The sequence below is a fragment of the Rutidosis leptorrhynchoides genome, chromosome 1 (genome assembly GCF_046630445.1).
Source record: "Rutidosis leptorrhynchoides isolate AG116_Rl617_1_P2 chromosome 1, CSIRO_AGI_Rlap_v1, whole genome shotgun sequence".
NCBI classification, from domain to species: domain Eukaryota; kingdom Viridiplantae; phylum Streptophyta; class Magnoliopsida; order Asterales; family Asteraceae; genus Rutidosis; species Rutidosis leptorrhynchoides.
Genome location: NC_092333.1, coordinates 639,015,149 through 639,087,237, shown reverse-complemented (window position 1 = coordinate 639,087,237; position 72,089 = coordinate 639,015,149). Strand labels below are relative to the sequence as shown.

At 33.1% G+C, this 72,089-nt stretch overlaps 2 protein-coding genes across 2 annotated transcripts; one reads left to right on the top strand and one right to left on the bottom strand.

The window, feature by feature from the left end:
* The first annotated feature begins 19,747 nt into the window (after nt 1–19,747).
* Nucleotides 19,748–23,207, top strand: LOC139885687 (epoxide hydrolase 1-like). The gene is made up of 3 exons (XM_071869441.1): nt 19,748–20,284; nt 21,642–21,886; nt 22,715–23,207. Exons 1-3 carry the CDS (start codon nt 19,820–19,822, stop codon nt 22,959–22,961), a joined length of 957 nt encoding a protein of 318 aa, XP_071725542.1. The 5' UTR covers nt 19,748–19,819; the 3' UTR covers nt 22,962–23,207.
* Nucleotides 23,208–24,820: 1,613 nt separating this feature from the next.
* LOC139849213 (uncharacterized) lies at nt 24,821–30,671 on the bottom strand. Its single transcript, XM_071838875.1, has 9 exons — nt 30,576–30,671; nt 28,660–28,676; nt 28,418–28,499; nt 28,141–28,208; nt 27,933–28,030; nt 26,187–26,323; nt 26,014–26,081; nt 25,629–25,692; nt 24,821–25,134 (listed from the first exon to the last, which is right to left on the bottom strand). Exons 1-9 carry the CDS (start codon nt 30,669–30,671, stop codon nt 25,117–25,119), a joined length of 648 nt encoding a protein of 215 aa, XP_071694976.1. The 3' UTR covers nt 24,821–25,116.
* Between the last annotated feature and the right edge of the window lie 41,418 nt (nt 30,672–72,089).

Genomic DNA, 72,089 nt, shown 5'->3' with positions numbered 1-72,089 from the left:
TCTAGGATTGAGTAATATCAGTCTTAAAAGCTGATTTTTAATCTTTAAGGAGATTATCCTTTCTGGGGATCTGATTCATTAGTCTTATCCAACTAATTTGCATGGTGCCCCCCCATTGTACGAGATAAATCCTTCTCATGGTTAGGATAAATCTGACCACTTGACGACCCTGTTTAATGCTGAGGTCCGTGGATTTCCTGCTGATTTTAGTGATGACTTTTCTGGATTTTTCGTCAACCTACAGCTGGCCTGGACGACAACTTCATGATCTAAATCAAGAAGCGCGTTTCTTTTTCGGAAGACTTTACTTCCTTTTAATGATGGAAAAAAAAAATATACATCTCATACAAAGAATATTTATTGTATATTCTTTGTAAATTCCGTGTAAAAAATATTGTCCTCATTCATTTATATTTCGTGTAGATCCATCTCTTCTTTTCTTTCATCGGGTAAAACAGTTTAGTTTAGTCCAAAGCAAAAGTATTTTCAGTTATTTGTTACAGATATATGTGACATATGTTTAAGATAACTTGGTAAATTTTCCCACACTTGGCTTTTATTTTCCTTTTTATCGTCCTCTATTCCATTTTAAATGAATTTTAACATTTTGGTTTGTTTCTCAATTTATGTCCTTTCCGAGGTCACAATAATTTCGGTGTTAAAACCTAGTTTTATCGTTCATAAATATGTATAAACATGATTTTGAGTTCATTTAATTGAAAATTTTGAAAAATTTTACTAGAATTGGGTAGTCAGTATATAAGACCAGAGCTATTCTTTATTATCAGAGAGCACTAGATTCTAATACAACTACTGCTTTACTAGTATTTTTAATGGTAACCAAGTGTATAAAGTAAAAAATTTTAAAATCCGAAAGAATTTAACCCCTTCCCACACTTAAGATCTTGCAATGCCCTCATTTGCAAGAAATCAGGAATAATTTAAATTATTGAGGGTGATTTGTGTGAAAATGATTAAATTTTTATCAAAGTTTCCAAATATATTGGCGTTTGTTTGCTGAATGATAAATGGTGCACATCATTTGTTCATTCCGTCTTCTTGTTATTTCACATATATTTTGCATCTTGTCGTCAAAATTAGTTGCTTTTGCTGAACTTAATGCCAGTCTTTAAAAATGCGTTGTTTTACCCTGTTGTGTACATAAGATAAACTGCAAACATATATACATATTTTTGAAGTTTGGTATATTACCCCACATTCAAAAATTATTAAAATCTAAGAATAAAAGTTAGACAATTATAAAAACTATTACAATATTAACAAAAGTATTAAACGTATCAATCATTACAAATTACAAAATAAATAAAACTAAGTATACTAGGGATGATACTGGTACCAATAGGGGTTCCAGGCATAACCATAGGTGCTATAGAATGCTTCGGCAGGGTCATACGTAGGATACGGTGGCTGCATCTCTATAGACCAGGGAGGGAAGATGGGTTTCGGTGTAGGAATATAGTTTCTACCTATATGTTGGCAATGAGCTATGATTTGGTTCTGATGAACTTGCCAATCTTCAAATGCTCTCTATCTAGCATTTTCGTACTCCTGAGAAGCTATAAACCTTTGCATTTCTTGCATCTCATTCCCCCCTCCTACATTACCTTGCTGTTGGTTTCTCTCAACCTGTGGATGTCTACCATGGTATGGTACTGCGGCGTTATTTCGCCTTTTCAAAACTTTCGCACCATGGTATACATTTAAACCTATAGTATCGCGGGGTTCTGGTTATTCTACTAATAATCCCCCCCGACTTATATCCACACCGAGATATTCACCAATCAAAGTAATAAAAATACCAACTCCTATTATGCTATGCGGTCGCATCCCCCGAACCATAGCTGATAAATAATAACCCACACAATACGGTATACTTACAGCGCTTTGTGGGTCTCGAATACACATATGGTAAAACAAATCCTGTTCATTTACCTTTTCCTTGTTTTTACCCCTTTGTGTAATCGAATTAGCTAAAAACCTATGAATCACTCTTAATTCGGCTCTATCTATATCCAAATAAGAGTAATTTCCCCCTTTGAAACGGTGATGGCTTGTCATTTGACTCCACACACCGTGTGTATCAAAATTTTCATCTATCTTTCTACCGTTTAGTATCAACCCTCTACAATCGGCAGATGCTAACTCCTCAGGCGTATATATACGTAAAGCCTGAGCCATGTCTAGTAAAGACATGTGGCGCATCGAACCGCCTAACAAAAATCTAATAAAAGAACGATCGGTTAAACTAGCTACCCGATCATTCAACTCTATACTACATAATAATTCTTCACACCATACTTTATATACAGGTCTACGCATGGTGAATAAACGTACCCAGTCATTAAAAGAAGAATTACCATACCTCTGTACAAGTAATTCTCTAATTGGCCCGGCCAATTCTACAGCTTCTAAGGGTCCCCATTATATGACCCTCGGTACCTCAACAACCTTAGAATGAAGAGTATGCAAACCCCTTTGATATTTTGGATAATCTATCCAAAGTCTGTCAAATCTCAGGTTCGGGTGCAACTCTTCCAAGTGCATATCAGAAAAGGTCATGACTGGATGAGGTATATCCTGCTTGTAGTAGTTATCCACCTCCTGTTGTTCCGCATTCTCAGCAGGAGCATTGCGAGCTTGGGATGAAGATTCACCCCTTTCAGTCTGCAAAACACATCAAACACAATTTTTGTGCATCCAAATATGCATTAGTGTCAGCAAAATCATCAATCAAAATAATTACAATGACATGATCAATTTATATCCAACTTAAGCTCATTTTCATATTTTCATCAAATCTACACTTTTTCAAATAAGCATATACGAAAATGTTCGTCAAGTTCATAAGCATTCAACTCAAATAACATGTCAAAATAATCATTATTAGCAATTAAACAAGTTTCAAATGGCATTATCTCTCAAAAATCAAGTTCATGAATTTTAGACTTTGAAAAAGTCCACTTTAATTCTCAAAATCATGTTTAGGCTCAAAGTTTGGATCATTTAACTACCTAAACATGTTACACTACTTAATTTAGCAACAATTCATGACAAAAATCGTCCATAACCTGTTTATATCAAAAAGCTCCAAATTTGCTCAAGAACACAAACCCTAGATTACTCAAAATTTGAAGTTTAAGGCTTCTAATCATGTTAAACAGCATCAATCTAGGTTATACAAGCATAATACGTAAACAATTTAATCATAATTACACTAAAAAGCATCAAAATCAAATTGGGAAAAAAAAATTGCTCAAGAACACCAAATTTCGGATTAAATGGTGTTTAGGTGTAGAAATTTACCGTTTTTCTTTAGTAATTCCTAGATAGCATCCTTCTCAACATGATTTTAGTAAAAGATTTGGTGATTAACGGTTAAAAATTGTGATTTTGGGGGTGTTTTTGGGTGTTTGTGCGGCAGTATGTTCGCAGTTTTTTCTGTGGGTTTTGTGTGAAATGAGCTGTTTCAGCTCTTATTTTTTTTTCTGTAATCCGACCCCTCCGCGACTCGCGGTGTTTGGATACTTCAAACTCCGCGACTCGCGGAGTTTGCTAATTTTTTTTTTTTTTTTTATAATCATTAACTTATGAAACAATTAAGTACTTAATTTTAAAATTTTGTTTCCCTTGTTATTTAGGACGAGGTCGTTTCGGATCGATGTCCTAGTCCGTCCCTCGACAAAATTTTTAAAATTTGTCTTTTTGTAGAGATTGTTTTAAAAGCTAAGATTTTTTTTGGTTTTTTAATGTTTTTGGCATACTTTAATTCAATAAGATTAAAAATAATGATAATAAAAGTTCTCGTCCCTCTCTCGGGTAAAGCAATTTTGGTTCAAAGACCTAGTCTTCAACTTACGACGAATTTTAAAAATCATATTTTTAACTTAATGAGATAAAGTAAATTTTTGTTTTTAAATTCACACAACTTAAATATAAAATTCAAAATTAATATTAAAAATTCACACCAAACTTAAAATTTGAAATGCATAAAATTAAAAATTCATATTTTAAAAATTAAAAATTCACACCAAACTTAATTTAAAAATTCATATTATAAATTCACACCAAACTTATATTAATTTTTCAAATATTTACAATTTTAAATATATTGTTTTTACAAAGTTTACAATATTAATTTAAGATTTAAATATTAATTTTAAAAACATGGTAAAAATAAAATTAGAAATCTTTTTGGCTTTTTATCCCACTTTAATCAATCAAATATTATCAAAAATATGCGCCCCTCTTTTCGGTAGAGTAATTTCGGTTCCAAGACCTAATTTAACTCATGACGAATTTTTTTGAAATATTTTGGGTTGACTGATTAAAGATATTTATACCTTAAGAATAAACGTTAAATTTCGCAGTGATGTAATAAATTTTTGAATGATATCAATAATTTCGGTCGCCAAACCTAATTTTATTTAATACCAATTTAATACTTTTTAGCGAACAAATTAGCGTTTATTATCAAAAGGTTTAAAAATAAAAATAAAAATAAAAACTGTACAGACATACCTGTGAAATAGATTTCTTAGTTATATGATCTATCCCATTCATAAGATAGTCGGTTTAATTGGTTTTCCATAGCTACATAGGCGTAACCTCGAGCATTCAGTGTCTTTTCTTCTAAACATATGAACGGTCCGTCTCTGCATAAAGTAACAAATTCGGTATTTGAATAGGTTTGATTATTTGAACATTTACCTCCATGTGACCATTTTCCGCATTTGTGACATCTTTCTAGGTGTCGTGCTCTTCTTTTCGCTGCGGATTTTGATTTTCCTTTACCAAATTGTAACTTATTATCTTCGCATCTGGATTCTTTTCGAACTCCGTCCATTCTTTCTCTGATTACTGATACTAATTCACTCGGTAGTATGTCATTATTACGTTTAGTGATCAAAGCGTGTAGCATTAGACCATGGTTTAATTCACAGGCAGTCTTCATTTCGTAAAAACCTAAAAAAAATAAAAATTCAGAATGGGGGGAGAAGACTAGTTCTTTAGGGTCTGCTAGGGAAAGACCATTCGGGTTCCATTTTCGAGAACTACACGAAAACAGACAATCTAACTCTAACAGAAATACATATTATCCTTTAAAGACTTGATTCTCCCCACACTTAGTTAGCTGTGGTGTCGAAATTGTGATTAACTTCGTTGTCGACTTCCATCGGACCATGTATGTAATGTTTAACTCTGTGACCATTAACTTTAAATTCAATCCCATTTGAATTTATTAATTCTATCGTTCCGTATGGAAAAACTCTTTTGACTATGAATGGTCCAGACCATCTTGATTTCAATTTTCCAGGAAATAGCTTGAATCGTGAATTGAAAAGAAGAACTCTGTCTCCTTCTTTAAATTCTTTTGAACTTCTGATTCTTTTATCATGCCATTTCTTCGTTCTTTCTTTATAGATTAACGAATTTTCGTATGCTTCATGTCTTAATTCTTCTAATTCGTTTAGTTGACTTAATCGTAGACGTCCAGCTTCATGTAAATCAAGATTACATGATTTCAAAGCCCAAAATACTTTGTGTTCAATTTCTACTGGAAGATGACATGCTTTTCCATAAACAAGTCTAAAAGGTGTGGTTCCAATTGGAGTTTTGTAGGCTGTTCTAAAAGCCCAGAGTGCATCCTCCAATTTAATGGACCATTCCTTCGGATTTGATCCTACGGTTTTCTCTAGAATACGTTTTAAAGCTCGGTTGGTGTTTTCAACTTGTCCACTTGTTTGTGGATGATATGCGGTGGAGATTTTATGAGTTACTCCATATCTTTTAAGAACTTTCTCAAGTTGATTATTACAGAAATGAGTACCCCGATCACTTATCAAAGCTTTCGGTGTTCCAAACCTTGCAAAAAGACGTTTTAAAAAGTTGACTACAACTCGTGCATCGTTAGTTGGGAGAGCTTGTGCTTCCGCCCATTTAGATACATAATCAATGGCTACGAGTGTATATAGATTATTATGAGATTTTGGAAATGGACCCATAAAGTCAATACCCCAAATGTCAAATACTTCACATACTTGGATGACATTTTGTGGCATTTCATCACGTTGACTTATTTTTCCGGCCCTTTGACAAGCATCACAGGATTTGCAAAGAAGGTGTGCGTCTTTGTAAATTGTAGGCCAATAGAATCCAGCATCATAAACTTTTCTTGCTGTTAGTTGAGGCCCATAATGCCCTCCTGTTGGTCCTGTGTGACAATGGTTTAATATTTTACTAGCTTCATCTCAAAATACACATCGGCGTATTATTCCATCGGGACAACTTTTAAACAGATGTGGATCTTCCCAAAAATAGTGTTTTATATCACTGAAGAATTTCTTTCGTCTTTGGTACGATAATCCTTTTTCAAGGAATCCACAAACCAAGTAGTTTGCATAGTCTGCAAACCATGGTATTTCTTTATAATCTATCTCCAATAGATATTCATCAGGAAAGTTGTCTTTTATGGCTGATTCATTTAGAACTTCTAATTCAGGATTTTCAAGACGAGAAAGATGATCAGCGGCGAGATTTTCTGCTCCTCTTTTATCTCGGATTTCAATATCAAATTCTTGTAAGAGTAAGATCCAACGGATTAATCTTGGTTTAGCATCTTGTTTCGAAAATAGGTATCTAAGAGCAGAATGGTCGGTATAGACCACTGTTTTTGCTAGAACGAGATATGATCGAAATTTGTCAAAAGCAAAGACAATAGCAAGGAGTTCTTTTTCAGTAGTTGTATAGTTCGTTTGTGCTCCTTGTAACGTCTTACTAGCATAATATATAGGTTGAAATCGTTTTTCAATCCTTTGTCCTAAAACGGCTCCCATTGCAAAATCACTTGCATCGCACATTAGTTCAAATGGTAGATTCCAATTTGGTGTTATCATGATCGGCGCATTAGTGAGTTTTTCTTTAAGAATATTAAAAGATTTGATACACTCATCTGAAAAGATGAATGGAGCATCCTTTTCTAGGAGTTTATTCATAGGAGTGGCAATTTTAGAAAAATCTTTTATGAAACGTCGGTAAAAACCGGCATGCCCTAGAAAACTCCTAATTCCTCTAACATTGGTGGGATGTGGAAGTTTAGCAATTACATCTACTTTAGCTCTATCCACTTCAATTCCTTCTTTTGAAATTTTATGTCCAAGAACGATGCCTTCTTTAACCATGAAATGGCATTTCTCCCAATTAAGTACTAGATTTGATTGTTCGCATCTAATAAGCATTCATTCAAGATTAACTAGACATGATTCAAATGTATCACCGAAGACTGAAAAGTCATCCATGAAAACTTCCATGCATTCTTCTATCATGTCGTGAAAAATCGCCATCATACACCTTTGAAAGGTTGCAGGGGCGTTGCAAAGTCCAAATGGCATGCGTTTGTAAGCAAAAGTACCATAAGGGCACGTGAATGTGGTTTTCTCTTGATCTTCTGGTGCTATTGGAATTTGAAAATATCCGGAAAATCCATCTAGAAAACAATAGTAACTATTTCCGGCTAATCTTTCCAACATTTGATCTATGAAAGGTAAGGGAAAGTGATCTTTTCTGGTGGCATCATTTAATTTTCTATAATCAATACACACACGCCATCCTGTTACAGTCCTAGTAGGAATAAGCTCATTTTTCTCATTTATAATGACAGTCATGCCACCCTTCTTAGGTACGCATTGAACTGGGCTTACCCATGGACTATCAGAGATTGGATAAATTAAACCTGCATCTAGCAGTTTAATAATCTCTTTCTTAGCTACACTTGCATATTAGGATTTAGTCTTCGTTGGCGTTGCACATACGTTTTATGACCTTCTTCCATAAGGATTTTATGTGTGCAATACGAAGGACTTATTCCTTTAATATCATGAATCTTCCATGCAATGGCTGGTTTATGAGCTTTCAACACAGAAATGAGTTGTGATTTCTCATTTTCAGTAAGAGAAGACGATATTATTACAGGTAATTCAGATTCACCATGTAAATAAGCGTATTCCAAATGGTTTGGAAGTGGCTTTAACTCTAATTTCGGAGGTTCTTCTATCGATGATTTATATCGATATCTGTCTTCTTCTTTTAGCATTTGAATTTCTTCTGTTGTTGGTTCATATCCATTAGCTATAAGTGTAGCTAACATTTCAGCTTCATCAATTGGTTCATTACCTTCTTCTAAAGAACATTCTCCTGTTCCTTGTAATTCTGGAAATTCTTCTAATAATTCTGCATGTGCATCTATAGTTTGAATATAATAACATGTATCATCTGCAGATTGTGGTTGTTGCATTGCTCTATCAACTGAAAAGGTAACACTCTCATCCTCTATACTTAGGGTCAGTTTCTTACCGAACACGTCTATCATTGCTTTAGCCGTGTTTAAGAATGGTCTTCCTAATATGAGAGGAACTTGAGAATCTTCTTCCATGTCCAGAACAACAAAATCTACTGGAAATACTAAAGTACCAACTTTAACTAGCTTGTTCTTCATTATCCCTCTAGGATATTTTATTGATCTATCGGCTAGTTGTATGCTTATTCTGGTTGGTTTTAATTCTCCAAGGTCGAGTTTAGCGTATAGTGAATACGGCATTAGATTTATACTAGCACCTAAGTCTGCCAATGCTTCTATTGAACTAAGACTACCCAGAAAACATGGAATTGTGAAACTTCTTGGATCAGATAGTTTTTCTGGTATCTTATTCAACAGCACTGCTGAACAATTAGCATTCATAGTAACAGCCGAGAGTTCTTCCATTTTCTTTCTATTTGAGATTAGATCTTTCAAGAATTTAGCATATCTAGGCATTCCTGAAATCACATCAATGAAAGGAAGATTTACATTTATCTGTTTAAACATATCCAAGAATTTGGATTGCTCGACTTCAAGTTTCTCTTTCTTCATTTTACTCGGGTAAGGAAGTGGTGGTTGGTATGGTTTAACATAAGGTTTATCCTTAGCTGTGTTATCTTCATTAACCTTTTCAACTACCGGTTCTTTTTCCTTATCTTGATCAGGTTGTGGTTCTTGTGGAGTAGGAATAGTTTCATCAGAAGTTACAGGTATTTCAGGTGGTTTAAGTGTTGTACCAGTTCTTGTGGTAATGGCTTTAGCTGTTTCATTCCGGGGGTTAGCATTTGTATCACTAGGTAGACTTCCCGGTTTTCTTTCACCTATTAACCTTGCTAGGTTACTTACTTCTTGTTCCAGATTTTGAATAGAAGCTTGTTGATTTCTAAATGCTTGAGCATTTTGTTCATTGGTTTGTTTTTGAGATGTGAAAAACTGCGTTTGAGTTTCAACTAGCTTTGTCATCATATCTTCTAAATTCGGCTTTTTATCATCGGTTTGTTGTGGTGGTTTGTTTTGAAAATTCGGTCTTTGCTGATTGTAATTATTATTAGATACTTGTTGATTGCTAGGACCTTGTTGGTTGTTGTATGGAATATTTCGGTTATAATTCTGGTTTTGATTGTAAATCGGTCTTGGCGGTTGATAATTATTCTGATAATTATTTCTAGGCCTTTGGTTTATGTATGAAATATTCTCTCTTTGTTCCATTGTTAATTCAATACTGAGACAATCTTTTGTCAAATGTGGTCCTCCACACTGCTCACAACTAATTCGTATTGAGTGAATATCCTTAGTCATCTTTTCCATTCGTCTTTCCACAGCATCTATCTTTGCAGAAATGGAATATAAGTCATGGCTAGAATCGGCTCTAGCTGCTTTAGATGATCTAACGATGTCTTTTTCTTGGTGCCACTCATGTGAGTGGGAAGCAGTGTTATCAATAATTTTGTAAGCATCAGTTTCGGTTTTCTTCATAATAGAACCACCAGCTGCTATATCTATGTCTTTTCTTGTAGTGATGTCGCATCCTTGGTAGAATATTTGTACTATTTGACAGGTGTCTAAACCATGTTGCGGACATCCTCTTAATAACTTTCCATATCTTGTCCACGCCTCATATAGAGTTTCATTTGGTTTCTGTGTGAACGTAACAATTTCTGCTTGAAGTCTTACGGCTTTAGATGCAGGAAAGAATTGTTTAAGAAATTTGTCAACTAAAACATCCCATGTATCAATCGCCCCTTCAGGTAACGATTCCAACCAATCTTTGGCTTCTCCCTTTAAAGTCCAGGGAAATAACATAAGATATATCTGTTCATCCTCCACTTCTCGGATTTTAAATAGTGTGCAGATCCTATTAAAGGTACGTAGATGTTCATTTGGATCTTCCTTCAGCGCACCACTAAATTGGCATTGATTAGTCACCATGTGTAGAATTTGTCCTTTGATTTCATAATCTGGCGCATTAATGTCTGGATGAGTAATTGCGTGACCTTGGCCAGTGCGTTTAGCTCTCATTCGGTCTTCCATACTTAAAGGTTCCAGATTCTCCATAATTGAATTTGTTGAATCGGAATCACTAGAAGATTCTGATTTAATGGTTCGTTCCTCAACAATCTCTGTTTTAATGATTGGTGGTTCCGGGGGAAAGTTTAGTGGTTCAGGATCTACGAACCGTTCCTGAATATTCTCCGGATTCTCAATTGTGAGGTTGGGTTCAAAAAATGGATTATCGAAAATTTGAACTGAAGTACTTGGTCGACTGGATGACGATTCTAAAGAAAAATCAACGGCGGTTATATTTGCTAAATGTCTTGATCTAGTTACAGGTGGTGAACGTACAAAAGGTGGTGAACGTCTTGCTCGGTGCATTCACTGAATATCCTATTAGTTTTTAAAAGGAAAGAAAAATTATAATAAGTTATCCAACCAATAGACTTTTCTGATTTTGCCCACGTTTCGAATAGCCAAAAGATGCAGCAGAGGGGCAGGATTCGTTTGGTCTCAATATAATAGAGGACTGTTTGGCTCCAATAACCCGGTCCACGTACAAATCCAACTATTACTACGAACCAGAAAATTTTGATGTCTATTAATTTAACCACTTAAAATAAATTTTCGTAATTTTAAGAAATTTAGATAAGAAGTAGAATAAAAATCTATGTCCTAAAACTAGAATAGCGAGAAATAAGAAAGAAAAAGAGTTCGTCAGAAAAAGGTTGAAAAAGAAAAATGGTTGAAAAATAAAAGGTGACGGAAAAATAAAAGAAACTTATAAAAACTTAAAAATACTTGACTAACCTAACCTTATTACTACAACTAACTTAAAATTATAATCGCAAATTGAGATTACTAATTGGAATGATAATTGATACATAGGTAAAAGTCGTCTAAAAATATTAAAGCTTACAAGAAAAACTAAATCCCAAATGGAATTAACTTAAAAAGAAACTAAAACTTAAAAAGGCGTTGCAAAATTCTAAAGTACCTAAATCTTAGTCTAGAGAAAAAGTACTTAAGGAATTCTACGGCAAAGACTAAAAATCTAGGAGTAAAAATGACTATGGCAAAAACTAAGTTTAAAATTAAATATGAGCGAAAAATACAAATATTATGCTAAACCGATTAAAAAGGGACAAAATATAAAAATATACAAAAAGTTGTAAAAAGTACAATTTTTATAAAAATATTATTTTTATATTATTTATTTTATAAAACTATTAATTTTATAATTTAATAAAACTAATTTAACTAAATATACAAAATAATAATAAACACTAAAAACTAATTAAAAACTAAAAACTAATTAGGGTTTTAATTAAAAATAATAATAATTACGTAATTAATGCCTGATTAGGGCTTCTGTCGGCGTGTCAGGTTATCTCCGCGAGTTGCGGTATTCGATGCAGCAAACCCCGCGAGTCGCGGGGTTCAGAATTTCAACTGACAGGTTTAATATTCGACGCGTTTTTATTTATTTTTTTTTTATTTTCGGTTTTTAATTTTCTGTTTTAATAAAAGTATTTATATAATAAAAACTTATATCTAAAAAACTAAAATAGAAATATTTTATAATTTTATAAATAAAAATCTTAAAACTAGAATTATATATATATATATATATATTTTTCGGTTTTTGATTTTATGTTTTAAATAAAAACAAAATACTTAAATAAAACTTATATTTTTATAAAATAAAAATAAAGAAACTTTCTAAAACTTAAATATTTAACAAAATTTTAAAAATATATAAATTTTTCTTTTTTATATTTTCAAATATTTAAAACGTATTTTTATAAAAACGAATTTTAATAAAAGTAAAAAAAAAAAAAATTTTTATATTAGCGTTGCGCTTCCGGCGTTTAAGAGGTTCCCCGGCAGCGGCGCCAAAAATACTTGATGTCAAAGCTAAGGGGTATAAAATACTTATTAATTTTAGCAGAAAATACTATTAAATACGATACAATTTTACACAAGATATTTATTTATTTAGAGAACGGATATACTTAAACCATGCTACAACACTTATAGGCAGTGTACCTAATCGTACAGTAGTGTAGTTTTTAGTAAGTCCGGTTCGTTCCACAGGGAATCTTTTTAAACAAAGCTTAACGCTATATTAGTTTACTTTTATAAAAATACAAATATATATATATATAAGTAATATTATTATAAAGGGGGGTTTTTACCGTTTAATGACCGGTTTGTCGATTTTAAAACTTTAGTCGCAGTTAAAACCAAATGTAAAATATTAAAAATGAATACAAGACTTAAATTAAAGCATAAAGTAAATAACGATAATGAAATTGCGAATAATAAAAGTGTGATAAAATAAACTTGCGATAATTAAAAAGTACGATAATTAAAAGTGCAATTAAATACAATAATAATAAAAATGCGATAATTAGAAGTGCAATTAAATATAAAATAAAGGAAATTAAATATGAAATAAAAGAATTATGCTTATTTAAACTTCCGTAATCATGATGTTTGACGTGTTGATTTTAGTTTTATGCCCATGGGTTAATTGTCCTTTGTCCTGGATTATTTAATATGTCCGTCTGATTTTTGTCCATAACAGTCCATCAGTCATAAATATAAAGTGCGAGTGTCCTCGTCAAATTATTCTTATACCCGAAGTTAAATATTCCAACTAATTGGGGACTTAAACTGTAACAAGATTTTAATACTTTGTTTAATAATTACACCAGGATGTCGACTGAGTGTAACCCAAGGTTTTAATATTTTGTTATCAATTATACCAAGTGTCCTTGTACATAATTTCACCCCTGTTTTAATTATTCTAGTGGCTATTAATCCATTCCCGTGTCCGGTTAGATGAACGATTATTCGTACATATAAATACCCCGCCCATCGTGTCCGATTGAGTGTATATGGTAATTTATAGGGACGCCCAATTGTAAATCTTTATATTAACATTAACAAACTATCATTTAGTTAAACAAATATAAAGCCCATTAATAGCCCATAGTCTAATTTCCACAAGTGTCGTTCTTTTGTCCAAACCCCAATTATGGTATAAAGCCCAATTACCCAATTTTAGTAATTAGCCCAACATCATGATTACTTCGTTTTAAATAAGCATAATAATAACTTAGCTACGAGACATTAATGTAAAAAGGTTGAACATAACTTACAATGATTAAAAATAGCGTAGCGTTACACGGACAGAATTTCGACTTACACCCTTACAACATTCGCTAACATACCCTTATTATTAGAATTATAATTAAAATTAAAATATAAATTATAAATATATATATATATTTTACGTATGAGGAGAAGAAGAAAAAGATGGATGATTACGATCAGAATGCGCGAGCTTTATAGGGATTTTCTGAAATTGGGGCTCCGCGACTCGCGGCCTTTTTGGCCTTCAAACTCCGCGAGTCGCGGAGTTTGAAATTACAGCTCAGATACTTTGGAGTCTTTCTTGCCGACGGATTTATAAATATATATAATATATTAAATAATTATAAGAATTATTTAAATATTATATTATATTTATGTGCATAGTTGATTTGTAATTTTTAGTCCGTTGCGTCGAGCGTTGAGAGTTGACTCATGTCCCGGTTCCGGATTTTCGAACGTCCTTGCGTACAATTTAATATCTTGTACTTTGCGTTTTGAATCTTGTACTCTTGTAATTTCGAGACGTTTCTTATCAATAATTGGAACCTTTTTGATTGTCTTTTGTACTTTTGAGCTTTTTGGTCGTTTGCGTCTTCAATTCGTCGAATCCGTCTTTTGTATTCACCTTTTATTATTTAAACGAATATCACTTGTAAATAGAACAATTGCAACTAAAAGCTTGTCTTTCTTGAGGAATAATGCTATGAATTATATGTTCGTTTTTAGCATTATCAGCACCTTTATTTTATTATTATTTTTTCTTTTCACCAACCATTTTTTATCTATAAATACATGGCTTCTCATTCATTTTTTCTTGCCAAACACAAAAACTTAAGTTATTCTCTCAAAACCTTGAAGAAAATTTGAGGTACTTTCTATTTTTATTAATTTTTTTTCAATATTGTCATTTATATTTATATTTATTGTATATTCTTTGTAAAATTCGAAATTAATTATGTTTATATGTTATAATTAGTATTATAAGTGTTATGATGCATAAAAATAATTTTGATAATTTATGGAATATTATTTATAATTAAATACGAATTATATAGTGTTTAAACGTAAAAACAATGTAAAATTCGTAATAAATACTTTTAACCAAAAATAAAATATATATAATTTTTTTCTGAGTTTTTAAAACTTATATAGATCTTAAAAAATTATAAAAATAATTACTTGGGTCGAATTGGTATTTATTATATAATTAAACTCTATTATTATGTAATTCGAAGGTAAATTAAGAATAAATATAAAATAATAAAAAATATTTTTTTATATATTTTTCTACAGGTTATTAGACTGATAGAAACTTATAAAAATTATAAAAATAATTATTTGTGTTTATTTAGTAATTATGTAGAATTAAAATTGTTTTGTGAATACATTAAGGGTAAAAACAAAAATAAATACAAAAGTATAATAAAAACATTTTCTTAAATTTTTCTACTAATCTATATGATTAACTAAGACTATAAAAATTATGTATGTAATTTTTAGATATTTAATTTATTATTTAGACATTTTTGAATAATGTTCGATTAATAAAACACTATTATTTTTGAAGTAATTTAGGTATTTATTTAAAGGTAATTATATTTAATATATATAAGACATACTAAGGTATAATAACTAAATATTAAATAAAACTTAGGTTATATTATCACATATATAATTATTAAGTACATTAATAATTCGTTGTGTGTATACACCTAAAGTGAAGGTTAATCAAAGATAATGTATAATTCATGTGAACTTCATCGCTACTCACGGTCGTAAGTGAATGATGTCTAGGTTGCCATTTATGGGTAAGCTTGTGGATCTCGAATGCCATGACTTAGATTCTGGTCAAGAATCCTGGGCCCCCGGTTACATCTGGTCATTCCTGACTTATTTGATAGCAACGAAGTTTGAGTAGAGTTGTACAACATCTTGCTAAAGATTAACCCGAACTTTCTAAAATTGGAAAATTACTATAAGTGGAAACTTTCCATAAATAGTAACCTTCCGAAAATGGAAATTCTTTAGTGAACCATTACTATCAATATAGTACTATATACTATTGTCTGTTAGGCAATGTCTGATCATACGTTCTATCTCTAGGTTGAGATCTCGGTCACGTCCTTCCGTTCAATTCTTTCGTGTGCTACTAAGGTGAACTTCATAGCCCCACTTTTTACTGTTTACTTAACTATTTATAACTTTTGGGGTGAGACACATGCTTGTTTTATAACTGTTTTACACTTAGACACAAGTACTAAATTGTTAACTATGCTGTCATGCTTTGATTCATGCTAAATCCCTACCGTAATATCGTCAATTGCTACGTTTAAATGCAAACTTAATTATTGTGAGTAGGCCTATTGAGAGTAACGTCTCTAACCATTCGACCGTTGGTCTTTGGTTACATAATAATGATTCCACGACACTGACAGTACAATGTGTCATAGGGTAAACTTGTTTAGTAGCGATATTACAAAATGCGGCAACACTTTTAGATTGATATTTCTATATCAATCAACTTTAAACTAAATCTTGTGGTCTAAAACTTTGGATATTATTTATAAACCTGTGAATTTCACTGAACCTTTTTGGTTGACACTTTAAGCATGTTTTGTCTCAGGTGATGATTGAGCTAGCTGTTTGCAACTTTGTGATGATAGATTTGATGCTTGCATGGAGTCCACATCGCATATTATATTTTAGTTCATAAACATTTATTTTACGTTTTAATAATAATGTAAACATGTATTACTGCTTCCGCTATTTTATTAACAAATGTTTTATTTAAAAAGTCTCATATAGAGTCGTTCTCGTTTATACAACTGTGTTATGATATGATTGGTCACAATTACCCCTGGTCCATTTTGGGGGGTGTGACCCCCCCCCCCCCCTTAGTGGGCTCGTGTTAATACAATTTTGCTTTTCGAAAAAAAAAATTGTAACATCAAGATTTTTATGATTTATTTTATTTTAAATTTATGTTTTTTGAAAAGAAAAAAAAAAAAAAGTTAAGGAACTTTCCAACAATTTTATCTTTGCCATTATGTCACTATTGTCTATTGATTTTTTTTTTTTTGAAAAGCAAATTATGAATATATATTAAAGAGAATATAGTACACATAGGTGAGGTAGCCGAATTAGCTACCAACACCGCCACGAGGTTTACAAGAACATGGTACACGAGAAATCAAAATACATGATACAAGAACCATTACAAATGACAAAATTCATCCCGGGTCGTAGTTTGATTCCAAAACGTTAGATGATGTCGGATCCAAAAGCCATTGATGCCACGAAGGAAAGGATTTTCTCGAACGATTTTTAATCCACTCAAAAGACTTCGCTTGAACTTCATTAATGATCTTCGATGTAGCCCACGCGTCGTTTTTGAAAACTTTGAGGTTTCTATTCTTCCAGATTAAGTAGCATGTAACCCAAACAACCGCTTGCCATATTTTCTTTTTATATGGATCGACGGTTGATGAATTCGAGCATTTAACCAAATCGTCAAGTGAGAGACCCGATGGGGGGATAGACCCTATCATTTAAAAATGTCAATCCAAATTTCTTTGGGGGATTTGCATGAATAAATGGCATGGTCCACCGACTCGACCACGTCATTACATATGGGGCATAATAACGTGTCCAAGTCAATTCCCCTCCGATCAAGTTCCTCTTTTACCGCTATTCTTTTCTTTAGTATCCTCCACACGAAAATTCCAAGTTTAAGTGGAACAAGATTGTTCTTGATAGTAGCCGAAGGGTTAGTCTCTCTTGGTATTAGCTTGTCGTCTATTGCTTTAGCCATTGTTTTCGTGACAAACGAACCACTTTTATCCCCCGAGAACTTCCATTTGCTTATGCCACAACCTGAGATCGAACATGTTTTAATTGATTCTATCATGTTATTTAATTCCCCGTGTAGCCTGCCCGTAAGACCTCGCGCCCATTCCCAATTAAAGCTCCATGTATTGTTGGTGTGTGATACTCTATTTGAGACGAGAACCGCAGGCTGCTTTTCTAGACGAAACAAACGACGATAGATGTCTTTAAAAGGTCCGCTAGAAGCCCACTGATCCAGCCAGAAATGAATGTCACTGCCGTCGCCAATCACTTTTTCGAATAGGTTTCTCACGTCGATGTCAAGCTTGTTTAGATCGCTCCCAACTTTGATGATGTTCTTCCAGACAGTATTCTGCTTTATAACTCTAAGATCACGATTAGTATCCAACCCCCCGTCCCAACCATAAATGCTTTTAATTGTTTCGGCCCATAGTGAGTCACTTTCGGTATAGAAACGCCACCACCACTTAATAAGTAAAGCCCAATTCTTTGCTTTAAGGCTCCCAATATTTAACCCGCCCTCGTTATAAGGTAAAAGAATCGTATCCCATTTCACCCAAGAAAGTTTAGTGTTTACCCCCGACCCGCCCCAAAAAAATTTACGTCTCATACCTTCGAGTCGGTTGATGATGCAAGAGGGAGCGCGAAACAACGAGAAGAAGTATAGAGGGAGGCTATTAAGGACCGCTTTTACGAGTGTTAATCTACCACCGAATGACATCGTTCTTGCTTTTCAATCCGACAAACGTTTATCAAACTTTTCAATGATGGGGTTCCAAGTTTCCTTTTTATGTAATTTTTCACCAATCGGCATCCCTAAATAAGTAAAGGGAAGAGAACTCGCAATACATCCCAATCCCTCGAGCCACTATTGTCTATTAATAATGACGTGTTGAACTGTTGAAGTTGGTAGTTGTACATATTTACCTCACATGAATTTGAACACCGGCTGTAATCGGGATAATTTAATGAATACTTTTGAAGTAGTTGAATTACTGGGTTTATTAATTTCCACTTTTTCACAGAAAAATAACTTCTCAACTGTAAATAGAGGTGGGCTATAAATTAAATTCTTTTAGCATAACCAACTATGGTTGCATAATTTCTAGACATAATTCCATAATTGTTTGGATCATAAAATAAAGGAAATTGATGATATACTTACATATAACTTTATCAAAATATAAATTCAAGGGTAAGTACGAAGAGTAAGAATAAGACCATTTTACATGTTAAAGATCGGTGGTCTTTCAAAATAAAGAATGGAAAACGAAATTGAAGTTAAATCATTTGAATAGATATCGCGGATGATAAAAAGTAGACGTATTGATTGGCAAGTGTGACTCACAATCCCATCATCGTATCTTGATCTAACTTAGTTTCTTTGAGTTGTGACCTCTGCAACTTTGTTTTGTAGATGTTTCGTGTATTTAGTTTCGTGTTTAGGCTAGCTTAGCCTCTTAGATATGGGCTAATGTTGCTGCCCGGTATGTTGCAATTTTGTTGTACAGTTACAAGATTTGGTTTAATACGGAGTATATGATATCAAGTGTTTTTTTTTTTTTTTTTTTTTTTTTTTTTTTTTTTTTTTTAAGATTGACGATGTATAGATATCCAATTTTTTTTAATATATAGCATTGCTTATAAACATAAACATAAATATAAATTTTATGTTATATATTTCAGTCAGTTCGCTTTGGGAGTTTATGTGTTATGAATAGTGACGGATCTAAGATTGGTAGTCACATGTTAAAACTCAAAAAAAAAAAAAAAATCTACTAGATATCTTATATCAATTGTGTCACTCAACAAAATGTACACTATCCAGTGGTGTACCAAGTTGAAAACTCAAAAAAAAAATCACTACATCGCGTATTTCAGTGGTGTCTCGTACAAACACTAGGCCTAAACTATATATTTTTTTTATATTATATTATTACGATACATTGTTCTATAGTTTATGACATCTTCACCATAGTACACATTAGTTTAAACCTTAAAATTATGTAACATATGATCATCATCGTCATACATGGCCCAATATATAATGATTTTGGAAGCATTGTCTAATACTTTTCCCAGAAAATAAAATAAATTAAGACCCTGATGTAAAAACTTATAAATCCAATCTAATAAATCATCACATGCAAGTTCAAGAAAACTTCCCCTTCATTTTATTTTTCAGCCTCTAAATTTTTCAGCCTCTAAAGTTGAAACTTGAAACTATGCAACACTTTCAGAAAGTGAGGGTAATTTAGTCATAAACCATCAACTGTTAAGAAAACTTCATTTTTGTCCTAACTAATAAATAAATACCCACTTTTATCCATTAAAACAAACAATATTTCAAGATCCACAAAATATTGGATTATAATTTTCTGGCCGCTATAAATATAAGGCCGACTTCACTCACCACGTAAACCAAACACACCTTCAACTTTCACCATGGAAACCATTAAGCATAGAACAATTAGTGTTAATGGTATCAACATGCACGTAGCCGAAAAAGGTGAAGGCCCCACAATTCTTTTTATTCATGGTTTCCCAGAACTATGGTACACATGGCGTCATCAGATCCACGCTTTTGCGGCTCTGGGCTACCACTGTGTAGCCCCAGACCTACGTGGATATGGTGACACTGATGCACCAAAGTCTGCAACAAATTATACATGTTTTCATGTTGCGGGTGACTTGGTTGCACTTATAGACTCAATGGGTGGTGAGCCGGTTTACCTTGTGGCTCATGATTGGGGTGCCATTATTGGCTGGTATTTATGTATGTTTAGGCCGGATAAGGTTAAGGCTTACGCGTGTATGTCGGTTCCGTACCGGCCTAGGGTTCCGAAAATGAAACCGATTGAAACTATGAGAGCTTTTTTTGGTGAAGATTACTATATGTGCAGGTTTCAGGTATTAATTATGTTCTATCTATATTTTTTATATTTATTTATCTTCTATGAAGTATGATATATCTCCAAGAAATTATTCTTTATTTTTTGGTATTTTAATAATTTGTGTCTATTGCAAAATGTTCTATTTTGAGTTACGGTACAAAAAGAAATGATATTGGCTGTTTAATGTTCTTTTAGCAATATATATAATTCATGTGTTGTTAGTAATCATTAGAATATATTCTGTTATCAAGATTTCATGCTCTTTTGGCAATTGCTTTAATGTATGTTGTTTTAGGTGTGCTTTTCTATATTTTGCTTTTATTATTTAAGATATTTAATTTTACCTTACTTGTTCTATGTCACTGCATAAACATGAAATTTTTTTTCTTTCTTTTACTTGTTCTATGTCACTGCATAAACATGAAAATTGTAAAGATTATTTGTAAAGATTATTCAAGTTTTTGGTAACGTACGGTTTTGAATTTGTTTACAATTGGTCAAAAGTTATAAAAAATGTTGATCAAAGTGAACCTTATACAAGGCACCTACTTTTAATATATAAAAATAATAAACTGGTCAAAAGTTATAAAAAAATTAAAAAATATGATGACAAAAGTGAACCTTATACAAGGCACCTACTTTTTAATATATAAAAATAAAATAAATATTTAGCAACCGGAAATACCAATTGTACCCTTTACATCTTCTTTTTGACACGTATAAACAAAATTCAATACTGCATTATAAATGAAGAGTTAAAGTTGTCATTTTAGATTTAAGTAATTATTGTTATAATTTCAAGTTAGTTAAAGTTACTTAAAAGTCATTCTTGTTTCACTACATGTGATATTCATAAAAAAATGTTGAATGCTGAGGTGGTATACTATATGAGTTGTTCACATGTCTGTTTTATTTGAGGGGGACCTTTTGTTGTTGTCTCCGTTGATTTTGAGCAGGTTGTAAATTTAAATGGGACCTACTATATATTTATAACTGTCCCTTTGTAAGTTAAAAAATGGAAGAAAATTTACCGATAAACACAAATGCTGTGCATTGAGAAAAATATTAATAAAAACATTTATTTCTATGTAAAAAGTCAAAGTAGGCACTGGCATTGAGTTTGGAACTGAAAGACACTCAATTTTGTAGTCAAAATAATATTGTGCTTGGGTACTTGTACCTTGTGCTTCAACAATGAAGTAAGTGGTATGAATGTATGAATTGAAAAAAGTGAACTGAAACATGTATCATAAGTGTGACTTTAATGTAACATGGGCTGCAGCTATCACCAGTAGTAATACATTATTTTTCTTATTAAAAACAACAAAAAATGGTACACTTATAAAATTTATGTTAATGTTTGTATATTTCAGGAAGTTGGAGTTATAGAAGCTGAGATAAAGGATTATGACACAGCTGAAGTGCTTAAGAAAATTCTAACAGATAGGACTCCAGGACCACCTTGTTTGCCTAAATCCGACCCGTTTGGGCTAAAAGCTTTAAACGGGCCGATACCATTGCCAAGTTGGTTATCCGAAGAGGACATCAAGTATAACGTTGTCAAGTTTGACCAAACGGGCTTCACCGGTGGCTTGAACTATTATCGCGCTTTGGATCTGTATGTTTTCAATCTCAACCACCTACCTTGTCCTAATTGAATGCGTTTAATGTTAATAACTATGTCCAGTCCATGTTGGCCCGTAGCTATGAATTTTCGGGTCCCGGATGGTCTTACATGTGACACAGGTTTAGTCACATCTATTGTCAATAGATTGACCCAATAAAAGTTCTTTGTTTGTAGACATAATTGCATAGGTTGGACATTTGCATATGAATTGCCAAGCTGACTTATAACTCTATAATAAATTATGAAGTCTTCATGGGTTAGGACTGATATAATGTGGGACCTTGGGTTGACACACCTGAGTACTGAGTTAAGTTTAAACCATGATGGAATTTGTAGATAACACAATAAGTCGTGTAGAGAAGCCAACCCAAAAAAACCTCCTAATGTAGTACTTTTTTCTGGATGACCTTGGGTATCCGACCCGCTTTGCGAGCCAACTAATCCCTGGATGATCACCGCTTGGTGCAGGGGTGGACATATAGCTTCGTCACCGGTAGCACGTCTTAGCGGTGATTTTTGTGATCTAGTGGAATTTTTGTTTTTTTCTTTTTTTTTTAACTACTGACACCAGTGGATAGTGTAAATTTTTTTTAGTGACATCGTTGAAGTAATCCATCTATTAGATTTTTTTTTTTTTTTTTTTTTAGTTTTAACTAGTGACCCCAGTAACTACCATTCTAGATCCGTCACTGATTTACGGGTAGCCCGGAGTTGCTGGTGTACCCGTCCATGAAGAATAGTGCTTGGTTAAAGATCATAGTTGGTTATTCTAGTTAGTCTTTGTGTCGCATATGTGCTAACTTTATTATTTTGACATAGGAATTGGGAGCTAACGGCAGCATGGACCGGAGCGCAAGTGAAACTACCGGTGTTATACATAGTAGGGGATGACGACATGGTGTACACAACACCAGGGATAAAAGAATATGTACATGGTGGTGGGTTCAAGAAAGATGTGCCACTGCTTGACAAAATTGTGGTTATGAAAGGTGTTGGTCACTTTCTTAACCAGGAAAAGCCTCAAGAAGCCAATGCTATCATTCATGATTTCATCAAGAAATTTTAATTACCAACCACCAAAATATATATGCTACTACTTTAGGTAATTCCATATTTATGGTTGGGAATGAAGTTAATGGTTCTGTTAAATTTGTACACTTATCTACAAGTTTTAGCTATTTATTCATAAAATGTAATTGCTCGTCTGAGCAACGAAATCGGTATGTATGTCATTTGAGTAACCAGATTGTTTATCAACTTCATCAATTTGAAAGTCCAAATTCGAGTTATGACTAAGAGAAGATGTTGATTCTTGGAACACATGATAAGTTTTTTTCGCATGAAATGAAGATGTTTAAATATTAAAGTCGCCTACAAGTGCACAGACAAAGTACCACATGATAATGTTGCAACATCAAGATTACATACGGTGTGATGTAGTTTAACAATAGCAACGATCATAGAGTTTGTTGCCATAAATTGCACCAATCTCCCATTTATATTTATATTTATATTTATATTTATATTTATATTTATATTTATAATAAGTATATTAACCAACACCTATGAATAGTAACTTGGGCTACATCAGCTATTTTGTCACTTACCTTTTCAATTTTTTTTTTTTTTTTACGAAACTCTGTTTGTTCGGCCCAACGAAGTGGGCTAACCGGCCACTTCCTAGTTATATTAAGTTTTGGGCATGTTTATTTTTAACTTAATGATCTATTTATTTACATCTCTTAATTCACTAAGTACGTATACCTATTGTTTCTTTATCGCTTAATTTGTCACTTAATCTGAAATTTGGTGTGTTTCTAGAAAACAAATCAGACACCCTTCCCATTAAGAGCCAAATGAAAATATTGACCAATTCAGAAAAAAAGTAAACAGTCCAAGTTTATGAATGGGATCATATGATGATTCCCAAAGGTGAAGGACTGTGCACTCGACTATGATTCATTGTGAGGCAATCACAAGCCATTAAGATTTGTACATTTGTTGGAACCATTTAGAGATTCATTAAGTGCCATATAACAAATACCACCTAACTACCCTAATAAAAGATGTATATATATATCAATGACATCGAAGTCTGCACCATTCCAGATAGTAAACTTCCTTCATTAAGGTGTGGTATAGTTGCATATATTTGGTCAAACATGTTCTAGCAGCATGATCAAGACTTAATTGAAATAGAATAGCATCTAATATCTTAAAATCAATTTTCATTCTACAATACTCAAGCAATATGTTGGTGATGAAAAATATTAGCAACTCAGTTTAATGTGAGTTCATGAATTTGGGTAGGTGTAACAAAATGGTTATCATGTTCAATGCTACTAGAAGAAACTTTAAAACAGAGAAAGTAGTCATCAACAGCCAACAAACCATAAATTATAACACCCAGAAAAGCAAACAATTTATATTCTTAATAAATTTTAGAGCACTGTCATCCAGTAACATTTATGACCAAGACCTTTTTTGTTCTTATGCAAAAAGGTCACTTAGGTAGAAAGGATGAGATGTTTGCTCTACGCACAGATAAAATCCTCGAAATCACGTTCCTGATGTCATCAAGAAGATTTCCAGGAAGAACTATGTGCGATAAATATGGCCAATAGCAAAAAAAAAAAAAAAAAAAAAAAAAAAAAAAAAAAAATTATAATAAATAATAATAATAATAATAATACCCATATGAAAACAACAAGAAGATCATTTAAGTTTAAAAAAAAAAAATCTAAAACCCAAACCAGCACAAGCGACTCAATTTCTGATATTAACAATAGATTGAGTTCACTTATCTCTTTCAGGGAAAAACTACATTTTAGAAAACATAATCATTAAAACACGTAACACTGATTAATAAAAAAAAAAACTCGTAACATTCTAAGCAGAAAGTAAAAGATAAATCAGCTAGCTTTTAAAAGATGAGTAATCATAATAAACCCAAGACCAGGGAGTTGTAAGAGCTTACAGTTGTAACATGTAACAGGTGTAAGACAAAATGTCACATAAACCAGAATGGACTCCAAATGCACGTTGTATCTAAACACAGTACGGCAAAGTCTTGTTAACGCTCTTTCAGGCCAACTAAAAACTTACATGAAAGGAGTAAGACAACTTAAAAAGGGGAAGGTATAAAAGGACATGACATATGGCAACAAGTAATGCAGTTTGTTTTGATGTGTTGTATCATATCAAAGCCTCCGCCACAAAGCTCAATCCAGACGTTCCATCTGCCAAAAAAAGCATATATTACTGAAATCAGCAAAACCACAGATGTATCAACATGCATCTATGAGGAAAATAACAAGAGACGGAGTGCAGAAAATTCGATGGAGGAAGGATTTGAACGTGTGATTTCAAATTATTGTTCATAATAACCATACATTGAAACGTGTCGATTTGGGTTGAGGCAACCAACGCAAGAAGAATATATTCTTTTTCCTCATAAAACTCTATCAATAACTTATGGTTTAATTGATACTCATAGTAGGAAATTAACGTTATTTTGTTCTCTTAAAATAATTTAAGAGATCCCTTACATTTTGAGTACACTTTAGGTGACTTCCAACCCGTTTGACACGTTTATAATATATGTAAACGTTTAAGTTTCCCAATATGACCTATCAACCAAAATTTATGGGGTAAAGGTTCAAATCTGCCACCGCTAATTCCTATTTGCATACAATCTCATAGATGAAAGTGTCCACATGAAATGACCATATACCTTCCAGAGGCCGTCATTAAGGTAATGCATATTATCTACGCCAATGCCCTTGTTGATTGCCTTTCTGCAGTAATAAGAAGATTATTAACAACAAAAGGAAAAAAAGAGAGGGTTTTAAAAATGTATTTTTGGAAAGTTTCAACATATAAAGGGAGAAAGTTTAAAACATTTTTTTATTTATAATTTAAAATAAAAACAATCCTAAACATCTTTCCAAAGTCTGGTTTTTTTTCTTATAACTCCAATTTTACTAGTTAGATAGATTTTTATTGTGCAAAAACAACAAAGCAGTTTGCCTAATGCCTATTTCTTGTTCCTTAGACCTACACAAAAATGGATGATGTCATGATGACATGCCATTTGAGAAAGAAAATCATATACTTACATATCTTTTGCAGACATTTTTGTAAAGCCAATAGCAAGAGCATGTTGTTTCCCTTCAGCCATAATAGCCTGAGACAGTTGCAGAACAACCTGTTAAAACTAACATATGCTACCAACTAAAACTAAACATTTAAATGGATCGAGCAACATGAATTCGGCATCGGATTCACATACCACAGGAGTTTCAGCACCCACTTCCTCATCTAAGACACCTCCAGGAGACGTAAGACCAGGACACATAATATTAGCACCAGCAAGGACAAACTTTATTGCGCCCCTGTCTACTTGTAGTTTCTTCATTATGTTTGGATCTACATAATGAATGTATAATTTCAATAATTGAAATTAAGTTAAAAAGAGATTCAGTAGGCAAAATGACATTGATGAAATAATTCATGATGATAGATATTATAAGGTAGCTAGCCAAATGAAAAAGTAAGTTCCTTGCAAACGTTGTTTGTGTATTTATTAATGCATTAGAAACTTATTACACTTAACAAAAATGAAAACATTTAGTACCTTGATATTACTAATCCTAAAATAATGACATCATTCGATTACCAACTGATATATAATTTTTACTTTGGTACAACATGATGCAGAAGTAGGACCATGCATGCATGCAGTCTGCTATCAAAATCCCGATTACTATACAAAGGGATTAATTTATCGTAGCGTTCATAACATTTTTCATAAACCATATGAGTTATACTTACGATAAATGCTAAATGATACTATTCCTAGTTTATGTGGAATTGTGGATATCTAACTATTTCTATTTCCCGAAGAGGGGATGTCTTCCAATTTATATACTACGTCAAAGTGGTGTCAGCAGGTTTGTTAATTGTTAGGAGATCATATAAAGAGAATCATTAACATCAATATGTCATTCCAATTTCCAATATGATACGAGACGTGTACATTTGTGATTTGTCCAATGAAATGGCCAGTGTCTTACTTAGAAATTAGAAAGGCATAGTTGCACCGATTTCATATTAATTCTTAACAATTATGCTATTCACCCAAATCCAATAATTTCCTTCAGTTTCCTGGCCTACTAAAGTATGCTTGAAGCTTTACCATATGCGGAAGCTTTTAATATATAGCAATTGCAACCATGCATAGGACGAATAGATGTTATTCCTCATGGACCTACATAACTTATTACAGAGTAAAATTTATAGCAGAACGAGGGTTACAACCTAATGGATCGCATTCATAGTCGTCAACATCACAACTCAAGATGGATATTCTCATAGGGAAGAGCTTTAGAGATTACAATAGTAAAGTCAAGCATAATCACATCATGACAATATTCAAGATAAACAACAACGATATAAGTTACTGTATTTAAGTGTACTATTAGTTAATATGGGTAAAGGTGTGTATCACTATTCACTATCTATCATATTCTAAAAGCGATATAGGTTTTCAGCCAATACAAGGTTGCAAAAGTCACTATTCTGGGAAATTTTATAGTGAGAGATTTCATCTTTTTTGACAGCTATGATTATCGTGAGAGATTTCAAGTTTATCCTCTTGGAGTTGCAATCTCCAACCACTCTCCATGTAAGCTATCAATTTATAGTGAGAGATTTCAGGTTTTTTGTAACTGAATCTAATTTTGTGTCTTTCTATTGCACTGTGCTGCGATACCTATTGCGTATTCAAATTTCCCGAAGATATGTCTACAATTCTACGATGCAAGATGCAACAAAGTAATGTTTAGATGTCTACTTTTATGGTATTAGCAGAACAAAGTCAAATATCCCCCTCATGAATCCTTTTTAAATCATCACCATACATACCATTTGCAACTATCATTTCACTGTTATTATTGATTGATTAAAAGTTATTTTCTTTGTGTGAACCATAAAGATTACAAAAAAAAACAACTCGGCAAAACTATTATATACTCACACTGGTGAAGAAGCCGAAGCGTAGGCATATACGGCCCATCACGTATGTTGAAAAACAGTGGCACGTTATTCACAACAACCAGATTCAGATGATTTTGACTGATAAACAATAAAACAAAAACACCAAACAACAGCGTTAGAATCTCGTTAAAAAAAAAAAAAACATAATATACAACAAAGCATATAAAAAACATAGTAAAAGGGATGACCATTTAGCAACAATGAGAGGAGACTTTTTCGGAAGCAAATCATCCAAAACTAGTTCTAGTCCCGGATACTGCAAAAACCATACAAGTTCCCAATATCAGTAAACCCATCTTTTTAAAAAAATCTAATAATCTCATAACCAAATTCATTTTAAAATCTCATATGATCTTGGTCCTTTATTTGTAGTTCATGCATTAACGGGTCTGGAATTAGGTGTAGCAATATTACAAACTTATGTATTTACAAACAAAAATAAATAAATGAAATAACTGGTAGAACCTCATCGGCAATACTTTGTCGAATTCTTCTTTGAACAGAAGCTTTGACTTGATTTTGGCCTGATACATCTTCTAAAGTAAACCTAATAATAACATTACATTACACTTGTGAATCACAAGATCTAACTATATTATAATCTCAAATTGTAAATTGTAATTGAAATTAACAATCTTATTTCCAAACCCTAGAATATTGAACAGTATTTTGAAATCGAAATTAAATATGTTAAATTACAGTATAACATAGAATCAGAACGTACCTACGTATAATAAAAATTACAAAAAAGATAAAAGGATTGCTTAATGATTTTAAAGGAATAAGAAAAGGACTCACTTTTTGAACATATCAATCGGTGGAAGTAAATATTTGTGTGTTTTTAGGGTTTAAGCAGGTAGTGAGGTAGGGGAAGGCCACCGCGTAGTTGCGAAGCGAGGCTAATCGAAGCTCACTGTTACAATCAAATTGTACGGACTTCGGAGTATGTTTTAAACGGGTTTTCAAGTTGTGTTCGGGTCCCGGTATCACCGGGTATGATTCGATCGGGTATGATTGTTAAAGGTTTATAGATAAAACTAGATCCGGATCAGCCCGCGCGATGCGGCAGAGCCTTTCAGGTTGCATATTCATATTTAACGTAGCGTTACGTGTTTACAGAGTTAAAAACGTGTTTCTACGTGTGTGTTTGGATACATGTGGGTAGTACCTAGTATACCCAATGGCATGCGCGTTTTTAACGTCGAGAAAATCGCGTAAAAAGGGGGACGGGACTATCGATATGATGTACTAGTTAATTTGGGTTGATTATTATACGTGTGTGTGTGTATATATATATATATATATATATATATATATATATATATATATATATATATATATATATATATATATATATATGCATGAAAGATAGCTCTAAATATTTAGTGTTTTTTAAAAATCGTCTGTTTCGCGTATAGTTAGTTGCGTTGTGTTTGTAAAACTATTTTGATTTAAACGGTGACGTCGGATAAATTTAAGTCGCGGCAGGCGGGAAGATATGGCCTGGGTGGAATTTATTTAAGTTTTTTTCATAAGATAATAATTTTACAGTTTTTATCCCTGAAAAGTTGACATGTATAATATTGTTTAAGGGGCTGTTTTGTAACTTTGTTGATCAATGTCGTTTGGAAAAGGTGAGGAGTCCAATACGACACAATCTCCCACCCAGTGGCGAATCCAGGATGGAAACTCAATGGGGTCCCAAAAAAAATTTCAAATAAAATTATATTTGAAGAATATTTTAGTGGTTATTTACCTCTAAAAAACCTTAGATTTTTTAAAAATATGGGTCCTATACTTAAATTTAGTGGTGTCCTGTACAATTTGAAGACTACGTAGTGTAAAAATTTTCCAAAGTAGTGGAGTCCTTTGACCCCACACCCATTAACATAGAATCGCCTCTGCTCCCACCATTTTTAGTATATAAAGGGTTAATAATGAATAGTTATTAGATAGTAATAATTATGTGGTCGATTTATAATGAATGAGAAGTTTTATAGTTGAATTATAAAATTTGAAAAGTTTGTGGTAAGTGTATAAAAGTTATAAAATTAGCTATTGTAAAGGAATAATAATAATATAATAATGAATAGTTATTAGATAGTAAAAATTATGTGATCGATTTATAATGAATGAGAAGTTTTATGAATAAATTATAAAATGTGAGAAATTTGTAGTAAGTTTATAAAAGGTATAAAGTTAATTATTGTAAATGTTGTGGTTGAATTATAAAAAATAAAAAGTTTGAGTAAATTTGTAAAGCTCATAAAGTTCACTCTTCATTTAGCCTATTGCTTTTATTCGTGCCGGCTGTTATATATATTGTAAATTACAACCGAGGTCCAAAAGAACTTTTTCGACATTAAGGATCACTATGGTATGCACTTGTTTTATGGAGGGTTCAATTCGGTAAGTGTTGTTATCTTTTCTGTTAAATTACATCAAGTGCATGCACATGAGGGTAAAATGGTCATTTTAAAAAAAATCCCTTCATTCTTTTCTATTTTCTTCTCTTTTCTCCTGGAACTAAATCACGCACATAAACATCAAACCCTAACTAACAATTTCTCACAAATTTAATCTCTAAGCATCCTCATCAAACATCTAAAAATCATCATCTGACCTTCATATATTCATCGATCATCAGCAACAATCTCATATCTAATCTTCTCACTTCAACAACATTCAACATCATCATCGTCACATTCAACACCTTCATCTTATCTTAGCTTCAAAAACTTCTCATCTTCACCTATTCATCATCAATCATCATAGAAAATCCTTACTATAACTGAATCTCATACATGTTCATTGTTTTATTCTTCATTCTTCATAATCATCAAGCTTAAATTAAGTTTTTCTAATTTTGAAGGTTCATTAAAGTTTGTTAGCTGCTTAGGTCCTCAGATTGTTTGAGTCATTCACGAGTCAAATTGATTGTTGATTTGAATTCCTAGACATTTATTTGTGCTACCGAAACATTAACATCAAATTGAGAACTGCCACATATCTTTAAATCTTAAAGTCAAAGTTTGAAATAATTTTTCAACGAATCAATCGAGACAAAACAGTGAATTTCAAGAGGTGAATCTGATTGTCGAGCGTTATTAGTGATTTGAAACAACTTTTATGTTTTAATCAGTGCCTAAAACGCGTTAAATTTAAACTTAAATTTTGAAGTTCTTCAAATATGAAGCTACTGTTCATCGATTAAATCTGAGGTATGTTACAATTTTGGTTGAAATTCATTCACATATAATGTTAGTTGCTGCATTTGGATTCTGTTTCATTTGATTTCAAGCTGTAGTTGATGATTACAAATTTGCTACAGGATCTGTTCTTGAAATCTAGAGTTAGGGTTTTGAAGATGTAAAAGATTTAATGAAGAATGGGTGCAGTACACTTAGAGGGGTAAAAGGAGGAAAAAATACCAAATTACCCTCACATGTTATGCACATGGTGAAAGTTAACAGAAAAGATAGTGGTGTTAAGTAAATGAACTCCCCATGAAACAAATGCATACCGCAGGGACTCCCCATGTAATTTTGTCAAGTTTATAATCAATCAACTTTCAAATTTTATCAGACAATGTTAAAAATAAAATATATCATGTGTTTGGATGACACTATCTAAAAGCTTATAAGAGCTTAGAGTAGCTAAAAATGTAGAACTTATATTAGGGAAAAACTGTTTGAAAATACATTGAACTTTCACCAAATTTCTATTGTACGCGGTTCCTATTGTATGTATTTCATGTGGTAAAGCTACATCTAAATTATTAATACTAAACTAAACGGTTTTAACACACTAATCAGGCAACTATCCCAATCAATGCAGTAAAGATTTGGAAAGTACGGATTCGTTCCTCAGAGAACAGTTGTTTATAATTTAAAAGACACAAAATTGTTCTAATAAAGTTGTAAAAGTGGGGTTTTTTATTAAACTAAACTATGAAGAAAATAAATAAAATTCATATAATAAAGAGCAATGTTCACTTTGATGCTTTCACAATTATGATGGATTGTCTTTTACAGTTAAAGCTGATTAAATGTCCAATAATTATAATTCAATCTCTCAAACTTGAATAACTCACATTAATCATGCTCAAAAGATCAACTATATAAGTGATAAGCTATTAAGATTCTATTTGGATTAAAATCACTTAAAATCATAATTACAAAGATCACTCGGTGCAATTATCATGATTATTTAGTTAGATTACCACTCAATCAACAATTAAACTCACATGCAATTGTCTAAATCACCTAAGTGTTGAAGTACAACCTGTTTATCACCAATTATCTCACAATAACTAGTCAACAAGTCATATAATTGAATTCAAGCAATAAACATTCATAACAATGGATCAATGATAGAACTAAAAATAATTTAATCAATTAAACATCATAATTCATATAAAAGACAATCCAAACCGTAAGAGTGTCACAACCAAGCAAACATTAAAGGTTTAGCTAGACATGATCATGAGAGAAATAATCAAAATCATAAACACAAAAGAATCCATAATAATCTCACAAAAATTGATGAAAACTAGAGTATCAATCTTAATAGATGATCGAATCTTCAATCCTAGATGAAAAGCTCCTTAGATTTGAATAATGGCTTTTGAATGACCAAAATCGCCCAATCCTAGCTCTAGTTACGTCAAAATTCGTATATATCCTCAAAAACTGCTCGACAATTTGCTTAAATAGCTGATCCTACCCATGTAAACCTTGCGATCATGAAATTTTGTAAGGCTTACACCTCGCGATCGCGAGCCTGCAGAATTGTGGGTTCGCATTCGTTTTTCAGTTCTTCGGTTCTCGAACTTGCCTTCGACTTCATTCTTGTGAACGCGGACCAAAACCTCGCGATAACGAGACCTGAAACAACAATTTAAGCTCAAAAACTCACTTTATCTTTTGGGGTTAACCCCAGTTCAAACCTGAAACTTTATAACCGGTATTTCAGCTCCGAAACACTCGAAAACCACCATAAATAACCAACTATCAGCCAAAACACCACCTTGACATAAAAGGCGTAATCTTCCACTAAACTTATCATTTTATCTTCATCATAAGTCATAAACTAACCGAGATAGAACCCGAAATTGCGAGATAATATAGTGTAAACCGAGCAATATCAAATTCCACCACACTTGAACCTATTTTGTCCTCAAGTAAGTCTATCTTCAAATATAAACAATGCAGGAACACATACCTGGAACTTGTCTTATGTAATAAATAGAAACAAGATACACCATCATTAGCATCACGAACAAACATAACCAAAATGTGTGATCTTTGATATAGAATTTCAAGGTTCAAGTCTTCAAGTTCTTCAAGTGTATAAATCATCAATGAGCCCGAACAATCACCAAATATAACACATACAAAAGAGCTAGGTATAAATTACAAGCTACGCACTAGTTGTAAAACTAGAAGTGTTACCATCAATTCCACGAACTACCAAAAAGCTTCAAACGAGTGAAACTTAGTGCGATTCCGAAAAATTTGATCTTAGGGAACACAAGACCTTATGAAAACAATTTATCGGTTAAAAAGGATAAATAAGCTAGTTTTTATACTAACAAATTTTCCGGTATTCTAGCTTTAAAGGTCATGTGCACTCAAATTCATTCTTGTATTGAACAACTGCACGGACAACGTACTACCTCCGTAGACAAACCTTCCCGGTAATAATAAAAAACGATGGGGGAGCACTTATCAATTATGAGTGTTTAAGTGGCATCCACAGCCAATCTAGTAATGATCATCGACACGAAACAAGTAACAAACCCTAACAAAATCACTCTGGTATATATGGAGTAAGATGGGAATGATACAGGACGACTGCGAAGACTAAATTATCGCGCGATTATGAAAGTTCAATTCGGGGGTCACAACTGCGAGGACTAAGCTATGTTCTAACCAAAATCACTCTGTATACGCTTGATCATCGACTATTACTTATTGTTGTATATTGTTTATTTATTCGTTAAACAATACAAATGTGATGGAACATTGAAAAGATAGATTTCTATGTAGTTTTGTTTCATAATCTTTTACTTTTTAAATAATTTTACATGATTTTTGAACTTTATCTTTTACTTCTATTGCAATAATTTAAAAAACATATACATTGTTCATACATTACGTTTCTGTTGAAACAATGTAGAAGTGTTGCTGGTTTAAAGACAAAGCAAGATCATGGGATTACATCCACTAAAATTAACCTATCATCGTGTAAACATCGTGGATCATGACTTTTTGTTTGAGTAAAGTTTGATACATAGCAATGATTACAAGGTTAGCGATACATGTGTGTCCTGTTAACAATATGAAAGAATTAAGAACTATATTATTTATTTTCATACCACTACACACAATGTTATAGACAATGGCGAAATTAAAACATTTGGTCACTGGTAGCACAAAAAAATTCATGACCAACTTTGTGATTTGTTGGTAAAATTTTTGATCAAAAATTAAAGAGCTAACCATTATAAATTCAAGCATTTTATATAAAACACACAAACATTTAAGTAAAATTTCAATAAAAAATCTTTTGAAGGTATTTGAGTTTTTTGTATTCTCTTATTTTTTTTTTCAAAAATAAGGTCATGATCGTTTAAGTGCGCCATACAATCGCTGATTTCAAGGTAGTTCCCGGTGATGATTTGATCAGAGACGGTGATTGTTCGATGTCAAACTCATGTGATGATTTGATAGTATAGATATAGACTCACATGATTAGAACTTAATAAGCATGTGAGACTCACATGATTGGAACTTAACGGACTCCTAAATGTTATTAGGTGAAGAGATGTATTTTTGAATAACTTATGCCCTTAAAGCACAAGATAACAACGATTAAAAGTGCTCAAAATTTTCGTTTATAATTTAAAATTCATTTATTAAACTCATTTCTTTCCATTTATACATAAATATGAATTACATATTACTATACTATTTAAAAGACAAAACCCTGTAGCACTATTCATCAATAGTAACAGGGCTATTTTCGTCATTCTACCTTTTTTTTTTGTCTCCAACGATAAAAGAAGCAACTTTCGTAAAGAACCAACCTTTCAATGTTACCAAAAGATGTCGAAAAAAATCTTTTTTACAAAAAAATCAACTACTTTTTTTTCCCCTCAACGATAAAAGAGGCAACTTTCATAAAAGGAACAACTCTTCAATGCTACCAAAAGATGTCAAAAAACATTCTTTTTTACAAAATAGATCAAATAACTTAAAAAAAAAAGGAACACTAAAAGAAGCAACTTTCACAAAAGGAACAACCCTTCAATGTTAGATGTCGGAAAAAATTCTTTTTTACAAAATAGATCAAGACTTTTTTTTTACTCGCATTCGAAACGGAGCCCCCGGCGCGAAGCGAGGACTCCACAACTAGTTATATCAATTTTGAAAACTTATAATTCATTGACAAGGTTTATCATATGTGATATGCCATTAGACTATTACTGATGTTATGCGAGGTGTATATGAAATAGCTTTATTTTTACTAGGAAATACTATTAAATACGATACAATTTTACACAAGATATTTATTTATTTATAGAATGGATATACCTAAACCTTGCTACAACACTTATAGGCAGTGTACCTAATCGTATAGTAGTGTAGTTTTTAGTAAGTCCGGTTCGTTCCACAGGGAATCTTTTAAACAAAGCTTAACGCTATATTAGTTTTAATTTATAAAAATACAAATATATATAAGTAATATTATTATTATAAAAGGGGATTTTTACCGTTTAATGACCGGTTTATCGATTTTTAAAACTTCAGTCGCAGTTAAAACCTAATGTAAAATATTAAATAAATAAAAGACTTAATTTAAAGCGTAAAGTAAATAATGATAATGAAATTGCAATAAATAAAAGTGCGATAATATAAACTTGCGATAATTAAAGAGTACGATAATTAAAAGTGCAATTAAATACAATGATAATAAATAAAAGTGCGATAATTAAAAGTGCAATTAAATATGAAAATAAAGGAATTATGCTTATTTAAACTTCCGTAATCATGATGTTTGACGTGTTGATTTTAGTTTTATGCACATGGGTTAATTGTCCTTTGTCCTGGATTATTTAATATGTCCGTCTGGTTTTTGTCCATAACAGTCCATCAGTCATAAATATAAAGTGCGAGTGTCCTCGTCAAATTATCCTTATACCCGAAGTCAAATATTCCAACTAATTGGGGACTTAAACTGTAACAAGATTTTAATACTTTGTTTAATAATTACACCAGGTTATCGACTGCGTGTAACCCAAGGTTTTAATACTTTGTTATCAATTATGCCAAGTGTCCTTGTACATAATTTCACCCCTGTTTTAATAATTTCATAGACTATTAATCCATTCCCGTGTCCGGTTAAATGAACGATTATTCATACATATAAATATCCCGCCCATCGTGTCCGATTGAGTGTATATGGTTATTTATAGGTACGTCCAATTATAAATCTTTATATTAAAATTAACAAACTATCATTTAGTTAAACAAATATAAAGCCCATTAATAGCCCATAGTCTAATTTCCACAAGTGTCGTTCTTTTGTCCAAACCCCAATTATGGTACAAAGCCCAATTACCCAAATTTAATATTTAGTCAAACATCACGATTAATTCGGCATTAAATAAGCATAATAATAATTTAGCTACGAGACATTAATGAAAATAACATAAACATAACTTACAGTGGGTATTAATAGCATAGCGGTACACGGACACGAGGCGTATATGATAAGGGTATGGTGTTTAATTTTAATTTTAATTTCTAATAATAAGGGTATGTTAGCGAATATTGTAAGGGTGTAAGTCGAAATTCTGTCCGTGTAACGCTACGCTATTTTTAATCACTGTAAGTTATGTTTATGTTATTTTCATTAATGTCTCGTAGCTAAATTATTATTATGCTTATTTAATGCCGAAGTAATCGTGATGTTTGACTAAATATTAAATTTGGGTAATTGGGCTTTGTACCATAATTGGGTTTGGACAAAAGAACGACACTTATGGAAATTAGACTATGGGCTATTAATGGGCTTTATATTTGTTTAACTAAATGATAGTTTGTTAATTTTAATATAAAGATTTATAATTGGACGTACCTATAAATAACCATATACACTCAATCGGACATGACGGGCGGGATATTTATATGTATGAACAATCGTTCATTTAACCGGACACGGGAATGGATTAATAGTCTATGGAATTATTAAAACAGGGGTGAAATTATGTACAAGGACACTTGGCATAATTGATAACAAAGTATTAAAACCTTGGGTTACACGCAGTCGATAACCTGGTGTAATTATTAAACAAAGTATTAAAATCTTGTTACAGTTTAAGTCCCCAATTAGTTGGAATATTTGACTTCGGGTATAAGGATAATTTGACGAGGACACTCGCACTTTATATTTATGACTGATGGACTGTTATGGTGTGATGACCCGAAAATCTCGACTAAATTTAAACTTAATCTTTGTATGATTAACATTTCCGACACGATAAGCAAAGTCTGTAAAACTGAATCTCAAAATTTTTGAATTACTTTTATATATTTAAATACCCTTCGGTTGTTTTCGACGATTCGCGAACAATTATATGTAAATAGATACATATATACTATAACATGAAAAGGTAACAATGTATTAATTGTTTGATACCGTACATTAAACTTATTGGTTTAAATATCTATTTGAATGTATATGATAAGTTGAAATATTTATTATTAAAATTTATTTATAAATAACTTCCAATGTTTATTTAAAAACTGATTTATGTATATTAAAAAGATATATACATATATATAATAAACGATAGTAACATTCGTTTATTGATTCAATTGATATTTAGATAAGTTAACTAAAGCGTTTAAGATGAACCAGTTAAACACTAACTTTGCTACGTATAGATTGACTTTGCTACAGTAAATTAGTGTTTAACTGGTTCATCTTAAACGCTTTAGTTAACTTATCTAAATATCAATTGAATCAATAAACGAATGTTACTATCGTTTATTATATATATGTATATATCTTTTTAATATACATAAATCAGTTTTTAAATACACATTGGAAGTTATTTATAAATAAATTTTAATAATAAATATTTCAACTTATCATATACATTCAAATAGATATTTAAACCAATAAGTTTAATGTACGGTATCAAACAATTAATACATTGTTACCTTTTCATGTTATAGTATATATGTATCTATTTACATATAATTGTTCGCGAATCGTCGAAAACAACCGAAGGGTATTTAAATATATAAAAGTAATTCAAAAATTTTGAGATTCAGTTTTACAGACTTTGCTTATCGTGTCGGAAATGTTAATCATACAAAGATTAAGTTTAAATTTAGTCGAGATTTTCGGGTCATCACAGTACCTACCCGTTAAAGAAATTTCGTCCCGAAATTTGAGTGAGGTCGTCATGGCTAACAATAAAAATGTTTTAATGACGAATATGGGTTGATAATAGAGTTTTATCTATGTTTGAATAATATAGATAAAATAATCCAATTACTCGAAGCGTATGAGAGAAGTTATCGTAATAAAGTGAAATGGAGAATAAAGATGCGTCTTATCTCTTAATGTAGTAACGATTGATTTCCGGATTTTAAGGAATAGAAAATCTTCATAATTTAAATAAGATTTGATTTTTCAGAATTTGCGGAAATTAAGATTTTCTTTGATTAAATGCGTAATCTGCCTCTATTGCTGCGTCCGATATTTTGCTATAAATTGACCTCTTTCGTTTCATTTATTTTCAACACTCCTATAATCTTCTTTCTTATTTCATACATCCCAATAGATTGTGAAAATGCTTAATCCAGTTCTGATTCTTGATATTTTCCTGGCTATCGTATCCTTCATTCTTCTTTTTCATCTGCCACCAGAGGAAGTTATTTTCTTCTACTATTACCTTGGGGTTATAGTGTTTTTCATTCTCCCGTGTCTTTATATTGCTATACGCATTGATATACACGGTTTGTAATTTTGGGGTTGTTATCGGGCTTTATGTTCTCCATTATATTTCGGAGCTTCATGCTTTCGTTTTCTCTTCCCGGCCTTAAGTCAAGCGAATAATGGTCCAGAATTCGTAGGTATGAATTTCAGAATAAACATAATTAATGTTCTAAGAAAGAAACGGTAATGGCACAATCTGACTTGTCAAATTACCAGAATATCCGGAAAAGACCAAATCATCAAGAAAATATTTTCTTGATATGTTTAGAGGTTAAATAGAATAAAAGAGTTATGTAACATGGTTTATGATGAGGGTGTGATCTGTGAACCTTTGTCACGTTCCATTAGAAACTCAACATGACTTACTGTAATATAATCACGTTGATCAAGTGTCATTACATTATACTAACTCATGCTTCAGTTCCCAACATTACTTCAAAACATCCATTTTTTTCGAATTTTTTTTTTTTAGATTTTAGAAATTAAAATAGTTTCTTTTATGATGTAACACAGATAGCGCGAAGAGGTAATGATTTCAGATAAGAATGGTTTAAAAAAATATCTTCAGAAATATGGAGGATATTTATAATGGGAGATACGATGATATCTTTAGAATATTTAAGATAAGATGATGATGAAGAATATTGTCCGCAAAGGTTTTAGTGTAAGGAGCAAGGTATTCTTTAATGATTTCAGCAGACTCTGAATCATTTGGATTCTTTGAAGGTAGATTTAGTCTTTGTGATTTGTCCACAGCCTCCTTCATGGTCTGCTCAATCCGTTTTTCAATTCCAAACCTTCTCTTTTTCTCTGCTTTACCACCATACTATTCTTTATCATCAAACTTTTGACTGTTAAGGTCGTTTACAGTTTTTGCTGCTTCATCAACATTTTTCCAAAATTCGGAGAACTAGTTTCGTAGTTTGGGGTGTTTTTCAGAAACTTCACATTCGAAGTATGTAAGTCCAGGAGGTAGACGTTATATGTACATATAACTGTTGGCGTAGACGTGCTACAAGATTTCAAGATACTGATTGCTAATTCCCGATAGTTGGTATGGCAATTGCCGTTACAAGATGTGGATGAGTACATGATACGGTTTCAATGAGTATAAAGATTTTTCGGAAGGTCAAAGATCAATGAAGTTGTTGGTAAATTTACTGCTAATGTGGTGAAACATGAAAGGTTCCCTGATAACAAAAACGTATATGCCAAAGTTACAAGTCTGAAAGGTCGTCGTTGACTGATTGAACGATTGATAATACTGGATACTTTGAAAAGGAATTGCAAGGTTATTTTCGGTAAAAACAATGCTAAAGGATTTATCACAGATACGTGTTAAAGTTTTACTTAGGTTTCGAGAGCTTTCCAGATGTATGATTATAAGTACAAATCTTTCTTCTCGTAGATATCGTGTAGTTGGTTTGTCTTCTCGTTTGTTCATTAGTTGAAGTGTTTCCAAGAATTTCGATGGGTTTGAACGCAAAATGTAATCATATGATGTTCTAGTACTGTTCTGAATTCAAAGCATGGTTTTCGAAGCATGGTTTTGAAAGATGTAGGAATCTAAGAGTGATGTTTTTCGTTTAATCTTGACTTGGATTCTGATCTATCGAAATCAGAATATGAAATTGAATGAAAATGGTTATTCTGCGATGAACAGATACGTATATCTATAGGTTTGAGCAGTATAGTTAATGATTGTTGAATCAAAATTGTATAGTGTAACATATTAAAGTGGAATTTATATATTTCTAGGGTATTACCTACCCGTTAAAATATTCTCATCATTAACAGTTTGTACAAAAGGATTTTCAATTACAATCTTTATGAAAATATATGTATGTATATTTCCTTCAGATGTAATATAAATTTAATGAGTTATTAAACTCATTTGATTTTCGGTTGGAACTAGAAACGAATAATCTCTTCTATATTAAAGATTACATAATCGTCGCAGGATATTTCTCCAATGAAGTTATGAATCAATACTTCATCGTTTATGGTTATTAGTATTCTTCGGTGCCTACGGTGCATATGAGGTTGATACTCGTGGAACAGATTGTGAGGTTGAGGTTTCCGGTGCGGATGTTGTTGTTGGTGGTAATGGTACTGTTGTTGGTTGTGCTGCTGGTACTGGTGGTGCTACCGGTGCTGCCTGTGATGCCTGCAAATTGTGCATCATATTCTCCAAAGCCACAACTCGAGCGCGAAGCTCGTTAACTTCTTCTATTATTCCAGGATGATTGGCGGTTGGTACGAGAGGATGAATAAAGTTTAAAATTCTGGTTATCATATAATCCTTGCGAGATATCCTGGAAATTAGGGTAAAGATAGTGTTTCGAACGGGTTCGCCGGTAAGTGCCTCAGGTTCCTCACCAAGAGGTGAATTCGGTTGGTGAAAAGGATCGCCTTCCTCTTGTCTCCATCGATTAAGTTGATTACGAACCCATCCCCAATTCATCCAGAATTGGTGGTGACTGATTGGTTGATTCATTCCGGTTACACTGCTTTCGGAACTCAGGTGGAAACTCATATCGGAATCCGAAGAACTCGAATTACTTGTAGAATTCATCTTATACGGTTAGATAAAGAATTTTCGATGTGAAATGATTTTCGGATATCGGATGATATTCTAATTACATAGAATACCTTTATATAGTACAAAGGATCCGTAAATTATGGAGAAACTTTCGGAAACTGTCAAGTAAAGGTAACAGTAACAGATACGCAACATCGGTTGGAGAGGGGAACGAAGCATGCCTTATAAGGGTGTGGAGACCTTTCCTAGCATGACGCGTTTTGGGACCACAAGCGCAGCAGATCCCATGAGAACTCTGCAGTTAAGCGTGCTCAGGCGAGAGCACTACCAGGATGGGTGACCTCCTGGGAAAGTGCTTCTCGTGTTTGGTCGCCAAGAAAAATCCGTGCGCAACCTATGGGGGAGACAAGGGTACGTCCCTATCTCTGCAAAGCGGACAATATCATGCTACGGGGAACGTTTTACCTGGGGTGTTACAGAATGGTATCAGAGCCACTCATGTGCCGGTGGGGGTGGTGGGGCAAACCTCATCGAGGACGATGAGTCCCTAAGGGGGGGTGAATGTAACACCCTAGGCAAATCCCACATCGCCCACAGACATGAGTGATCATGGGATTATAAGGTAATACTCACGCTTAAATGACACAACGCGTTTTGGGACCACAGGCAGAGCAGATGTATGAGTACGCTGCAGTTAAGCGTGCTCGGGCGAGAGCACTACCAGGATGAGTGACCTCCTGGGAAAGTGCTTCTCGTGTGTGGTCGCCAAGAAAAAGCCGTGCGCCTACGGGCAAAGCGGACAATATTGTGGTCATGTTAAGCTGGGGTGTTTCAGAATAATCGTTGTAACTACATTTAATGTATATATATCATATTAAGAGATATTCGTACATCATAATATCATGATAATATAACAATTTAATATCTCATTTGTTATAATAAACAATGGGTTAACAACATTCAACAAGATCGTTAACCTAAAGGTTTCAAAACAACATTTACATGTAACGACTAACGATGACTTAACGACTCAGTTAAAATGTATATACATGTAGTGTTTTAATATGTATTCATACACTTTTGAAAGACTTCAAGACACTTATCAAAATACTTCTACTTAACAAAAATGCTTACAATTACATCCTCGTTCAGTTTCATCAACAATTCTACTCGTATGCACCCGTATTCGTACTCGAACAATACACAACTTTTAGATGTATGTACTATTGGTATATACACTCCAATGATCAGCTCTTAGCAGCCCATGTGAGTCACCTAACACATGTGGGAACCATCATTTGGCAACTAGCATGAAATATCTCATAAAATTACAAAAATATGAGTAATCATTCATGACTTATTTACATGAAAACAAAATTACATATCCTTTATATCTAATCCATACACCAACGACCAAAAACACCTACAAACACTTTCATTCTTCAATTTTCTTCATCTAATTGATCTCTCTCAAGTTCTATCTTCAAGTTCTAAGTGTTCTTCATATATTTTACAAGTTCTAGTTTCATAAAATCAAGAATACTTTCAAGTTTGCTAGCTCACTTCCAATCTTGTAAGGTGATCATCCAACCTCAAAAAATCTTTGTTCCTTACAGTAGGTTATCATTCTAATACAAGGTAATAATCATATTCAAACTTTGGTTCAATTTCTATAATTATAACAATCTTATTTCAAGTGATGATCTTACTTGAACTTGTTTTCGTGTCATGATTCTGCTTCAAGAACTTCGAGCCATCCAAGGATCCATTGAAGCTAGATCCATTTTTCTCTTTTCCAGTAGGTTTATCCAAGGAACTTAAGGTAGTAATGATGTTCATAACATCATTCGATTCATACATATAAAGCTATCTTATTCGAAGGTTTAAACTTGTAATCACTAGAACATAGTTTAGTTAATTCTAAACTTGTTCGCAAATAAAAGTTAATCCTTCTAACTTGACTTTTAAAATCAACTAAACACATGTTCTATATCTATATGATATTCTAACTTAATGATTTAAAATTTGGAAACACGAAAAACACCGTAAAACCGGATTTACGCCGTCGTAGTAACACCGCGGGCTGTTTTGGGTTAGTTAATTAAAAACTATGATAAACTTTGATTTAAAAGTTGTTATTCTGAGAAAATGATTTTTATTATGAACATGAAACTATATCCAGAAATTATGGTTAAACTCAAAGTGAAAGTATGTTTTCTAAAATGGTCATCTAGACGTCGTTCTTTCGACTGAAATGACTACCTTTACAAAAACGACTTGTAACTTATTTTTCCGACTATAAACCTATACTTTTTCTGTTTAGATTCATAAAATAGAGTTCAATATGAAACCATAGCAATTTGATTCACTCAAAACGGATTTAAAATGAAGAAGTTATGGGTAAAACAAGATTGGATAATTTTTCTCATTTTAGCTACGTGAAAATTGGTAACAAATCTATTCCAATCATAACTTAATCAACTTGTATTGTATATTATGTAATCTTGAGATACCATAGACACGTATACAATGTTTCGACCTATCATGTCGACACATCTATATATATTTCGGAACAACCATAGACACTCTATATGTGAATGTTGGAGTTAGCTATACAGGGTTGAGGTTGATTCCAAAATATATATAGTTTGAGTTGTGATCAATACTGAGATACGTATACACTGGGTCGTGGATTGATTCAAGATAATATTTATCGATTTATTTCTGTACATCTAACTGTGGACAACTAGTTGTAGGTTACTAACGAGGACAGCTGACTTAATAAACTTAAAACATCAAAATATATTAAAAGTGTTGTAAATATATTTTGAACATACTTTGATATATATGTATATATTGTTATAGGTTCGTGAATCAACCAGTGGCCAAGTCTTACTTCCCGACGAAGTAAAAATCTGTGAAAGTGAGTTATAGTCCCACTTTTAAAATCTAATATTTTTGGGATGAGAATACATGCAGGTTTTATAAATGATTTACAAAATAGACACAAGTACGTGAAACTACATTCTATGGTTGAATTATCGAAATCGAATATGCCCCTTTTTATTAAGTCTGGTAATCTATGAATTAGGGAACAGACACCCTAATTGACGCGAATCCTAAAGATAGATCTATTGGGCCTAACAAACCCCATCCAAAGTACTGGATGCTTTAGTACTTCGAAATTTATATCATATCCGAAGGGTGTCCCGGAATGATGGGGATATTCTTATATATGCATCTTGTTAATGTCGGTTACCAGGTGTTCACCATATGAATGATTTTTATCTCTGTGTATGGGATGTGTATTGAAATATGAAATCTTGTGGTCTATTATTATGATTTGATATATATAGGTTAAACCTATAACTCACCAACATTTTTGTTGACGTTTTAAGCATGTTTATTCTCAGGTGATTATTAAGAGCTTCCGCTGTCGCATACTTAAATAAGGACGAGATTTGGAGTCCATGCTTGTATGATATTGTGTAAAAACTGCATTCAAGAAACTTATTTTGTTGTAACATATTTGTATTGTAAACCATTATGTAATGGTCGTGTGTAAATAGGATATTTTAGATTATCATTATTTGATAATCTACGTAAAGCTTTTTAAACCTTTATTGATGAAATAAAGGTTATGGTTTGTTTTAAAATGAATGCAGTCTTTGAAAAACGTCTCATATAGAGGTCAAAACCTCGCAACGAAATCAATTAATATGGAACGTTTTTAATCAATAAGAACGGGACATTTCAGTTGGTATCAGAGCGTTGGTCTTAGCGAACCAGAATTTGCATTAGTGTGTCTAACCGGTTATTGTTAGGATACATTAGTGAGTCTGGACTTCGACCATGTCTGCATGATAAAAGTTGTTGCTTATAATTTTTTTTGTTAGAAATTACCTGCTAATCATTCCTTGTGTGGAAAATTACCTGCTTATCATTTGTAGTCTAGACACACCTTATTGCATGGATTGCATGACTAGTGTATAGACAAAATGAATATCTTAGCGTATCTGTTACTGTTACCTTTACTTGACAGTTTCCGAAAGTTTCTCCATAATTTACGGATCCTTTGTACTATATAAAGGTATTCTATGTAATTAGAATATCATCCGATATCCGAAAATCATTTCACATCGAAAATTCTTTATCTAACCGTATAAGATGAATTCTACAAGTAATTCGAGTTCTTCGGATTCCGATATGAATTTCCACCTGAGTTCCGAAAGTAGTGTAACCGGAATGAATCAACCAATCAGTCATCACCAATTCTGGATGAATTGGGGATGGGTTCGTAATCAACTTAATCAATGGAGACAAGAGGAAGGCGATCCTTTTCACCAACCGAATTCACCTCTTGGTGAGGAACCTGAGGCACTTACCGGCGAACCCGTTCGAAACACTATCTTTACCCTAATTTCCAGGATATCTCGCAAGGATTATATGATAACCAGAATTTTAAACTTTATTCATCCTCTCGTACCAACCGCCAATCATCCTGGAATAATAGAAGAAGTTAACGAGCTTCGCGCTCGAGTTGTGGCTTTGGAGAATATGATGCACAATTTGCAGGCATCACAGGCAGCACCGGTAGCACCACCAGTACCAGCAGCACAACCAACAACAGTACCATTACCACCAACAACAACATCCGCACCGGAAACCTCAACCTCACAATCTGTTCCACGAGTATCAACCTCATATGCACCGTAGGCACCGAAGAATACTAATAACCATAAACGATGAAGTATTGATTCATAACTTCATTGGAGAAATATCCTGCGACGATTATGTAATCTTTAATATAGAAGAGATTATTCGTTTCTAGTTCCAACCGAAAATCAAATGAGTTTAATAACTCATTAAATTTATATTACATCTGAAGGAAATATACATACATATATTTTCATAAAGATTGTAATTGAAAATCCTTTTGTACAAACTGTTAATGATGAGAATATTTTAACGGGTAGGTAATACCCTAGAAATATATAAATTCCACTTTAATATGTTACACTATACAATTTTGATTCAACAATCATTAACTATACTGCTCAAACCTATAGATATACGTATCTGTTCATCGCAGAATAACCATTTTCATTCAATTTCATATTCTGATTTCGATAGATCAGAATCCAAGTCAAGATTAAACGAAAAACATCACTCTTAGATTCCTACATCTTTCAAAACCATGCTTCGAAAACCATGCTTTGAATTCAGAACAGTACTAGAACATCATATGATTACATTTTGCGTTCAAACCCATCGAAATTCTTGGAAACACTTCAACTAATGAACAAACGGGAAGACAAACCAACTACACGATATCTACGAGAAGAAAGATTTGTACTTATAATCATACATCTGGAAAGCTCTCGAAACCTAAGTAAAACTTTAACACGTATCTGTGATAAATCCTTTAGCATTGTTTTTACCGAAAATAACCTTGCAATTCCTTTTCAAAGTATCCAGTATTATCAATCGTTCAATCAGTCAACGACGACCTTTCAGACTTGTAACTTTGGCATATACGTTTTTGTTATCAGGGAACCTTTCATGTTTCACCACATTAGCAGTAAATTTACCAACAACTTCATTGATCTTTGACCTTCCGAAAAATCTTTATACTCATTGAAACCGTATCATGTACTCATCCACATCTTGTAACGACAATTGCCATACCAACTATCGGGAATTAGCAATCAGTATCTTGAAATCTTGTAGCACGTCTACGCCAACAGTTATATGTACATATAACGTCTACCTCCTGGACTTACATACTTCGAATGTGAAGTTTCTGAAAAACACCCCAAACTACGAAACTAGTTCTCCGAATTTTGGAAAAATGTTGATGAAGCAGCAAAAACTGTAAACGACCTTAACAGTCAAAAGTTTGATGATAAAGAATAGTATGGTGGTAAAGCAGAGAAAAAGAGAAGGTTTGGAATTGAAAAACGGATTGAGCAGACCATGAAGGAGGCTGTGGACAAATCACAAAGACTAAATCTACCTTCAAAGAATCCAAATGATTCAGAGTCTGCTGAAATCATTAAAGAATACCTTGCTCCTTACACTAAAACCTTTGCGGACAATATTCTTCATCATCATCTTATCTTAAATATTCTAAAGATATCATCGTATCTCCCATTATAAATATCCTCCATATTTCTGAAGATATTTTTTTAAACCATTCTTATCTGAAATCATTACCTCTTCGCGCTATCTGTGTTACATCATAAAAGAAACTATTTTAATTTCTAAAATCTAAAAAAAAAAAATTCGAAAAAAATGGATGTTTTGAAGTAATGTTGGGAACTGAAGCATGAGTTAGTATAATGTAATGACACTTGATCAACGTGATTATATTACAGTAAGTCATGTTGAGTTTCTAATGGAACGTGACAAAGGTTCACAGATCACACCCTCATCATAAACCATGTTACATAACTCTTTTATTCTATTTAACCTCTAAACATATCAAGAAAATATTTTCTTGATGATTTGGTCTTTTTCGGATATTCTGGTAATTTGACAAGTCAGATTGTGCCATTACCGTTTCTTTCTTAGAACATTAATTATGTTTATTCTGAAATTCATACCTACGAATTCTGGACCATTATTCGCTTGACTTAAGGCCGGGAAGAGAAAACGAAAGCATGAAGCTCCGAAATATAATGGAGAACATAAAGCCCGATAACAACCCCAAAATTACAAACCGTGTATATCAATGCGTATAGCAATATAAAGACACGGGAGAATGAAAAACACTATAACCCCAAGGTAATAGTAGAAGAAAATAACTTCCTCTGGTGGCAGATGAAAAAGAAGAATGAAGGATACGATAGCCAGGAAAATATCAAGAATCAGAACTGGATTAAGCATTTTCACAATCTATTGGGATGTATGAAATAAGAAAGAAGATTATAGGAGTGTTGAAAATAAATGAAACGAAAGAGGTCAATTTATAGCAAAATATCGGACGCAGCAATAGAGGCAGATTACGCATTTAATCAAAGAAAATCTTAATTTCCGCAAATTCTGAAAAATCAAATCTTATTTAAATTATGAAGATTTTCTATTCCTTAAAATCCGGAAATCAATCGTTACTACATTAAGAGATAAGACGCATCTTTATTCTCCATTTCACTTTATTACGATAACTTCTCTCATACGCTTCGAGTAATTGGATTATTTTATCTATATTATTCAAACATAGATAAAACTCTATTATCAACCCATATTCGTCATTAAAACATTTTTATTGTTAGCCATGACGACCTCACTCAAATTTCGGGACGAAATTTCTTTAACGGGTAGGTACTGTGATGACCCGAAAATCTCGACTAAATTTAAACTTAATCTTTGTATGATTAACATTTCCGACACGATAAGCAAAGTCTGTAAAACTGAATCTCAAAATTTTTGAATTACTTTTATATATTTAAATACCCTTCGGTTGTTTTCGACGATTCGCGAACAATTATATGTAAATAGATACATATATACTATAACATGAAAAGGTAACAATGTATTAATTGTTTGATACCGTACATTAAACTTATTGGTTTAAATATCTATTTGAATGTATATGATAAGTTGAAATATTTATTATTAAAATTTATTTATAAATAACTTCCAATGTGTATTTAAAAACTGATTTATGTATATTAAAAAGATATATACATATATATAATAAACGATAGTAACATTCGTTTATTGATTCAATTGATATTTAGATAAGTTAACTAAAGCGTTTAAGATGAACCAGTTAAACACTAATTTGTTACAGTGTTTTCAAATTGCCACATTACTCAAAATGCTACAGTGTTTTCAAAAATCACTATTTGCTACATACAAAAATAATAATGTACATCAAATATTACGACGGAGTGCTGTCCAAGTAATTTTCAAAATGAGTTTTCGAGCAAGCTAGAGCTAAGGAAATTATGGGTTATTGCCAAGGAGGTTATGGGTAATGTTCGGGGGTATTTTTATGAATCAAACCTCGTGTTTATCATCTCCGATGCGTCTACGTGCTTTCCTGCAATATTGTATATCAATATTAAACAGTGAGTTTCATAAGATCCCTTTTACTCTCTACATTTTTGGGCTGAGAATACATGCAAATGCTTTATTAACTGATTTACAATATTTATATGCGTGAGTTTCATTGCTCCCTTTTTAATTGCTTTTGAAATCTATATTTTTGGGCTGAGAATACATGCACTTTATTTTAAACGCAATGGATACAAGTACATACTAAATTCTACACCGAGTTTGAACCGAAAATCCCTTAGCTTTGGTAACTAGTAACTGCCAGTTATAAGAACTGGTGGGCGCGAGTAGTAGTATATGGATCCATAGGGCTTGACATCCCCGTCTGTTCCAGGTATAGAAAGAAACTCTAGCCTGAACTATAAAACAGACGTATGCTATTTGAAGTTAGTACACGTTGGATTGCGTGTATTGTACATGTTGGTTGCATGTTAAACGAGGGGTACTTATTATAAACGTTAAAGTTTAGTTACCAGGGTTCTCAACTTTGTAGAACCGATTGATAAACGTTTCGGATGAAACAACTGAAATCTTGTGATCCACCTTTTATTTAAAACATAATGATAAACGTTTTGAATAAAACAACTGAACTTTTGTAATCCACATTGATATACGGATTATGTGTAATATTAAAACTATGAACTCACCAACCTTTGTGTTGACACTTGAAGCATGTTTATTCTCAGGTTTCTAGAAGTCTTCCGCTGTTTGCTCATACGTGATACAAGTTATGTGCTTGGAGTCATACATGCTATATACAAGAAACTTGCATTCATCAAACCATTACCATGTATCTTATTTTGACTGTATTGTCAACAGATGTATTATTGTAAACCATTTAAATGGTGATTGTCTATACGTAGGAATCATCAGATGTAAAAAAACCTGGAATTTATATATTCATTTATGAAATACCTTTTCAAACGAATGCAATGTTACAAAACGTATCACATAGAGGTCAAATACCTCGCAATGAAATCAATGAATGACGTGTTCGTCCATATGGATTTGGAGCGATCGTCACAGTTGGTATCAGAGCGTTGGTCTTAGCGAACCAGAATTTGCATTAGTGTGTCTAACCGGTTATTGTTAGGATACATTAGTGAGTCTGGACTTCGACCATGTCTGCATGATAAAAGTTGTTGCTTATAATTTTTTTTGTTAGAAATTACTTGCTTATCATTCCTTGTGTGGAAAATTACCTGCTTATCATTTGTAGTCTAGACACACCTTATTGCATGGATTGCATGACTAGTGTATAGACAAAATGAATATCTTAGCGTATCTGTGAAATGTCCCGTTCTTATTGATTAAAAACGTTCCATATTAATTGATTTCGTTGCGAGGTTTTGACCTCTATATGAGACGTTTTTCAAAGACTGCATTCATTTTTAAACAAACCATAACCTTTATTTCATCAATAAAGGTTTAAAAAGCTTTACGTAGATTATCAAATAATGATAATCTAATATATCCTGTTTACACACGACCATTACATAATGGTTTACAATACAAATATGTTACAACAAAATAAGTTTCTTGAATGCAGTTTTTACACAATATCATACAAGCATGGACTCCAAATCTTGTCCTTATTTAAGTATGCGACAGCGGAAGCTCTTAATAATCACCTGAGAATAAACATGCTTAAAACGTCAACAAAAATGTTGGTGAGTTATAGGTTTAACCTATATATATCAAATCGTAACAATAGACCACAAGATTTCATATTTCAATACACATCCCATACATAGAGATAAAAATCATTCATATGGTGAACACCTGGTAACCGACAATAACAAGATGCATATATAAGAATATCCCCATCATTCCGGGACACCCTTCGGATATGATATAAATTTCGAAGTACTAAAGCATCCGGTACTTTGGATGGGGTTTGTTAGGCCCAATAGATCTATCTTTAGGATTCGCGTCAATTAGGGTGTCTGTTCCCTAATTCTTAGATTACCAGACTTAATAAAAAGGGGCATATTCGATTTCGATAATTCAACCATAGAATGTAGTTTCACGTACTTGTGTCTATTTTGTAAATCATTTATAAAACCTGCATGTATTCTCATCCCAAAAATATTAGATTTTAAAAGTGGGACTATAACTCACTTTCACAGATTTTTACTTCGTCGGGAAGTAAGACTTGACCACTGGTTGATTCACGAACCTATAACAATATATACATATATATCAAAGTATGTTCAAAATATATTTACAACACTTTTAATATATTTTGATGTTTTAAGTTTATTAAGTCAGCTGTCCTCGTTAGTAACCTACAACTAGTTGTCCACAGTTAGATGTACAGAAATAAATCGATAAATATTATCTTGAATCAATCCACGACCCAGTGTATACGTATCTCAGTATTGATCACAACTCAAACTATATATATTTTGGAATCAACCTCAACCCTGTATAGCTAACTCCAACATTCACATATAGAGTGTCTATGGTTGTTCCGAAATATATATAGATGTGTCGACATGATAGGTCGAAACATTGTATACGTGTCTATGGTATCTCAAGATTACATAATATATAATACAAGTTGATTAAGTTATGGTTGGAATAGATTTGTTACCAATTTTCACGTAGCTAAAATGAGAAAAATTATCCAATCTTGTTTTACCCATAACTTCTTCATTTTAAATCCGTTTTGAGTGAATCAAATTGCTATGGTTTCATATTGAACTCTGTTTTATGAATCTAAACAAAAAAAGTATAGGTTTCTAGTCGGAAAAATAAGTTACAAGTCGTTTTTGTAAAGGTAGTCATTTCAGTCGAAAGAACGACGTCTAGATGACCATTTTAGAAAACATACTTCCACTTTGAGTTTAACCATAATTTTTGGATATAGTTTCATGTTCATACTAAAAATCATTTTCTCAGAATAACAACTTTTAAATCAAAGTTTATCATAGTTTTTAATTAACTAACCCAAAACAGCCCGCGGTGTTACTACGACGGCGTAAATCCGGTTTTACGGTGTTTTTCGTGTTTCCAGGTTTTAAATCATTAAGTTAGCATATCATATAGATATAGAACATGTGTTTAGTTGATTTTAAAAGTCAAGTTAGAAGGATTAACTTTTGTTTGCGAACAAGTTTAGAATTAACTAAACTATGTTCTAGTGATTACAAGTTTAAACCTTCGAATAAGATAGCTTTATATGTATGAATCGAATGATGTTATGAACATCATTACTACCTTAAGTTCCTTGGATGAACCTACTGGAAAATAGAAAAATGGATCTAGCTTCAATGGATCCTTGGATGGCTCAAAGTTCTTGAAGCAAAATCATGACACGAAAACAAGTTCAAGTAAGATCATCACTTGAAATAAGATTGTTATAGTTATAGAAATTGAACCAAAGTTTGAATATGATTATTACCTTGTATTAGAATGATAACCTACTGTAAGAAACAAAGATTTCTTGAGGTTGGATGATCACCTTACAAGATTGGAAGTGAGCTAGCAAACTTGAAAGTATTCTTGATTTTATGAAACTAGAACTTTTGGAATTTATGAAGAACACTTAGAACTTGAAGATAGAACTTGAGAGAGTTCAATTAGATGAAGAAAATTGAAGAATGAAAGTGTTTGTAGGTGTTTTTGGTCGTTGGTGTATGGATTAGATATAAAGGATATGTAATTTTGTTTTCATGTAAATAAGTCATGAATGATTACTCATATTTTTGTAATCTTATGAGATATTTCATGCTAGTTGCCAAATGATCGTTCCCACATGTGTTAGGTGACTCACATGGGCTGCTAAGAGCTGATCATTGGAGTGTATATACCAATAGTACATACATCTAAAAGCTGTGTATTGTACGAGTACGAATACGGGTGCATACGAGTAGAATTGTTGATGAAACTGAACGAGAATGTAATTGTAAGCATTTTTGTTAAGTAGAAGTATTTTGATAAGTGTATTGAAGTCTTTCAAAAGTGTATAAATACATATTAAAACACTACATGTATATACATTTTAACTGAGTCGTTAAGTCATCGTTAGTCGTTACATGTAAGTGTTGTTTTGAAACCTTTAGGTTAACGATCTTGTTAAATGTTGTTAACCCAATGTTTATAATAACAAAAGAGATTTTAAATTATTATATTATCATGATATTATGATGTACGAATATCTCTTAATATGATATATATACATTAAATGTCGTTACAACGATAAACGTTACATATATGTCTCGTTTCAAAATCATTAAGTTAGTAGTCTTGTTTTTACATATGTAGTTCATTGTTAATATAATTAATGATATGTTTACTTATCATAATATCATGTTAACTATATATATAACCATATATATGTCATCATATAGTTTTTTTACAAGTTTTAACGTTCGTGAATCACCGGTCAACTTGGGTGGTCAATTGTCTATATGAAACCTATTTCAATTAATCAAGTCTTAACAAGTTTGATTGCTTAACATGTTGGAAACATTTAATCATGTAAAAATCAATCTCAATTAATATATATAAACATGGAAAAGTTCGGGTCACTACAGTACCTACCCGTTAAATAAATTTCGTCCCGAAATTTTAAGCTGTTGAAGGTGTTGACGAATCTTCTGGAAATAGATGCGGGTATTTCTTCTTCATCTGATCTTCACGCTCCCAGGTGAACTCGGGTCCTCTACGAGCATTTCATCGAACCTTAACAATTGGTATCTTGTTTTGCTTAAGTCTTTTAACCTCACGATCCATTATTTCGACGGGTTCTTCGATGAATTGGAGTTTTTCGTTGATTTGGATTTCATCTAACGGAATAGTGAGATCTTCTTTAGCAAAACATTTCTTCAAATTCGAGACGTGGAAAGTGTTATGTACAGCCGCGAGTTGTTGAGGTAACTCAAGTCGGTAAGCTACTGGTCCGACACGATCAATAATCTTGAATGGTCCAATATACCTTGGATTTAATTTCCCTCGTTTACCAAATCGAACAACGCCTTTCCAAGGTGCAACTTTAAGCATGACCATCTCTCCAATTTCAAATTCTATATCTTTTCTTTTAATGTCAGCGTAGCTCTTTTGTCGACTTTGGGCGGTTTTCAACCGTTGTTGAATTTGGATGATCTTCTCGGTAGTTTCTTGTATAATCTCCGGACCCGTAATCTGTCTATCCCCCACCTCACTCCAACAAATCGGAGACCTGCACTTTCTACCATAAAGTGCTTCAAACGGCGCCATCTCAATGCTTGAATGGTAGCTGTTGTTGTAGGAAAATTCTGCTAACGGTAGATGTCGATCCCAACTGTTTCCGAAATCAATAACACATGCTCGTAGCATGTCTTCAAGCGTTTGTATCGTCCTTTCGCTCTGCCCATCAGTTTGTGGATGATAGGCAGTACTCATGTCTAGACGAGTTCCTAATGCTTGCTGTAATGTCTGCCAGAATCTTGAAATAAATCTGCCATCCCTATCAGAGATAATAGAGATTGGTATTCCATGTCTGGAGACGACTTCCTTCAAATACAGTCGTGCTAACTTCTCCATCTTGTCATCTTCTCTTATTGGTAGGAAGTGTGCTGATTTGGTGAGACGATCAACTATTACCCAAATAGTATCAAAACCACTTGCAGTCCTTGGCAATTTAGTGATGAAATCCATGGTAATGTTTTCCCATTTCCATTCCGGGATTTCGGGTTGTTGAAGTAGACCTGATGGTTTCTGATGCTCAGCTTTGACCTTAGAACACGTCAAACATTCTCCTACGTATTTAGCAACATCGGCTTTCATACCCGGCCACCAAAAATGTTTCTTGAGATCCTTGTACATCTTCCCCGTTCCAGGATGTATTGAGTATCTGGTTTTATGAGTTTCTCTAAGTACCATTTCTCTCATATCTCCAAATTTTGGTACCCAAATCCTTTCAGCCCTATACCGGGTTCCGTCTTCCCGAATATTAAGATGCTTCTCCGATCCTTTGGGTATTTCATCCTTTAAATTTCCCTCTTTTAAAACTCCTTGTTGCGCCTCCTTTATTTGAGTAGTAATGTTATTATGAATCATTATATTCATAGATTTTACTCGAATGGGTTCTCTATCCTTCCTGCTCAAGGCATCGGCTACCACATTTGCCTTCCCCGGGTGGTAACGAATCTCAAAATCGTAATCATTCAATAATTCAATCCACCTACGCTGCCTCATATTCAGTTGTTTCTGATTAAATATGTGTTGAAGACTTTTGTGGTCGGTATATATAATACTTTTGACCCCATATAAGTAGTGCCTCCAAGTCTTTAATGCAAAAACAACCGCGCCTAATTCCAAATCATGCGTCGTATAATTTTGTTCGTGAATCTTCAATTGTCTAGACGCATAAGCAATCACCTTCGTTCGTTGCATTAATACACAACCGAGACCTTGCTTTGATGCGTCACAATAAATCACAAAATCATCATTCCCTTCAGGCAATGACAATATAGGTGCCGTAGTTAGCTTTTTCTTCAATAACTGAAACGCTTTCTCTTGTTCATCATTCCATTCAAATTTCTTCCCTTTATGCGTTAATGCAGTCAAGGGTTTTGCTATTCTGGAAAAGTCTTGGATGAACCTTCTGTAGTAACCAGCTAGTCCTAAAAACTGGCGTATGTGTTTCGGAGTTTTCGGGGTTTCCCACTTTTCAACAGTTTCTATCTTTGCCGGATCCACCTTAATACCTTCTTTGTTCACTATGTGACCGAGGAATTGAACTTCTTCCAACCAAAATGCACACTTTGAAAACTTAGCGTACAATTCTTCCTTCCTCAATACTTCTAACACTTTTCTCAAATGTTCACCGTGTTCTTGGTCATTCTTTGAGTAAATAAGTATGTCATCAATGAAAACAATGACAAACTTGTCAAGGTATGGTCCACACACTCTGTTCATAAGGTCCATGAACACAGCTGGTGCATTAGTTAAACCAAACGGCATGACCATAAACTCGTAATGACCGTAACGTGTTCTGAAAGCAGTCTTTGGAATATCATCTTCTTTCACCCGCATTTGATGATACCCGGAACGTAAGTCAATCTTTGAATAAACAGACGAGCCTTGTAGTTGATCAAATAAGTCGTCGATTCTCGGTAGTGGGTAGCGGTTCTTGATGGTAAGTTTGTTCAACTCTCGGTAGTCGATACACAACCTGAATGTACCATCTTTCTTCTTGACAAACAAAACAGGAGCTCCCCACGGTGATGTGCTTGGTCGAATGAAACCACGCTCTAAAAGTTCTTGTAATTGGCTTTGCAGTTCTTTCATCTCGCTGGGTGCGAGTCTGTAAGGAGCACGAGCTATTGGTGCAGCTCCTGGTACAAGATCTATTTGAAATTCAACGGATCGATGTGGGGGTAATCCCGGTAATTCTTTCGGAAATACATCGGGAAATTCTTTTGCAATGGGAACATCATTGATGCTCTTTTCTTCAGTTTGTACTTTCTCGACGTGTGCTAGAACAGCATAGCAACCTTTTCTTATTAGTTTTTGTGCCTTCAAATTACTAATAAGATGTAGCTTCGTGTTGCCCTTTTCTCCGTACACCATTAAGGGTTTTCCTTTTTCTCGTATAATGCGAATTGCATTTTTGTAACAAACGATCTCCGCTTTCACTTCTTTCAACCAGTCCATACCGATTATCACATCAAAACTCCCTAACTCTACTGGTATCAAATCAATCTTAAATGTTTCGCTAACCAGTTTAATTTCTCGATTCCGACATATATTATCTGCTGAAATTAATTTACCATTTGCTAATTCGAGTAAAAATTTACTATCCAAAGGCGTCAATGGACAACTTAATTTAGCACAAAAATCTCTACTCATATAGCTTCTATCCGCACCCGAATCAAATAAAACGTAAGCAGATTTATTGTCAATAAGAAACGTACCCGTAACAAGCTCCGGGTCTTCCTGTGCCTCTACCGCATTAATATTGAAAACTCTTCCACGGCCTTGTCCATTCGTGTTCTCCTGGTTCGGGCAATTTCTAATAATGTGGCCTGGTTTTCCACATTTATAACAAACTACATTGGCATAACTTGCTCCGACACTACTTGCTCCGCCATTACTCGTTCCGACACCATTTGTTCCTTTCGTTCTATTAACCCCTGGTCCGTAGACCTCACACTTCGCCGCGCTATGACCATTTCTTTTACACTTGTTGCAAAATTTGGTGCAGAACCCCGAGTGATTCTTTTCACACCTTTGGCATAGTTGCTTCTGATTGTTGTTGTTGTTGCGGTTATTATTGTTGTTGGGATGATTGTTGTAGTTGCTGTTGTTGTTGTTGTTGTTGTTGTTGTTGGGCCGTTTGTTGTAGTTGCGATTGATGTTGCGATTGTTGGGATAATTGTTGCGATTATTGTTGTAATTGCTGTTGTTGTTGTATTGGTGATTCTTATCACCGTTTTCCTCCCACTTTCTTTTGACTTGCTTCACATTGGCCTCTTCAGCAGTCTGTTCTTTAATTCTTTCTTCAATCTGGTTCACTAGTTTGTGAGCCATTCTACATGCCTGTTGTATGGAGGCGGGCTCGTGTGAACTTATATCTTCTTGGATTCTTTCCGGTAATCCTTTCACAAACGCGTCGATCTTCTCTTCCTCATCTTCGAATGCTCCCGGACACAATAGGCACAATTCTGTGAATCGTCTTTCGTACGTGGTAATATCAAATCCTTGGGTTCGTAACCCTCTAAGTTCTGTCTTGAGCTTATTGACCTCGGTTCTGGGACGGTACTTCTCGTTCATCAAGTGCTTGAATGCTGACCACGGTAGTGCGTACGCATCATCTTGTCCCACTTGCTCTAGATAGGTATTCCACCATGTTAACGCAGAACCTGTGAAGGTATGCGTAGCGTACTTCACTTTGTCCTCTTCAGTACACTTACTTATGGCAAACACCGATTCAACCTTCTCGGTCCACCGTTTCAATCCGATCGGTCCTTCGGTTCCATCAAATTCCAAAGGTTTGCAGGCAGTGAATTCTTTGTAGGTGCATCCTACACGATTTCCTGTACTGCTAGATCCAAGGTTATTGTTGGTATGTAGCGCAGCCTGTACTGCGGCTATGTTTGAAGCTAGAAAAGTACGGAATTCCTCTTCATTCATATTCACGGTGTGTCGAGTAGTCGGTGCCATTTCCTTCAAAATAGTTAAATGGAACAAGTTAATCATACAGAATATTAAGAGTAGTTAATAGTATTTCGTAGCATAATATGAACTCATTTATAAAAGCTTTTTCTTCATATTAGCGTTTTATAAGTTTAAATTCGGGTAGTACCTACCCGTTAAGTTCATACTTAGTAGCTAATATACAATTCAACTACTACAATTCTATATGAAAAACTGATTATAATAATATTTCGCGTTCAAACTTTTATACAATATTTTACAAACTTACAATACCGCTTATTTTACATAAAGCAAGAAATATAGCACACAATAACTTTGATACAAGATAGTTGTGAAGACAATTCTAGCTAGTACACAAGTCGTTCAGCAAAGGCAATAAATACACGTAATTCATACGTCCAGAAACAAGTCATGCATTCTGGTTTTACTAGGACTACTTCCCATCCTTGGTCTTGTGCAACATAACCGTTATGGCCGTTGATAAGACAGCGTGTTGTAACGTCATCAAAGGGACGAGGGTTACGTAATGTCCAACAGTCCCGTAATAATCTAAAAACCTCATTTCTTACCCCAATTACCGACTCCGTCACTTTTGGAAACGTTTTGTTTAATAGTTGTAGCCCGATGTTCTTGTTCTCACTTTGGTGAGAAGCGAACATTACTAATCCGTAAGCATAACATGCTTCTTTATGTTGCATGTTAGCCGCTTTTTCTAAATCACGAAGTCCAATATTCGGATATATTGAGTCAAAATAATTTCTTAACCCGTTGCGTAAAATAGCATTTGGGTTCCCCGCAATATATGCGTCAAAGTAAACACATCGTAACTTATGGGTTTCCCAATGTGATATCCCCCATCTTTCAAACGAAAGTCTCTTATAAACCAAGACATTCTTGGAACGTTCTTCGAATGTCTTACAAACTGATCTCGCCTTAAATAGTTGTGCCGAAGAATTCTGGCCGACTCTAGACAAGATTTCATCAATCATGTCTCCGGGTAGGTCTCTTAAAATATTGGGTTGTCTATCCATTTTGTATTTTTAAACTGTAAAATAGACAAGAGTTAGATTCATAAAAAAAAAAATACTTATTAATACAAGCAATTTTTACATATATCATAAAGCATAAGAACACTATATTCCATATATTACACCACACGAATACAACTATCTTATTCCGACTCCCTCGTTTCTTCTTCTTCGGTTTTGGTTCGTTTTGCCAAGTTTCTAGGGATATATGATGTTCCCCTAATACGAACCGTCGTTGTCCACATTGGTTTAGAAAAACCTGGTGGTTTAGAGGTTCTCGGGTCATTGTTACAACTTAAGGACTTCGGGGGTTGACGATACATATAAAGTTCATCGGGGTTGGAATTAGATTTCTCTATTTTTATGCCCTTTCCCTTATTATTTTCTTTTGCCTTTTTAAATTCAGTTGGGGTAATTTCTATAACATCATCGGAATTCTCGTCGGAATCCGATTCATCGGAGAATTGGTAATCCTCCTAATATTTTGCTTCCTTGGCGGAAACACCATTGACCATAATTAACTTTGGTCGGTTGGTTGAGGATTTTCTTTTACTTAACCGTTTTATTATTTCCCCCACCGGTTCCGATTCTTCTTCCGGTTCCGATTCTTCTTCCGGTTCCGACTCTTCTTCCGGTTCCGACTCTTCTTCCGGTTCCTCTTCGGGAACTTGTGAATCAGTCCACAAATTATTCCAATTTACATTTGACTCTTCATTATTATTAGGTGAGTCAATGGGACTTGTTCTAGAGGTAGACATCTATCACATAATATCAAACACGTTAAGAGATTAATATATCACATAATATTCATATGTTAAAAATATATAGTTTCCAACAAAAATGTTAAGCAATCATTTTTAAAGAAAACACGGTCGAAGTCCAGACTCACTAATGCATCCTAACAAACTCGATAAGACACACTAATGCAAATTTTCTGGTTCTCTAAGACCAACGCTCTGATACCAACTGAAATGTCCCGTTCTTATTGATTAAAAACGTTCCATATTAATTGATTTCGTTGCGAGGTTTTGACCTCTATATGAGACGTTTTTCAAAGACTGCATTCATTTTTAAACAAACCATAACCTTTATTTCATCAATAAAGGTTTAAAAAGCTTTACGTAGATTATCAAATAATGATAATCTAATATATCCTGTTTACACACGACCATTACATAATGGTTTACAATACAAATATGTTACAACAAAATAAGTTTCTTGAATGCAGTTTTTACACAATATCATACAAGCATGGACTCCAAATCTTGTCCTTATTTAAGTATGCGACAGCGGAAGCTCTTAATAATCACCTGAGAATAAACATGCTTAAAACGTCAACAAAAATGTTGGTGAGTTATAGGTTTAACCTATATATATCAAATCGTAACAATAGACCACAAGATTTCATATTTCAATACACATCCCATACATAGAGATAAAAATCATTCATATGGTGAACACCTGGTAACCGACAATAACAAGATGCATATATAAGAATATCCCCATCATTCCGGGACACCCTTCGGATATGATATAAATTTCGAAGTACTAAAGCATCCGGTACTTTGGATGGGGTTTGTTAGGCCCAATAGATCTATCTTTAGGATTCGCGTCAATTAGGGTGTCTGTTCCCTAATTCTTAGATTACCAGACTTAATAAAAAGGGGCATATTCGATTTCGATAATTCAACCATAGAATGTAGTTTCACGTACTTGTGTCTATTTTGTAAATCATTTATAAAACCTGCATGTATTCTCATCCCAAAAATATTAGATTTTAAAAGTGGGACTATAACTCACTTTCACAGATTTTTACTTCGTCGGGAAGTAAGACTTGACCACTGGTTGATTCACGAACCTATAACAATATATACATATATATCAAAGTATGTTCAAAATATATTTACAACACTTTTAATATATTTTGATGTTTTAAGTTTATTAGGTCAGCTGTCCTCGTTAGTAACCTACAACTAGTTGTCCACAGTTAGATGTACAGAAATAAATCGATAAATATTATCTTGAATCAATCCACGACCCAGTGTATACGTATCTCAGTATTGATCACAACTCAAACTATATATATTTTGGAATCAACCTCAACCCTGTATAGCTAACTCCAACATTCACATATAGAGTGTCTATGGTTGTTCCGAAATATATATAGATGTGTCGACATGATAGGTCGAAACATTGTATACGTGTCTATGGTATCTCAAGATTACATAATATATAATACAAGTTGATTAAGTTATGGTTGGAATAGATTTGTTACCAATTTTCACGTAGCTAAAATGAGAAAAATTATCCAATCTTGTTTTACCCATAACTTCTTCATTTTAAATCCGTTTTGAGTGAATCAAATTGCTATGGTTTCATATTGAACTCTGTTTTATGAATCTAAACAAAAAAAGTATAGGTTTCTAGTCGGAAAAATAAGTTACAAGTCGTTTTTGTAAAGGTAGTCATTTCAGTCGAAAGAACGACGTCTAGATGACCATTTTAGAAAACATACTTCCACTTTGAGTTTAACCATAATTTTTGGATATAGTTTCATGTTCATACTAAAAATCATTTTCTCAGAATAACAACTTTTAAATCAAAGTTTATCATAGTTTTTAATTAACTAACCCAAAACAGCCCGCGGTGTTACTACGACGGCGTAAATCCGGTTTTACGGTGTTTTTCGTGTTTCCAGGTTTTAAATCATTAAGTTAGCATATCATATAGATATAGAACATGTGTTTAGTTGATTTTAAAAGTCAAGTTAGAAGGATTAACTTTTGTTTGCGAACAAGTTTAGAATTAACTAAACTATGTTCTAGTGATTACAAGTTTAAACCTTCGAATAAGATAGCTTTATATGTATGAATCGAATGATGTTATGAACATCATTACTACCTTAAGTTCCTTGGATGAACCTACTGGAAAATAGAAAAATGGATCTAGCTTCAATGGATCCTTGGATGGCTCAAAGTTCTTGAAGCAAAATCATGACACGAAAACAAGTTCAAGTAAGATCATCACTTGAAATAAGATTGTTATAGTTATAGAAATTGAACCAAAGTTTGAATATGATTATTACCTTGTATTAGAATGATAACCTACTGTAAGAAACAAAGATTTCTTGAGGTTGGATGATCACCTTACAAGATTGGAAGTGAGCTAGCAAACTTGAAAGTATTCTTGATTTTATGAAACTAGAACTTTTGGAATTTATGAAGAACACTTAGAACTTGAAGATAGAACTTGAGAGAGTTCAATTAGATGAAGAAAATTGAAGAATGAAAGTGTTTGTAGGTGTTTTTGGTCGTTGGTGTATGGATTAGATATAAAGGATATGTAATTTTGTTTTCATGTAAATAAGTCATGAATGATTACTCATATTTTTGTAATCTTATGAGATATTTCATGCTAGTTGCCAAATGATGGTTCCCACATGTGTTAGGTGACTCACATGGGCTGCTAAGAGCTGATCATTGGAGTGTATATACCAATAGTACATACATCTAAAAGCTGTGTATTGTACGAGTACGAATACGGGTGCATACGAGTAGAATTGTTGATGAAACTGAACGAGAATGTAATTGTAAGCATTTTTGTTAAGTAGAAGTATTTTGATAAGTGTATTGAAGTCTTTCAAAAGTGTATAAATACATATTAAAACACTACATGTATATACATTTTAACTGAGTCGTTAAGTCATCGTTAGTCGTTACATGTAAGTGTTGTTTTGAAACCTTTAGGTTAACGATCTTGTTAAATGTTGTTAACCCAATGTTTATAATAACAAAAGAGATTTTAAATTATTATATTATCATGATATTATGATGTACGAATATCTCTTAATATGATATATATACATTAAATGTCGTTACAACGATAAACGTTACATATATGTCTCGTTTCAAAATCATTAAGTTAGTAGTCTTGTTTTTACATATGTAGTTCATTGTTAATATAATTAATGATATGTTTACTTATCATAATATCATGTTAACTATATATATAACCATATATATGTCATCATATAGTTTTTTTACAAGTTTTAACGTTCGTGAATCACCGGTCAACTTGGGTGGTCAATTGTCTATATGAAACCTATTTCAATTAATCAAGTCTTAACAAGTTTGATTGCTTAACATGTTGGAAACATTTAATCATGTAAAAATCAATCTCAATTAATATATATAAACATGGAAAAGTTCGGGTCACTACAATCTGTTACTGTTACCTTTACTTGACAGTTTCCGAAAGTTTCTCCGTAATTTGCGGATCCTTTGTACTATATAAAGGTATTCTATGTAATTAGAATATCATCCGATATCCGAAAATCATTTCACATCGAAAATTATTTATCTAACCGTGTAAGATGAATTCTGCAAGTAATTCGGGTTCTTCGGATTCCGATATGAGTTTCCACCTGAGTTCCGAAAGCAGTGTAACCGGAATGAATCAACCAATCAGTCACCACCAATTCTGGATGAATTGGGGATGGGTTCGTAATCAACTTAATCGATGGAGACAAGAGGAAGGCGATCCTTTCCACCAACCGAATTCACCTCTTGGTGAGGAACCTGAGGCACTTACCGGCGAACCCGTTCGAAACACTATCTTTACCCTAATTTCCAGGATATTTCGCAACGATTATATGATAACTAGAATTTTAAACTTTATTCATCCTCTCGTACCAACCGCCAATCATCCCGGAATAATAGAAGAAGTTAACGAGCTTCGCGCTCGAGTTGTGGCTTTGGAGAATATGATGCACAATTTGCAGGCATCACAGGCAGCACCGGTAGCACCACCAGAACCAGCAGCACAACCAACAACAGTACCAGTACCACCAACAACAACATCCGCACCGTAAACCTTAACCTCATAATCTGTCCCACGAGTATCAACCTCATACGCACCGTAGGCACCGAAGAATACTAATAACCATAAACGATGAAGTATTAATTCATAACTTCATTGGAGAAATATCCTGCGACGCTTATGTAATCTTTAATATAGAAGAGATTATTCGTTTCTAGTTCCAACCGAAAATCAAATGAGTTTAATAACTCATTAAATCTATATTACATTTGAAGGAAATATACATACATATATTTTCATAAAGATTGTAATTGAAAATCCTTTTGTACAAACTGTTAATGATGAGAATATTTTAACGGGTAGGTAATACCCTAGAAATATATAAATTCCACATTAATATGTTACACTATACATTCTTCAATTCTGATTCAGCAATCATTAACTATACTGCTCAAACCTATAGATATACGTATCTGTTCATCGCAGAATAACCATTTTCATTCAATTTCATATTCTGATTTCGATAGATCAGAATCCAAGTCAAGATTAAACGAAAAACATCACTCTTAGATTCCTACATCTTTCAAAACCATGCTTCGAAACCCATGCTTTGAATTCAGAACAGTACTAGAACATCATATGATTATATTTTGCGTTCAAACCCATCGAAATTCTTGAAAACACTTCAACTAATGAACAAACGAGAAGACAAACCAACTACACGATATCTACGAGAAGAAAGATTTGTACTTATAATCATATATCTGGAAAGCTCTCGAAACCTAAGTAAAACTTTAACACGTATCTGTGATAAATCCTTCGGCATTATTATTACTGAAAGTAACCTTGCAATTCCTTTTTAAAAGTATCCAGTATTATCACCCATTCAACTAGTCAACGACGACCTTTCAGACTTATAACTTTGGCATATACGTTTTTGTTACTGGGGAACCTTTTATGTTCCACCATATTAGCAGTAAATGTACCAGCGACTCCGTCACTCTGCTATTTGAAACTCTCCGGAAATCACTATATATACATTGAAACCCTATCATGTACTCATCCACATCTTGTAACAATAGTTGCCATTCCAACTATCGGGAATTTGCAATCAGTATTTTGAAATCTTGCAGCACGTCTACGCCAACAGTTATATGTGTACATATAACGTCTACCTCCTCGAATTACATACTTCGAATGTGAAGTTTTTGAAAAACACCCCAAACTATGAAACTAGTTCTCTGAAATTGGAACAATGCTGATGAAGCAGCAAAAACTGTAAACGACCTTAACAGTCAAAAGTTTGATGATAAAGAATAGTATGGTGGTAAAGCAGAGAAAAAGAGAAGGTTTGGAATTGAAAAACGGATTGAGCAGACCATGAAGGAGGCTGTGGACAAATCACAAAGACTAAATCTACCTTCAAAGAATCCAAATGATTCAGAGTCTGCTGAAATCATTAAAGAATACCTTGCTCCTTACACTAAAACCTTTGCGGACAATATTCTTCATCATCATCTTATCTTAAATATTCTAAGATATCATCGTATCTCCCATTATAAATATCCTCCATATTTCTGAAGATATTTTTTGAAACCATTCTTATCTGAAATCATTACCTCTTCGCGCTATCTGTGTTACATCATAAAAGAAACTATTTTAATTTCTAAAATCTAAAAAAATTCGAAAAAAATGGATGTTTTGAAGTAATGTTGGGAACTGAAGCATGAGTTAGTATAATATAATGACACTTGATCAACGTGATTATATTACAGTAAGTCATGTTGAGTTTCTAATGGAACGTGACAAAGGTTCACAGATCACACCCTCATCATAAACCATGTTACATAACTCTTTCATTCTATATAATCTCTAAATATATCAAGAAAATATATTTCTTGATGATTCGGTCTTTTCCGGATATTCTGGTAATTTGACAAGTCAGATTGTGCCATTACCGTTTCTTTCGTAGAACATTAATTATGTTTATTCTGAAATTCATACCTACGAATTCTGGACCATTATTCGCTTGACTTAAGGTCGGGAAGAGAAAACGAAAGCTTGAAGCTCCGAAATATAATGGAGAATATAAAGCCCGATAACAACCCCGAAATTACAAACCGTGTATATCAATGCGTATAGCAACATAAAGACACGGGAGAATGAAAAACACTATAACCCCAAGGTAATAGTAGAAGAAAATAACTTCCTCTGGTGGTAGATGAAAAAGAAGAATGAAGGATACGATAGCCAGGAAAATATCAAGAATCAGAACAGGATTAAGCATTTTCACAATCTGTTGGGATGTATGAAATAATAAAGAAGATTATAGGAGTGTTGAAAATAAATGAAACGGAAGAGGTCAATTTATAGCAAAATATCGGACGCAGCAATAGAGGCAGGTTACGCATTTAATCAAAGAAAATCCTAATTTCCGCAAATTCCGAAAAATCAAATCTTATTAAAATTATGAAGATTTTCTATTCCTTAAAATCCGAAAATCAATCGTTACTACATCAAGAGATAAGACGCATCTCTATTCTCCATTTCACTTGATTACGATAACTTCTCTCATACGCTTCGAGTAATTGGATTATTTTATCCATATTATTCAAACATAGATAAAACTCTATTATCAACTCATATTCGTCATTAAAACATTTTTATTGTTAGCCATGACGACCTCACTCAAATTTCGGGACGAAATTTCTTTAACGGGCAGGTACTGTGATGACCCGGAAATTTCTGACCAAATTTAAACTTAATCTTTGTATGATTAACATTTTCGACACGATAAGCAAAGTCTGTAAAACTGAATCTCAAAATTTTTGAACTACTTTTATATATTTAAATACCTTTCGGTTGTTTTCGACGATTCGCGAACAATTATATGTAAATAGATACATATATACTATAACTTGAAAAGGTAACAATGTATTAATTATTTGATACCGTACATTAAACTTATTGGTTTAAATATCTATTTGAATATATATGATAAGTTGAAATATTTATTAATAAAATTTATTTATAAATAACTTCCAATGTGTATTTAAAAACTGATTTATATATATTAAAAAGATATATACATATATATAATTTCAAGTTATTTAGTAAACGATAGTAACATTTCAAATTGCTACAATACCCAAAATGCTACAGTGTTTTTGAAAATCACTATTTGCTACAGTGAAATTGACTTTGCTACAGTGAATTGCTACAGTAAAATTGACTTTGCTACAGTGAAATTAACTTTGCTACAGTGGTATATTTTATGGATGATTTAAGACTATATTTTGACAAAGGTACGATTCACGAAACGTAAAGTACAAGTTTTCTCAGCGTACGAAGGGGCGTTCGAAAAACCGAAACCGGGACATAAGTCGAGTGACAACGTACGACTTATCGGAACAAAAATTACAAGTCAACTATGCACGTGAATTTAATATAATATATAATTAATTAATTTAAATTATATATATTATATTTATATTTATTTTATATTATGTCGACAAGCTAGGAGCCAAAACAATGTGAGCTGTCCCTGGTCCTCATGCGAGTCGCATGGCCAGAAGGCCATTTCCATGCGAGTCGCATGACTCCAGATTTCAGGCCAGGTTCTATAAATTGCAACATTTTCTGCCGAGTAAAGAAAAAAAAAACACACAGATACATATTACTCCGTATTTATTTTATTTATTATTTATATTATTATTATTATTATTATTATTATTATTATTATTATTATTATTAATAAGATTATTATTAATCTTATTATTTTTTTTTATTATTAGTGTTATTATTTTTGCGATACAAAAATAATAATGTACATCAAATATTACGACGGAGTGCTGTCCAAGTAATTTTCAAAATGAGTTTTCGAGCAAGCTAGAGCTAAGGAAATTATGGGTTATTGCCAAGGAGGTTATGGGTAATGTTCGGGGGTATTTTTGTGAATCAAACCTCGTGTTTATCATCTCCGATGCGTCTACGTGCTTTCCTGCAATATTGTATATCAATATTAAACAGTGAGTTTCATAAGATCCCTTTTACTCTCTACATTTTTGGGCTGAGAATACATGCAAATGCTTTATTAACTGATTTACAATATTTATATGCGTGAGTTTCATTGCTCCCTTTTTAATTGCTTTTGAAATCTATATTTTTGGGCTGAGAATACATGCACTTTATTTTAAACGCAATGGATACAAGTACATACTAAATTCTACACCGAGTTTGAACATAAAATCCCTTAGCTTTGGTAACTAGTAACTGCCAGTTATAAGAACTGGTGGGCGCGAGTAGTAGTATATGGATCCATAGGGCTTGACATCCCCGTCTGTTCCAGGTATAGAAAGAAACTCTAGCCTGAACTATAAAACAGACGTATGCTATTTGAAGTTAGTACACGTTGGATTGCGTGTATTGTACATGTTGGTTGCATGTTAAACGAGGGGTACTTATTATAAATGTTAAAGTTTAGTTACCAGGGTTCTCAACTTTGTAGAACCGATTGATAAACGTTTCGGATGAAACAACTGAAATCTTGTGATCCACCTTTTATTTAAAACATAATGATAAACGTTTTGAATAAAACAACTGAACTTTTGTAATCCACATTGATATACGGATTATGTGTAATATTAAAACTATGAACTCACCAACCTTTGTGTTGACACTTGAAGCATGTTTATTCTCAGGTTTCTAGAAGTCTTCCGCTGTTTGCTCATACGTGATACAAGTTATGTGCTTGGAGTCATACATGCTATATACAAGAAACTTGCATTCATCAAACCATTACCATGTATCTTATTTTGACTGTATTGTCAACAGATGTATTATTGTAAACCATTTAAATGGTGATTGTCTATACGTAGGAATCATCAGATGTAAAAAAACCTGGAATTTATATATTCATTTATGAAATACCTTTTCAAACGAATGCAATGTTACAAAACGTATCACATAGAGGTCAAATACCTCGCAATGAAATCAATGAATGACGTGTTCGTCCATATGGATTTGGAGCGATCGTCACAGTTTCTTGTAACAGCCCGAGTACAACCCGTAGTGGATATTATCCGCTTTGCCCCGACGCACGGTGGCTCACGGTTTTGTTTCTCGGGACTCACCCTCAAAACGCGTCCACTAGAGGAGGTATCCACACCCTTTATAAGGGGTGTTTCGTTCTCCTCCCCCACCGATGTGGGATGAGTTCTCACACTCTCCCCCACTCAGGACACTGCGTCCCCGCAGTGCACATCGATGCGGGCCCCAGCTCTGATACCATCTTGTAACAGCCCGAGTACAACCCGTAGTGGATATTGTCCGCTTTGCCCTGACGCACGGTGGCTCACGGTTTTGTTTCTCGGGACTCACCCTCAAAACGCGTCCACTAGAGGAGGTATCCACACCCTTTATAAGGGGTGTTTCGTTCTCCTCCCCCACCGATGTGGGATGAGTTCTCACATATGGACAAAAACCAGACGGACATATTAAATAATCCAGGACAGAGGACAATTAACCCATGGGCATAAAACTAAAATCAACACGTCAAACATCATGATTACGGAAGTTTAAATAAGCATAATTCCCTTATTTTCATATTTAATTGCACTTTTAATTATCGCACTTTTATTTATTGTCATTGTATTTAATTGCACTTTTAATTATCGTACTCTTTAATTATCGCAAGTTTATTTTATCGCACTTTTATTTATCACAATTTCATTATCGTTATTTATTTTACGCTTTAAATTAAGTCTTTTATTTATTTAATATTTTACATTAGGTTTTAACTGCGACTAAAGTTTTAAAATCGACAAACCGGTCATTAAACGGTAAAAACCCCCTTTTATAATAATAATATTACTTATATATATATTTGTATTTTTATAAACTAAAACTAATATAGCGTTAAGCTTTGTTTAAAGATTTCCCTGTGGAACGAACCGGACTTACTAAAAACTACACTACTGTACGATTAGGTACACTGCCTATAAGTGTTGTAGCAAGGTTTAAGTATATTCATTCTATAAATAAATAAATATCTTGTGTAAAATTGTATTGTATTTAATAGTTTTTCCTAGTAAAATAAAGCTATTTCATAATGCTAAAAATGAACATATATTTCATAGCATTATCCCTCAAAAAGACAAGCTTTTAGTTGCAGTTGTCCTATTTACAAGGAATATTCGTTTAAATATTAAATGATGAAGACAAAATGCAGATTCGATAAATTGAAGACGCAAACGACCAAAAAGCTTAAAAGTACAAAGTACAAGCAAAGAGGTTCAAATTATTGATAAGGAACGCCTAAAAATGACAAGAGTACAAGCCGCAAAACGCAAAGTACAAGATATTAAATCATACGAAAGGACGTTCGAAAATCCGAAACATAGACATGAACCAGCTTTCAACGTACGACGCAACGGACCGAAAGTTACAAATTCATTATGTATATAAATATAATATAATATATAATTAATTATATAAATTATATATTTATATTATATTTATATAATAAAATCCGTCGGCAAGCTAGGAGCCAAACTTATGTTAGCTGGAATCAGGGGCTCCGCACTCGCAGAGCTTTGAAGACAAAAACCTCCGCACTCGCGGAGGTCAAACAGTATTACGTGGGCCTATAAAAGGCCGAGCATTCGGCCGATTTTTACACATCTTTTTCTTCTTCATTCATACGTAAGAAATATATATATTTATATTTTAATTTTAATTTCTAATAATAAGGGTATGTTAGCGAATATTGTAAGGGTGTAAGTCAAAATTCTGTCCGTGTAACGCTACGCTATTTTTAATCACTGTAAGTTATGTTTATATTATTTTCATTAATGTCTCGTAGCTAAATTATTATTATTATGCTTATTTAATGCTGAAGTAATCGTGATGTTTGACTAAATATTAAATTTGGGTAATTGGGCTTTGTACCATAATTGGGGTTTGGACAAAAGAACGACACTTGTGGAAATTAGACTATGGGCTATTAATGGGCTTTATATTTGTTTAACTAAATGATAGTTTGTTAATTTTAATATAAAGATTTATAATTGGACGTACCTATAAATAACCATATACACTCAATCGGACACGATGGGCGGGATATTTATATGTACGAATAATCGTTCATTTAACCGGACACGGGAATGGATTAATAGTCTATGGAATTATTAAAACATGGGTGAAATTATGTACAAGGACACTTGGCATAATTGATAACAAAGTATTAAAACCTTGGGTTACACGCAGTCGATAACCTGGTGTAATTATTAAACAAAGTATTAAAATCTTGTTACAGTTTAAGTCCCCAATTAGTTGAAATATTTGACTTCGGGTATAAGGATAATTTGACGAGGACACTCGCACTTTATATTTATGACTGATGGACAGTTATGGACAAAAACCAGACGGACATATTAAATAATCCAGGACAAAGGACAATTAACCCATGGGCATAAAACTAAAATCAACACGTCAAGCATCATGATTACGGAAGTTTAAATAAGCA

Coding starts and splice junctions, on each gene's coding strand:
- LOC139885687 (XM_071869441.1), top strand. CDS start 19,820: ATGGAAACCATTAAGCATAGAACAATTAGTGTTAATGGTATCAACATG. Junction 20,285..21,641: donor ACTATATGTGCAGGTTTCAG/GTATTAATTATG, acceptor TGTATATTTCAG/GAAGTTGGAGTTATAGAAGC. Junction 21,887..22,714: donor TATTATCGCGCTTTGGATCT/GTATGTTTTCAA, acceptor ATTTTGACATAG/GAATTGGGAGCTAACGGCAG.
- LOC139849213 (XM_071838875.1), bottom strand. CDS start 30,671: ATGAAGGTGTTGAATGTGACGATGATGATGTTGAATGTTGTTGAAGTG. Junction 28,031..28,140: donor CCTCTCATTGTTGCTAAATG/GTCATCCCTTTT, acceptor ATTGTTTATCAG/TCAAAATCATCTGAATCTGG. Junction 25,693..26,013: donor AAAATGTCTGCAAAAGATAT/GTAAGTATATGA, acceptor TTATTACTGCAG/AAAGGCAATCAACAAGGGCA.